Source organism: Carassius carassius, chromosome 20 (assembly GCF_963082965.1).
Source record: "Carassius carassius chromosome 20, fCarCar2.1, whole genome shotgun sequence".
Taxonomy (NCBI): Eukaryota; Metazoa; Chordata; class Actinopteri; order Cypriniformes; family Cyprinidae; genus Carassius; species Carassius carassius.
Genome location: NC_081774.1, coordinates 18995404 through 19066365, shown reverse-complemented (window position 1 = coordinate 19066365; position 70962 = coordinate 18995404). Strand labels below are relative to the sequence as shown.

Sequence of the window (70962 nt, the reverse complement as noted above, 5' to 3'; positions counted from 1 at the left end):
TTAGTCACCCTCATGTTGTTCAAACCCTGTATGACCTTAGTTCTTCGGCAGAACACAAATAAATATTTTCAGAAGAATTATTTTGCTGGTAAGCATTGACTTCCATTTTATGGACAAGAAAAATCAGAAATTTCACAAAATATCTTATTTTATGTTGTGCAGAAAAAGGTTAGTCCTACATGTAGGGTGGCAAAGGGATGGCAAATTTCCTAACGTTTCTGAAATATTCCAAAAAATCCCAGAAAGTTTCAGAAATGTTTTGCCTTTTTGCAACCCTACATACATGTTTGTAAACAAATATAATTCCCAGGTGAACCACCCCATGAATATATGAATGATTTAACAATAATGATTTATTTAGACTATTTAAAAATTCTTAAACAGAAATCTATAGAAAGAAACCCCCAAAATAACCTAAAATGATCGTTTCTCAGGGCTAAAGAAGAAACCTTTCTTGTGTTACAAATTACAACTTTATGAATCTATTACAGTTACTACCACAGCCACTTTTAACACTTTGTGGTAAGACAATGGATTACAATATTTAATACATAAAGGTCCTACTTAAACAAATTGCTTTAATTTAAAGCCTCAATCTCTTGTAAGACCTAAAATAAAACAGAACTCCTACAATAAAAAGTTTAGAAAGAAAACATCAGCACTGCACCATCAGAGTCTCTATGAAACACAATTTAGAGTCTGAATGTTTGAGGGACACGAAACAAGAGACCATCTCCCTACAGGAAATGTTATCTAGTGTTTCTGACTTCCAGCTCTAAAAATACATCCCTCAGGAGCTTGAGATGAGGCCTGAGGTCGTGTGAAGATGAGCAGGAGTCATCTTGGACCGAGTGTCTCATTTATGTTATTAGCAGAGAGAGGCACCTCGGCAGACGTTGCAGATGATGCCGATCATGGTTTTATTTTTCCTAGTGTTACCTTATTACCATATTCTACTGTCATATGGATATTACTCTTACACACTCATCTCTGACCAATAACAGACTGTGTCTTGATTGTACCACTGGGGGGATACAATCAAAGGGATAGTTCACCCAAAAATGAAAATTATGTCATTAATAACTCACCCTCATGTCATTTCAAACCAGTAAGACCTCCATTTATCTTCGGAACACAGTTTAAGATATTTTAGATTTAGTCCGAGAGCTCTCAGTCCCTCCATTGAAGCTGTGTGTACGGTATACTGTCCATGTCCAGAAAGGTAAGAAAAACATCATCAAAGTAGTCCATGTGACATCAGAGGGTCAGTTAGAATTTTTTGAAGCATCGGAAATACTCTCTAAAATATCTTAAACTGTGTTCCAAAAATAAACGGAGGTCTTACGGGTTTGGAACAACATGAGGGTAAGTTATTAATGACATAATTTTGCAAATTGGGCGAACTAACCCTTTAGTACACTTTCAGCAATGCTGCTTTGAAAGAATGTGCATTGTGAAATTCGCTATACAAAAAAATTTGAAATAAATTTTTAACAACAGAGAATGTCCCAGTAATCTTATTCTTAATATTAAAATAGCATGATAGAACGACATATATAGATAGATAGATAGATAGATAGATAGATAGATAGATAGATAGATAGATAGATAGATAGATCTCATGACAGAAAAGAAAACTGGTGTCTTTACATCAAGCCATTTTGTTATGATGCACAAAATTTGATATCAGTCTAAAAAAAACAATGTCTTTCATTTCTGCCAATGTGTTTGAAGCATTCATTCCACTTTCAATCACAGGTATCAGTATCTGAAACTACGATTAAATGCTATCAGATCTATAAAGTTAACCATCCAGCTAAGACTATAATCCATCGTCTCATGTCGGATCAGGCCTGATCTACATGCATCGACAACAAAACTGTTTTACATTGAACACATGTGATATCAGGTCTGCAAACTGGCCCTCTCTCTAGATCCAGAAGCCTGAAAAAATTGCTCTAGAAATGAAAACGCATTACACTGTCAAATATTTCTTTGGAAAAGACAGTAAAAGGCTAACTTGCGAGAAATAAACTAGACGAATGTGTTTGCTAGCCTAATTCAGCGCGCTACCAAAGTATGAGAAAGAAACTTGAGTTACTAAGATAAACTCCGAACATGTTTTGGTACATCATATTCTCTTTGTAAAAGTACATTATATGAACATAAAGACAGCAAAAAAGTGACGCTCTTGTGAATTCTCGAGTGCTTAAGAGCTAATATTGTCAGTTAGCCATTGAGTTGCCAACTAAGCAGCAGGAATGAGTGAACACAGGCTAACGCGCTAACTAGCCCAAACAAGCTAACGATATGTGGCCTGCGCTTCAGCGAGCCAACCAGAGTTACTAAATCATTATATCAGCGGGTTATTGGAAATCAAAGACAATTTGTTATTGTGTACGACCACACTATACATACGTCAAAACAATATCTGTTGACAAGCACAGATTTTGTTGCCAGCCATTAACCGGGCAACTCCTTAATCCAGAGCAGTCGAAATTGGTCTAAATTACGCAGACGGAAAATACCGTATATCGTTCAAGGAGGAAGACGTATCAACAGATTATACACTTTTACCTAGATCTCTGTATTATAAGTCGATGACAGTTCCCATTTTGTCGGTTTTAATGTCCCTTCCTTGAAGCCATTATCATTTTTTTTCTCCCTCTTCGCTGATTTCTCTTTAAGCCTCTCCGTACAGCTGGCGCGTTTCGTCCCCTGTCGTCGATCACATTACAGTGCTTAAGTTAAAAATCTTGCGTAGAATTGTTTGGAGAATACCGGGTCATAAAATTCCGCGCTCTTAAAAAATAATGCGCAGTTTCATTCAACGTAAAACTACGTGAGAAGCTGAACCGGATGACGTAGAAACTGGTGTCGATCGCTTTTACAAAACTGACAATGTATTACATGTATACGTTCCCAACATTTCGTCTTTGGTATTTTGGATAAAATAATGAACACACTTAAACTGTGTTAGTTTGAAGGGGGTTTAAATATTATTTATTTGTTAATTTACTAACGTTCAAAAGTTATCCTTTATCCAGAATGCATTAAATTGATCAAAAGTGACAGTAAAGCCATTAATTAAACAATGGTGTGTATTTTTGATATTTTTTGTTGTTATTTAAACATGAAAGCATTAAACCAATTTGTTCAATATATATTTAAAATCTGGCAACACATCACATTCATTTTAAAAGGTAGAAATATTTTCTAATATAGTCTTTACTATGAATTTAACACAAAATTTAATTTTTTTTTCCAAAAAATAAAGAAAGAATACTGATCCCAAACTTTTGAATGGTAGCATATATTGTTACACAAGATTTCTATTTTGAACAAATGCTGTTCTTTACAATGTTTTATTCATCCAATAATCCTGAAAAAGTATTACAGTTGCCAAAAAAAATCTATAAAAAAATAGCAGCATAAGCTGCATCACTTCACCAACATTGATAATAAATCAGCATAGGCTATTAGAAAGATTTTGAAGGGTCATATGACACTGAAGACTGCATAATGGGTTATGAAAATTCAGCTTTGCATCACAGAAGAAAATATAATTTTAAAGTATATTAAAATAGAAAAACATTATTTTGAATTGCAATAATATTTCGCAATATTACTGTTTTTTCTGTATTTTGGATCAAATAACTGCAGCCTTGATGAGTATAAGACCTTCTTCAAAAACATTACAAATTGTACTGATCCCAAACCTTTGAATGGCAGTGTGTAGATATATATAAGCCCTGGCTTACATAGTATGTCTACATAACAAAAAATTTGTAATTAGCCTAAATTTAGTAATTGCAGCTGGTAGGTGACCAGATGTTTTGAGTGAATTGTGAAGTCTGTTTGAATTCCCAAGTATACCATAGTTGATGTAAAAAAAATCTATAAATACAATTAATAATACATTAAAAACACAAATTATGCAAAAATCATTAAGATGCTTGACATGTAAAATAGCTGACCTTTTCGTTAAAACCTGCAAAGTATTTTTGACTTGAGGGATTTTTATTGCTTGGCCTATCTCATTGCTCATCTGCTGATAAAGCAACAGCTTGTGTGATTTGTTCATGATCTGTGGGTTTCTGTCTCTCTGCAGAGTCTATTCCTACTCAAACCTCAATGGTTGGTCACAATTCAGTGCAAACATGTGCTGTCTGAAATTCATTTTGCTGCTGCTCATTTCATCACATATAAGTGGTAAGTTTCAAAAAAGGTATGTAGTAACTTTTTTACTCAGACATATTTGGAGAGCTACATGTCTATCATTATTTCTTTTAGGTGACTGTCAGATCAATTTCAGTGTGAAAGGAGGAAGAAATGTTTGCTCCGGTCAGGACTTTAACCTCACATGTCGGCTGGATTGTAATAGTCAAATAATCCATTTAAAACTGGTGAAAGAAGGACAAATTCAGTATAGTCTTGAGTCTTGGCATAATGTCTCACTACACATTCACAGTGCAAATACGAATCATTCAGGAATATATAGCTGCCAAGCAGGGAATGGTCAAACGAGCAGGCTTTCTGTAGCAGTGGGAGGTAAGTGGGAAATCCTCCTGGCTCTTTAAAAGTATTCAATTTTGAAAACTTCATAAATTAAGAAAGTGTGTGTGTGTGTGTGTGTGTGTGTGTGTGTGTGTGGTTCAGACTGTAGTTTTTCTTCAACTTATATACCAGAATATTTACCCACTGTAAATACAACTTCATCCTCTCTGACTAATATCACATACCAAGGCCACACACCATCAAGTAAGTTTCTCCATTAACTTCTTAATTTCTGAGACTTAATCCATCCGTATACAGAATCTAGATTACTGAAATAAATAATTAAAGTAGCATTTAAGTTAAAGGAAAAGATTCAAAAATTCAAATTTGCAGAAAATGTACTCACCCTCAGAACATCCAAAATGTAGATGAGTTTGTTTCTTAATCAGAACAGAGATTTGGAGAAATTTAGCAGTACATCACTTGCTCACCAGTGGATCCTCTGCAGTGAATGGGCGCCATCAGAATGAGAGTCCAAACAGCTGATAAAAACATCAGAATAATCCACAAGGAATCCACATGACTTCAATGAAAAACGTGTTTGCGAGAAACAAATCCATCGTTAAGGAATTAAGTTTTCACTGAAAAAAAAACAATATTATAAATAAAGAGCTTGTTTGAATAGATCATTTGTCTTAATGATCTATCTGTGTCTTACAAACACACAGCTTTTCACTTCGTAAAAAGTTAGCTGAAGTGGAGTTGTGTTGATTACTTGTGGATTATTATGATTTTTTTATGTTTTTATCATCTGTTTGGACTCTCATTCTGACGGCACCCATTCACCGCAGGTGATCCATTGGTACGCAAGTGATGTAATGCTAAATTTCTCCAATTCTGATCCAGGGAATAAACAAACTCATCTACATCTTGGATGGCCTGAGTCTACAGATTTTCCTTTTGGCAGAGGTGGGTAGAGTACCCAAAAACTGTACTCAAGTAAAAGTAAAAGTACTTCTAGAAATATTTACTCAAGTAAAAGTAAAAGTACTAGTCTTGAATAGTTACTTGAGTAAGAGTAAAAGAGTACCGGATAAAAAATCTACTCAAGTAGTTAGTTACTAGTTACTTTGGGTCATATATACTGAGCCTATTTTTATTTAGATATATAGATAAAATGTATGTAATGTATGTGTGCGTGTATAAATGTATATATTTCATCAGCCTTTACTCCAATTTATGTAATTTATTATAAAACCTTGTCTGTTTACTTAAGTAACAGATATAGGTGTCATGCCATAACATATTTTTAATACGACTGACTTTATATTAAATGTGAGTTTAACATTGAAAGTTAATGTGATATAAATATCGCTACTAATCTTTCATTGTTCAGAAAGAGAGCAAATAACATTTACATTATTAAAGATCATTTTCACTGACAGTCTAGATTTCAATCACTCTCAGAAACTCCAATTAAAATCACTGAAACTGTTAACACTGTGAAATCAATATCTTAATTAAAGATTTGTACACACATCTGCACTTTGTTGTTTCTGACGAGAGAATTCGCCAGAAAGAGGTATTCAGTCAGTGAGCGAGTGAAGGAAGCACCGGCATTTTAGCGATGACTCATCTGAACGCCTCTGATTGGCCAATGCTTTAATAAGCTCAAAAGAATCATGTGTGATTTGTTATAATGCGCAGCGCTGTATAAACACATCTATCTCTGGCTAAGCGCCAGCAAGCAATCACAGATCTGAATTTAGCAGCTGATAATATGACTCGCTGAACGTACTTGCACCAGTGTGATTGTATTAAAATTAATAAAATCTTAATCGGCTATTTTTTGTCTTTTGGAAGCTGCATTAAACTTGACTCCCCTCTGTTATAAGCCACACACGTACAACAAACTAATATCACAGTGGTATCGTGTACTGTAATCGAATGTAGCCCAAGTTATTACCTGTTGAACAGTAGACAGCACACGCGGTGTTCATCTAATAAGGATCTCCATCGCTAGCAAATAATAACCTTTGCAGATTTCAATTCAGTGCAGTTCCAGCCACGTTTTCAACGCTCTTTCTGTTCTTAAACGTTACAACTCCGAGTGAACCACTTCAGACGCTCAGCGCGTGCGGCAGGGAACTAAACGACTCATTCAAACTGATTCATGAACCAATTCACTCGTTTGCCAATTGGTTTGATCAAGCCTTTGAACAGAATTGACTCAAAAGAATGAATCATTCGCGAATGGGCATCGCTCATTGCCCAGAGAAAAGTAGACGGCGCGTTTGGAATAAACTGAAGCATTATAGCATTAAGATAAAGTAACGAGAGGAGCGTCGCCCACAGTAACGAAGTAAAAGTACAGATTTTCCCCCCAAAATTTACTCAAGTAAGAGTATAAAGTACCCATCTTTAAATGTACTCCAAAAAGTATTCGTTACCCCAAAAAATTACTCAAGTAAATGTAACGAAGTAAATGTAACTCGTTACTACCCACCTCTGCCTTTTGGGTGAACTATTCCTTTAAAGTTGGTTGACTGGCTTCGTCCAGTAATGCAATGGTACAAAACTGACAGGACGAGGAAAATATGACTTTTGTTTATAAGTGTAATGCAATATAATTTAACTCTTCTATTTTCCTGTTAAGAATGACCTATGGCAAACATCAGAAAAATATTGTGAATTATACTACAGCATATTAAAAGTTTTTATATGGTCCCAAAGTGAATTACAATCTATTTCAATTTAATAATTTAAATTTCATATCTCATGTAGTTTATAAAAAAACTACTGTATTATTTTGCTAGTGAATGAACGAATCTTAGAGCTACAACTTTAGTCTAGTGCATTTCATGTAACTGAATGTGTGTGTGTGTGCTTCTCCGTCTCCGTAAGGGATCTTGGAGCCAGTGCTGATATGGTACATGCTGTTCAAGACAGGAGTTTTCCTCATCATATCAATAACTGTAGTGCTGATAATTGTGTGCCAGAAGCACTGAAAAAGACCTGAATTTGTAAATTAAAAACTATATCCTTCTAATAAATCATGTTCTCCATGTATCTTCTCTTGCATGATGTAAAAAAAAAAAATCAATATTCTTCTTAGGCTGAATCTGTAAATATCAAATTCAAATGTCCGATGCTCTTGTGGATCCTGACCTTTTCTTTCTGCATAGTTCTTGATTTCTGAAGTTACAGAAGATGATGTAAAAGAACACTTTTTTTACAGGTAAAGCTTTGTGTTTTATAATGTCCTATCAGCATTTTTACTAACAACTAGCTAACTAGTTAAATAAAGCCATGTTTATACATTTTCTCAAGTCTCGAATCCAGGAAAGCCTATCACATTGATCAATAATTATTTGTATAAGAATCTGTCAAAGACAATATAGCTTTTTTTTTTTTTTTGAACTTTGAATTGAATATAAATGACTGCATCTTACATTTTCAGGGGAAAAAAGTTAAATGTTCTTTGTAAATAATTTATAAACAAAATTTATTTCCTCTACACGGTTAATTATACTGTTATATAATTTACACAAAATAATGACGGGATTTCAACACTTGGGGGCGCTCGTGTTTATTTTCAACAGCCTTTTCCAATACACCTTCTTTAGAGCGGTTTATTCCTGTTTATCTGGGCTTTTTATTGCCAGTCATATATATATATATATATATATATATATATATATATATATATATATATATATATATAAACATAACATTAGCTATTCTGACACACAAGTCGCTCATCCTTAGGAAATATTCAGGTAAATAACATTGTGCAGCAGCATGGCATATTAAAAAAAATACTTAAACATTCCATTGAATTCATTTTTGTAACAACATAATATACCACAAAATAATCGCCATTGAGAATAATGACAAAAATATATATATTTATAAAATAAAACATTTGGATATATTACAATTAACTACATTTTCCCTCGTTTACCCAACAGTAAATAAATCCACGTGTGCTGTTATTCGGAAACATTATCTCAACGTATTTGTCTAAGTGAAGGTCTCGCTGATGTGACACGAGGATCTTATCCAAACACGTCAATATGACGTCCGAGAGCGTTTACATTAAGGACAGAAGTTCAGTGATCGAGACAAATGAGCACAAACAATTCGTGGAAAAAAAAATTTAAGAGAGAAAAAAACAAAAATGTATATAAATATATAAACTTTCTCTTAATATTTCTCTATATTTAGGTTTATATGAAATGTGGAAAAAGCTGATCATTAAAAAAAAAAAAAAATCTTTAAAAGATACAGAGGTTCTCTTTTAATACAAATTAACTTTACTTTGGTGGCAGGCTGTTTGGAATAATAGCAACAACCACAAGAGTAATTATACCCTGAGTTAAGGTACATGTAGTCAATTAGGAGAGTTGTTACAAGAAAACAACGAACCACTGAAGTTGAACAATTTTCCATGTTCTTTATTTTGGCCCCCCAGGGTCAGATGGGAAACAAAAAAAAATGGTACAACCACATGAAAATACAAGAAACATGAAAGCTACACCACTGGTCCCTAAAATAAGTGTAGACTAGTAATTTTCATGTATGAGGGGGTACAAAAATTCAGGGAAAATGTCATGGCAAGTAAAAAATAAAAACAATGAGGTCGCTCTCAGAAAGAAAGACTAAACTCAGCATATTCCAAGGTGTTTTCCGTCACAAAAAGAGGAAATCAACTGTGTATGCATTTCAAGAACCAAATGCTTTAGAAAAAAAAACCCATGAGAGAAAAAAAAGGAACCAATACATCATAGGCTTTGCTTCACTCAGAGCGAGTAGAAGCACTTGGTTTTGTTCTTGGTTGTTTTGCAGATTTGCTGGTGTCACTATTCCAAAAAAAAATAATAAGCTTTGATCAAAGATTACAGTGTCTTCAGTAATCTTAGAAAAAAAATTGCTGAAAAAACGTAACAAGTAGCATTTAAGAACCATTTGAGCCGGTCTATGCATCACTGAAGACCAAAAAAAAAAATAAAAATAAAAAACCTGACATTTACGAAAAAAAAAAAATAAAAAAAAAAAAAAAGGAAGATGAAAATCTCCCTTTTCAACATACAAACAATAAAAGAGGGTGGGGGCGAGGGAATGGGCAAAATACAGCAGCATGGCACATTGGTATGCCTTGAGGTTTATTGCGCATCTGACCTTCACCTTTTCATTAGATATCAGTCTACAAGTACAAAATGAAGGCTAACAGAGGACTTTTCATGGAATAATCACCTTTATTCAAACAGTAAATGGAGTCATTGACAGAGCCCGTGTGTTCACGAAATGTTCAATGACTACCTGAATGAATGGTGAAATTGGGTTTTGAAATTAAAATGGAAGATAATCTATAAATGTGCTACAAAACCTTGAAATGGACTTCTGGCAGTTCCTTATATTGCAGGTCAAAAGGGGATTGAACATGAGGAAATGAAAAGGGGGAGGAAATCTGATTATGCAACCGATTCCTGTTTTCCTGTGAGGCCAAGTACAAAAGTTGCGCTGCAATGCTCCGTCTCCCTGAAAAAGGCAAACCTTTCCAGTGCGAGGACAAAACTGAAATGTAAAACACCAATGAACGGACACAGAATGAGGCTTTTTTGCTTTAAAATATGCTTTGGTAACTCAGAGACAGATCCTGAGGTTCCCCCTGAAAACACTGCTGAGATTCGCATTTGGCAGAAAATAATTTCATTTTCATTTCATTTTATTGGAGGATAACCCCTTGAGATGAAAACATCTAATTTTCGAGGGGGTGCTCGAAATTTTTACACAGTGGAGTGAAATTGATAAACATGGTCCTTGATAAATAAATTCAGACTAGAGAAACCCCACACAACATGGCTGCAATTTTCTTCCCTGGATAACTTGAATAATAAATCATTTGCCACTTAAGTCCCAGCAACACTTACATGGTCTCGTCTGCCATCAATATTACTTTGAGAGTGAGAAATGGGTCTCAAACATGGCATAAGTACAAATCAAATGATTAGGCCTCTGGGGGTCTCATGTGAGCTCAAAGGCAAAGAGCAAAATGTTTTTTCTGATGCTTAGAAATCAAATGGCTTAGGTGGGGTCCAGCTTTAGATGCAACTTGAGTCTGAACTTTGGTTCAAGGTTTTTTGTAAACATTGTTATATTGACAGATTCCTGGGACTCAGACGTCAACAAGTCTTTCCTGGCCACAACAAGGCTTTTTACCCAGTCAAAACTGTTTGCAGGGGCCTTTGAGGTGCTTTAAGTGCTACAAACATAAGAGTGCTTCTCACAAGAGCTTAGAGCCCACAAATTAAGTGGGCAGAGAGGTAAAGATGTCAACGCACTGCCTAGTTGAAGATTTCGATAGAGTGTTATCAATAGTCGTCAATGGAGAGCAGAGGCTGGGAAACGCGGTAGAGATCAGGCACAGTCACCTACGATCACAAGCGGGGCAAGGAGCTGGCGTAGTTCAGCAGCGCACACTGGCCCTCGGTGCTGGCTGCCTGCGGTCTTCCTGCGGAGGGCCAGCTTGGACCTGGAGGAAGGAGACAGCAGCAAGGAGCCAGAGCTGAAGGAGAGGAGAAGCGGGGAGGTAAGCTCCTTCTCTAACTGCTGCTGCTCCTCACTCTCTTCCCTCTCAGCCAGCTGTCGGTTCATGGCTACGGCCTGCCCCGCAAAGAACGTCAGGTCCTGAGCACTACCACCCCTGGAGAAAGAACACAGAATGCAAGGATGGCATGATTAACGGTCTGCTATTCTCGGTCAAAAATATAGAGTGGAGGAACTCTCTCATCTTTTCTCATCTAAGACTCATCTTTTTCACCTGCACTTAACCAACTAACACTAGCACTTTTTCTTTTCTTGTCTTTTAATTTAAAAAAAAAAAAAAAAAAAAAACCTACCTATGCGTTCTATACTAGACTAACTGAGACTTGTCATGGCACTTGTATACTGTTGTTGTTCCCTTGTTGACCTGACGGCTTCTATTGTTCTCATTTGTAAGTCGCTTTGGATAAAAGCGTCTGCTAAATGATTAAATGTAAAATGTAAATCTAACTATGATGTCACTTCTGGTTCCATCGTCCCAGAGTCAATGGGTTTTTTTTTGTATGGGATTTTTGTAAAATCCCTAAAATAAGGTCCGTGGTTCACACAGGCTCGAGATATTTTCATGTTTTACTCTATGACATAAAACACACCAGTTACACCCCACTCATGATTTTTTTTTTTTAACTGATACGTTTCTCAAAAAAGACTAACAAGTTGATATTTGGGACTACAGGCGCCGGAGACATAAAACATCACGCCGAACAGTTTATCAATTTTTTATGCCCTGAAATGCTACACGTCTTCAGCTGGAAGATGCTCGTTTATCGCTTTCTATTCCTACTGATGCGGAGGACTCTGGGTTCATAAGGTAAACCATTACAATTATTCCATGTAAACACCATATTTACCGGCATAGTCATGGTGAAAGTGAAACTTTTACCTTTAACATGGCTTTAAGCACTATGCATCGTTAATGTTTACAGCCACATGAAGCTGTTAGAAAGCATGAGGATTTCCTAGAAGCAAGGATAAAATAACATTGTGTACCCACCCTAACAAAGCTGAATTATAGTACTTTATTCACTAAAACAAGTTTAATTTAATTTCATATCCAAAAACTTGCTCAACCGGCTGTTACGTACTAGATTAAATGCACTCGAATTTTATTGAATAGTTCTTGGAGACACGTTTTTAATTAAAATATTCATCTTAAATCAAGGATTGTTATTTAGTTATAATTCTTTCATTTATTCACTATTTTTTTATTATCGTCTCATTTCAGTTTGGCTCTAGTTTTGTATTTATTCCAGTTTATATGAAAAGGTTCATGTAGCGTGGATTAAAATTAATATACAGAGTAAATCCTTTTCACTGAACACGTTAAAAATAAGTTTGAAAAAGTTACAGGAAGCTTGATGGTGGTGACGGTGAAGGCGAGCGACCGGGGTGCTGTAGTTCGTTTATAGGATAAGTTTAGCTTTTAAGTTCTGGTACTTTTATTTAGAAAACGTGAAAGTTTCATGAACTATAATTGAACACCGAGCTTATTTTGGCAATTATTTCAAAAGCCTATGGAAAAATCCTGTTGGCTTTTTGTCAAAGGAACCAGTGTAATGCTAACAGCAGATCCGCCTACAGAGTGACGTCATAGTTCCCCCAGTCTATTGCTGCTGAAATTTATAAGTGTATCATTAAGCCCCCATTTTACTTTAAGCCAAATTGAAGAACAAACTGGCATGGCGTCATTCCAAACAACATCAATGTAAAACGGGGTTTGCTTGCCAAAATGAAATTTCTGAAAAAGTTGCTCTGGCGGGTAAACCACTTTGAACTACAGTTCCATTGCTCCAAGGCAATTTCTTATGACGATAGTTCACCCAAAAATGAACAATCTGTCTTTAATTGCAGGTTTGGAATGACCCTCATGTCATTCCAAACCTGCAAGATCTTCGTAACACAAATTAAGATATTTTTGTTTAAATCCAAGAGCTTTCTGACCCTGGATAGACTGCAGAGTTACTGACATTTTCCCAATCCTAGAAACGTTGCAAGGACATCTTTGAAATAATCCATATGACATCAACGTTGTGGTACTTTCATGAATGGCAGTGAACGGTGACAAGTTACTTCTGTTTTCTTTGCACACAAAAAGCATTCAACTGTAGCTTTGTAAAATTAAAGTTGAACCACTGATGTCACATGGGCCATTTTAAAAATGTCCTTACAACCTTCCTGGGCCTTGAACGTGGTAGTTGCATTTTTGTCTATGCAGGGTCAAAAAGCAAATTTTTTAATAAAAAATATCTTTATTTGTATTCCAAAGATGAAAGAAGGTCTTCCAGGTTTTGAAGGACATGAGGGCGAGTAATTAAATGACAGAATTTTCATTTTTGGGTGAAATAACCCTAATCAGTAGGTGTGCTCAGGTATTTCAAACTTCTTTTGACCCTCCAAGCGAAGAAGGAAAAATAACTTTGTTGCGAGTATATCAGGACATTTAGTATGCAATATACTCACCTCTGATGTAATATGAATGCAGACACAGTGTTGGGTGCACACTAAGGTGAAGAACAACAGAAATGTGTCAGAAAACATGATTTACAGCCCAAGAAGCAAATAATTAATGTGAAATAATCTCAGGAATCCTAGAGATGGAAATTAAAATGGACATACCCCCTTGACCCAAGGATGCTGCAGAACCTGGGCAGCACTGAGGCGGTCTTTGGCATCCTGCACCAACAGCTTGGTGATGAGGTCTTTGGCTGCAGGAGAGATGTGTGCCCAGTCCTTCTCTGGAAACTCGTACTTGCCTTCCTGAATACTCTCAAACAGCATGCTCTGTGGACGCATTGTGATAAGTGGTATTAAAAATCGATTTGCAGAAGCAAAAATCACCATTCAGCCTCAACCCTAAGGTTTTTTTTTACCTTTTTAAATTGGCAAAATGTAAATAAACTTGTGACAATGCAGCCCAAAATTGTCAAACTCTTACTATGAAACCAGGTGGCTAGACCTGCTACAATTCCATGGAAAGTTTTCAACTTTCTCCACTTTCGATACTGAACGATTTCCCAGAAAACCATGCATCTTGCCAAAGTATGTGGTGTACCTGGCAGGCTTGGCAGGGCTCTCCCCAATCCCAACCACAGTCTGTTCCACAGTGACCCACAAAGGGTGGGTATCCACTCAGCATGATGTAGAGGATGACACCAAGGCTCCACAGGTCACAGCGCTTGTCATAGATGCTAGCTTCCTCATTAAAGGCCTCCACCACCTCAGGAGCCATGTATTCAGCTGAGCCACACTGTAGGAATAAAAGAAACCTTTAAGTACATACTGTAAAAGTCCTCATACACAAGGAAAAGTCCACAAATTCCCCACATGGGTTTTAAAAGCCACAAGAACTCAGTGGGTAGAGCAGAGAGGAACAATCTTGGTTTCACTTCATGTTTACTATTACTGTCCCATCATCATGTCACTTGGTTGGACAACAAGTTCAAAAGTACAATAAACTACAAGGTGAGCTATCTAGAGCTACAGCATTTACCAGAGCTACCAGCACTCCCTCAGCTTGGCCTCTGCTGTTTGTTTTCACCTGCAGGGCATTATCAAGTTCATTGTTCGGAGTTAAGCTGGGGTGGCCTGATCCGATTCAGACCTGGGTGCGTCAGCAGACAACTGTTCCAGCAGGGCCCACAGGCTGCTGCCGCTGTCTGCAATATATCATGTGGAAACTAGTCCAAAAGGTTACTGCTTGGGGAGGAAAAAAGAAAAAAGGATTTAAGCCGCTCTACACCAGCTGGAGATAAACAAGTGCCAACCCTGCTAGAGTGTTACATAACACACACATACGAATGGACATTCTGAATGGTGCACTTATACTTAATGCAATGAAGAAACACTCAGGGGAGCGAACCAAGGAGGTTAGCGGGACATGAGCAAATTTGTTTATTTTTATGGAAGTGCAGCTGTCTGGTAAAAGATTGTTATACAGCTACTATATGAGTCACTGAAGCAAACTGAGGAAGCTGAAGACATTATGCCGATGTTTATTTGCAGGCCAAGGGGGAGGAGACTACATGTCCTTAGAGGACACTCCAAAAAATAAGCCAGGACTGCCATCTCTCTGACCCTGACAAATCTATGGCTAAGCCTCAGTAACCTCGCAAGCACACGACACGTTCCCTCAAACCGTCCGAGCTCTGTAAACATGACAGGGGCATCACTTTGAAGGAAACGCGATAGAGAAAAATAGTGTGCCACGATAAAAATGCGACTCTTTGGTTTTATCATAAGCAACCCTTGTAATCTGAAGTAAGAGTTTTTAGCTAACAAATCAAAGTTCATAAAAGATCACCTAATTGTACTAATCATACTACTTGTCCCACAACAGGAATAGAAGTAGATTGTGATTCAACAAATCCCAGACAGTCCAGCAATGATCCCCAATAGACAGTTTATTGTCTGGCTGGTTTTGCTTTCAGCATGACTGGGCTCTTACATAACGCTCCTCTGTCCACGAGGAATCTTAGATTTGCTGTCACTTAGAACCAGTCCCACCCGCTTCCTCTCATCATTAAAAAAAAAACAAAAAAAAAACGGTGTTTCCAGACAACATGTACGTTACCGAGTAAGGATTTGCATAGTTTGCTGGGTACAAGAGTGTTATTATGGTGCACAGAGCAAAAGAGGGCAAGCCTGAATGTAAACGATAAATAAGTCTTCCGGTTTCTGTCATTGACCACAAGCCACTGAAAGTTAACACTGGCATTGCGTAAGTCATAATAAATGTATGTTCTCGGATGTTTATGGTTCTCGGATGTTTATGAAGGAAATGATATCATGGCAAGACAGGACTTTAGCTCTGGCAAGACCAGGGAGTTTCCCTGGTCACTGTTCTAGCAAGTAAATCAGGGATAGGCAACTTCGGTCCTGGAGGGCCACTGTCCTGCAGAGTTTAGCTCCAACCCCTCATTAAACACCTGAACAAGGCAATCAGTGTTTTCGGGATTATAAGATAGATACAGGCAGGTGAGTATTTATGAGGGCTGAAGCTAAACTCTGCAGGATAGTGGCCCTCCAGGACTGGAGTTGCCTATCCCTGAAGTAAATCCACATCAACAGTATTCAAAGTGATAGTTTACCCAAAGTGAAAACTGTATAATCTGTAATTCAATGTTCAAAACCCACAAGATTTATCAAGCACGTTCAGCTTCCATTTATCATATTTGAAGTGTTAATAAATTTTTTAATGGGAGTAAATGGCTAAATTAAATCGGTTCATCACGAAGTGAGTGCAAGTCTTCTAAAGACTTGGATTAAACTTCTCAGTTCAGTTAGATTACTTTAAAGAGGTCTTCATAAACTTTATGATCAGTTTTAGAGGTAATAATTTAATGAAGAAACAATCTCAGTTTTCATTAGAAAAAAATAAATACCTTTGCATGTTTTGAAGATGAACATGTCTCTTTGTTTGGAATAACGTGACCATTTTTGATTTTGGGAGAACTAAACCCATTATGCTACAGAGAGAAAAGTCAATGCTTGAAATTAGTTGACAAAAAGGTAAAATGCCACACAGAACTGTGCTCTGGATTTGTTCTTGAACATCCTGGTGCAGTTACGCTTAAATCAAAAATGTAAATGGAGAGGGTTCACCATCACAAGTTCTGATCCACCACCTTCCAGGTGCAGAGGAAACTCTTAATAAAAAAGGAAAAACTCCTAGACATCAGAAAGAGCAGACCATACAAAACCAAAAATATCTAGCAACCCAGTCTGAACACTTCAAAAGCATCTGAAAACCCCAGGGTGTGGTGAAAAGACTGAGGTATGGGTGAAAAGATTTCCATGAGGAATTTTGTTTATGGTCTCGGTTCATGAAGACATTCACATTAAAATAACCTTGCCTGTTCCCTTCAGACTCGGAGAGCTAATAAAAACTCGTTTACGGTGTTCCTTGATCTGTGTAATCTTAACAATTCTGTGACCCAAGGTACCGATTCACATGAAAACAGATGTTCAACGCTCACAAAACTTGGTTACTGGAGGTGGTTACTTTGAGGTTTATTGGCTTTGGCTTTAAATCAATAACCTTCATCTGTGCTCTACTTATTTTGATATCTAGAAGTCCAATGCAGTGAAGTGGCAATAAAAATGGCATTTAAAACACTGGCTAGATTTAGTGGCTTGATTTATGTAACACCAAATTAAATGTAGGTGACACTATATGTCTATATGTAAACATAATTGTGAATCAGCCTTCAAAAATCTTTAAAGGGGTCATATGATACGATTTCAAGTTTTCCTTTATCTTTGGAGTGTTACAAGCTGTTCGTGCATAGATAAGATCCCTAAAGTGGCAAAGACTAAAGTCTCAAACCCAAAGAGATATTCTTTATAAAAGTTAAGACTCATCCACATCCTCCAAAAATGGCTCGTTTAAATAAGCCCCCACGTCTATGTCACTGTGTGGGAAGATTTGCATAACCTGGCAAAATATTCACGCAAAAAAAGGCTTTTATTCTCGCTGTAGCATTGTTGCTGAAGCCTCCATGGCATGAAGATGCCATGTATTTCTTTGTGAAAGCGAAACTACTTTGTCCTTTCAAAAGAGCACACAACAACTAGAAATCAGTGGTTAAGTTGTTTTTAAAACACTGTTCCAGAACAGTTCAAACCAAATATTCATACGTGCGAGATACATTTTACGGAGGACTAGGACTGTTTCCTGTGAGAGTAACCTACAATGCCAGTGTTCTGACAAATAATGCTGACTCACAGCCTGTAAGTACATTTTCATATTGAAAGGATTTGCTACTGACGTGCTACTGCAGTGTAGAATAGTGCTTGCTGTTTGTCGCTTCTCCAATCACAAATGCAGACATGGTTTTATGTTTATTCAGGGCAATACGCAACATGTAAAAATGTGTCAGTATGTGTCATTATAATCAGTAATTACTGTATGTCCCCACTGGAATGCTTCAAAAGCCTCGTTTGTAATGTGTTTTTCTGGTTTTGTCTCATCGTGCATCTGTATCAGCGTATGTTAAGGGGCGTAACATTTCAGTCACATGCTTGAGGTATTCGGCCAATCACGATCCACTGAATAGCTGGCCAAACAGAGCACACCACAATTTAATTGCAGCACGTTATTTACCATTTACTCTAATTTAATATGAGATCATATAGGTCATTGGCAATCCTGCGGATGTCCTTGCAATGTGGTAATATCCTTACTGTCTATACAGGCTCAGGGAGCTCTCAGATTCCATCCAAAATATCTTAATTTGTGTTCCAAAGATGAACGCAGGTCTTAGGGGTTTGGAATGTCATGAGGGTGAGTAATTAATGACAGTTTCCATTTTTGGGTGATCTATCCCTTTAATGTACACGTGTTAAACTCACCGGAGTCAAGAGCTCAGGGGTGGAGATGGGAGATCGGTCACTATTCAGTTTGATCCCACTTCCCAAATCAAAATCGCAGATCTTCACAGGAGAGATCTACAGAAGAAAAAAAAAAAAAAAAAATCCATAAATTCCACTGTAAAATTAGTTAAAGGATTAGTTCACTTAATTCACCACCCAACACCCCCCCCCCCCATGTCATCCAAGATGTTAAGTCTCGCTTTCTTTAGTTGAAAAGAAATTAAGGTTTTTGATGAAATCATTCCAGGATTATTCTCTTTATAATGGACTTCAACAACTACCAAATGGCTGAAGGTCAAAATTACAGTTTCAGTGCAGCTTCAAATGTGCTCTACATGAGACCAAAAGCTGTTGCATGTTCAAATAACACATTAACATTTTTTGTAAACGACGTTTGACTATGTCTTTGCACGTTCGACTTTTAAACACAGAGTTGGTACAACCACCTACATCACGCGCGACCTTTTCAATGAAATTAAGTATTCTGTGAAGTCGTGGACACGCATTGCACAGTATTGCAAGGCGAGCATTTCAGTTTCTAAAGCATATAAAAAATTTTTAGGAAATGACCAATCGTTTCACTAGATAAGACTCCTATTCCTCATCTGGTATCGTGTAGAGGCCTTTGAAGCTTCACTGAAAATGTAATTTTGACCATTTGGTAGCTGTTGAGGTCCACTATAAGGAGAATACTACTGGAATGTTTTCATCGAAAACCTTAATTTCTTTTTGACTGAAAAAGACCGATATAACATCTTGGATGACATGGTGGTGAATAAATTATGAAGAAATGTTTTATTTGAAAGTGGACTAATCCTTTAAGAGTGCCCACTGAGTTTTTCTAAACACAAACGGGTCAAACGTTTTCGTTCAAGAGCACAAAAAGCACGTAAAATGTTACTGTACCCAACAGATTTGTCAAAAATCTGGTCAGAAATGCAGTGCATGTGTGTTCTCCTCAGATGTCTCATGTCTCCTCATGTACAGAGAGAGACTCACCCTGTCACTATGTTCACAGAGGATGTTCTCGGGCTTTAGGTCTCGATGTGCCATCCCTATAACAAAACATAACAAACAATTATCTATATTGATAATATATAGAATGCATAATAACATTGTGTTGTATCAACACTAGGGCTGCACGATTAATCGCATGCGATTGTCATGCGTGTCTTGTTAGTAAAGCTGGTTCTGTGATTGGTACTTCAATTCATGCGATTCATCTGCGAGTATGAACGCGATATTGCATAGCTTGTCAGCGAACTACGGCTCTGTCCATTTAGTGCCGCTCCATTTGAAAGAAGGTGATGGACATTTACTGGTAATCACAGAACCGGCTTTACTAACGAGACACGCATGGCAATGGCATGCGATTAATCGTGCAGTCCTAATCAACACTAAAGGTCTCAACCTTTGTTGTGTAGGAAGTCCAGAGCACTGGCGATGTCCTGCACCACTATGCTGGCTTCCTGCTCATTGAAGTGTTGTCTTCGGTGTATGTGAGTCAAGATAGAACCTGTGAATAAAAATGGATGCATAAAGATTTAGGATTATAGATTCTTTACAAAATGAATACAAACCAGTTTTAAAAAGTGTTTTTTTTTTTATCTTCATGTTTCTCGGGTGTCTTATGCTCACGAAGGCTGCATTTATTTGATGAAAAATACACACAAAAAAACTATTTAAAATAAAGGAATAGTTCACCCCAAAATGAATGATTTTCATCATTTAGTCACCCTCATCACTCCAAACTGGAATATGTTTTTCTTATATTGAACTCAAATGAACATAAGAATAATTGAAGAAGTTGAAAGTAACAATTGAACTGAAACAGTTGAGGTCCCCATTGACTTCCATATCAGGGAAAGAAATATGGAAGTTAAAGGGGACCATCAGCTGATTGTTTACCAGAATTTTCCAAAATATCTTTTTTTTTCTTTCTCTACAACATAAGAAAACTAAAACTTTCATTTTTGGGTGAACTATACCTATAACTTAGTGGTTTTAATTAAAACAATACAATGAAACAATTTAAAAAAATAAATAAATAAAAAACCCACAACCCACACACAACTTACCGCCTCTCAGTTTCTCAAAGACTAAATAAAAATTGTCCTCTTCCTCAAAGTATTCAACCAGTTCCAAAATGTTTCTGGTGAGAAAAGACATTAACATTATCCATCAATTACATGGCAAGGAGGCTTAAAGGAATCTTTTTCAATTAGTCTTAATGAGCTTCTCAAGCTTTGTTCCAAAACCTCGTCTTGCGGTCTATGTAGGCAGCAGTCTAAGGCGGCATCCTGATAATCATAAAACTCAACTCCAATTGGTTTCAATACAGTTTTCATTTAACCAAGCTAACCGCATGATACATGAATAATCTAATCACATCAGAGCAATTTTTAAATCAGTACTTTAGTTTAGTTTGAAGTATTAAATAAAATTTCTCTACCCTTGGCCACCATGTTGGACTTATTTTTGTCACAATGCACTTTGGGATTTCGGTGACCATTAAATGCTATTTTTCCCTTATATGCAATGAGTAGTGTCACACAGAGAATCCTGTACCTGTGGCCCTGGCACTGGTAGAGCATTTCCACCTCCCTGAAAACACGGCTCCTACTGTGGCCTGGCCTCTTCTCAATTATCTGTATGACATTGAAACATCATATTAGTGACCTAATACCAGTGACCAGATCTGCATGTCCTTCTGTGGATAACTCTCAGATTAGCAAGCACACAGATGACACGCCACTGCCTGCCTACAAAAGAACATCTCGGACTACTAATTCAGCAGGTCGCCACATGGTCAGCAGGCTTTACAAACTGGAGGACTAGACAGACAATCAGGTCTCACAACAAACAGTTAACAATTGTTAACAATTAATTTAATGCACCCTTGCAAAATAAAAAAAATAAATCTTTAAGACCAAACTTACCATCGCCAAACCTTTGAACAGTAGTATGTTTCTAAAGGGCTTGGGGTTTAAAAAAAATGAGTTGTCTCTCTTAATTCAATGCATATACTGGTTTATCTACCATCTGTCCCTTTGACTGTACCTAATAAAATCCATTTACACTGGCATACGACTATTATTCCATGTTATGTCCATTCATTTTAATATGTAGATAAGCATGGCTACAGTATCCCAAAAGGTTAAGCATTAGCCAAACACTTCAACCTAATTATACAATCCACAGCAAATGGGATGCAAACTACAAAATTCATCTATCTACAGCTTCCATAAGAGCACCAGATCATAAGACTCTTGGAATCTGACAATATTTCATGACATCAGCAATGTGGAGAACCTGGCATTTTCAATTTTGCATTCCCTTTGGCAAGTTACAGAACATTTGCGATGAAATGACACATGAAGTGATGTATCAAATTGATGTAGCAAGAGATACCGCACTGCTTTTTCAAACATTACATGTCCTGCTAAACAATATCAACAACTGCAAAGAGGAAGTTTCTCTGCTGAGCAGGCACTGTGGTCATTTATATTTTTGTTCCACAGGTGCAGCAGCAGCACAGTAGCTGGAAGGACATTGTTCCAGAGAGAAGTACACATAAATAAAATGGACACAGCTCAAATGACCATGAATGAAAGCTAGAGTCCTGTATTTCCTGAAGAGGGCTGAAACACTGTTACAAAGCCACCTGTCCCAGCATAAACCCCCTTTTATTCTTATGCAACACTCTACATTGAAGGTAGGACACAAAACTAAGAGCCAAAGTTTGCTTCCCTCAATTCAAATTCTTAGTGTCAAACACTTGGGAGTCTTCAGTAATAAACCACTGACACTCTAACATAATTTAAGAGAACATACTAACAATGTCCTCCTGCTACTCAAATTTAGATTTAGAGTTTTGCAGAAGAATCCAATCTTTAAGCCTGTTCCCCTTTTAGTCTTAGTCTGTTCAGATTGCACAATATCATTTCTATTAATCCGTCACATTTTTGATGCACCAGAAATAGCCCTATTCATTCCATTAAAGGTATAGTTCACAAATGAAAAATTAAACCGTCATTTACTCACACTTATGTCATTCCAAACCTGTATGAGCTCGTTTCTTATGTTGAATGTAAAAGATGATATTTTGAAGAATGCCGGTAATCAAACAGTTGATGGTCACCACTGACTTGGAAAGTTCCCACTGGAAAGTTTTCCTTTTCGTATTATGGAAGTCAATGGGGACCAACAACTGTTTGACTACCGGTATTCTTCAAAATATAATTTTACATTCAACATACTCATGCTCATACAGGTTTGGAACGACATGAGGGCAAGTACTGTAAATTATGATAATTTTCATTTTGGGTGAACTATTCCTTTAAGGGGCAATTTAAATCAATAAATGAAATATTAGAATTCTATTAAAATACATAATTGTATTACATTAAAATAAATTTTATAATACATTTAATTTTCTCTATACATCAGAATATTATAACAAACTATACGTGTTTTTGTTTTGTTTTTTATGTCGCTTAATTTTTCAGCTCCTATTTAGTTTTTGTTTGTTTTTTTTTTGTCATGAAATTAAAATGAAGCAAATAATTTTTAAATATACTTTAATTTGCTACTCAAGCTTTTTATTTTCTGGTTGAAATCAGAGCAATCATAAAGAGAGTATGGCTTAAGAGGGTATTTTGCTAGTGCAACTGGAGTTTAACCTGAACATAGATAAGACACTGATCATTCGATGGTTGTAGGAGCACTGACAACAGTTTGTTTGCCAATATGCGGCTTTAAATAAAATGGGGTGCTGATACTTGCCTTTACTGCATATTCTTTATTGGTGATCAGATTGATGCAGGTCTGAACAACAGCATAAGCCCCTTCTCCAAGAATCTCATTTTGTAGTTTGTAAACATCTGCAGAGAAAAATGTTTATAGTTATACTCTACAGACAGTGAACCTCTACTCCAGGCTTGAGCATTTACTGTACGGAAGATAAAAAAAGGGGGGTTGCCTTCAAAACGTCCGGAGAAACTGTCAGTGGCTCTGCATCGTTTTTTCTTTTTATTTCTCTTCTTGGCATCAGGGATATTGATGGGCTGGCTGGATGGCATGTCTTTAAAAAAAACAGTTAAGATGAACAATGTGTGCCAAGTCCATCACTCTAATCTGCTATGAACTTTGCCTAACAAAGCATGAGAGATATGCAATACCTCCTCAAGTATCTCATCAGGGTTTACGTCAACCTCAAAGACTGATAATGACAATCAATATTAAGGAAAATGTAGGCAAAATAGCTGTACCAGGCCTTGATGAGCGGTCTAACTTGAAAGATGAGTCAACATGGAGTTCCAAATCTATTAATTCATCAGTTTTGAAAGGGTTTTGCCCCTGGGAACAGGAGAAAGTGTCAAATTAAAGTCTGCTATTTCACATAAAACACTTTCTGGTAAATCTCAAGTCGTTACCAACCTTGAAGGAGCGATGGAATCCTGTGACCTCTGTAATTTTGTTTTGCACCATGTTTTCAAATGGTCAGATAATAATATGCAGCTTTGTGTCTTAATTACTGTGCAATGGCTCCTCTCAATCAAATATACTGATCACCTCTGATCTGATCACCTCAAGGTGGTCTTCAACAGATGACTCCTGTTTACACAGACAGACAGAAACAGCATCAACATGGCCCTGAACAGATGCTCTTGAGAGACTAAGAAGAAAGCTAATGTAACGTTACCGACTTTTAATATTTTTTACATTACGAGAGGCAAAAAAGTTAGGAAACTTGACAAAAATAAATAAATACTATTGAATTAACTTGATATTAAGGTTGAGAAATAGATCAACTGACAATTCCTATGCAAGTTATTAATCTTAACAACAACAATTAACAATCTAATCTTACTTTACAAGCTGTCAGAGGCTATTTTTAATCAGGATGACCAAGTAACCATTCTCTGGGCTGCATGCGGTTGCAGTCAGAAAGACTGGAGTTTTTTTTTTTTTTTTCTCGAAGAGATTTGCTGAAATCATTATTTAAGTTAGTGGAAAGGGAGTCATCTCTTACCCCGATACTAGCCTCGAGACGCCAGCGTTTACGCCGTTGCTCAACCCACCGTGTAATAACGTTACTACTCTGTGTTTGTCAATTGTAAACTGAAGTTGAGAGCTCTACGCATATATAACATCGTATCTTGCACTCCGCCCACTCTGCATTCCACATCCAATCAAAATGATTGCTTTGAAAGGCAGAATTAAAAAATCTGAACACTATTGGACATTTCAATCTTAGGGGCGGAGCATCCCGTTTCTAGCGTCATCTAATCAGAATCAAACTTAAAATTGATTTGTTTATTGCCCCATCTAGTGGGCAGTGGAAAAATTAGTACAATTTTAAAATGAACACACTTCAGGATATTTAATATATTACATATTATACATTATATATATATATATATATATATATATATATATATATATATATATATATATATATATATATATACAATTATTGTTTAATTTCATATAAATATGCATGAGTTGATGTAAATATAGTTGGGAACAGTATCTATATAGTATCTTTAAACTTAATTGGTGAGGTTTTTAAGCATTTTATTGTTAGATTATTTTAATATAACTTATATTAATTAATAAAATTCACGTTTAGAAAGATGTAGTGAGCAGGCAGAATGTGTGGCTCACTGCAGCCATCCACTGATCTTCATGCATTAATTACTTTAGTTTAATGTAGTACCCAGTTGTTTATAGTATTCGAATCACTGATCTATATATGACTCTCTTTTATAGATCAGTGATTCGAATCCATTTCTGCTCTCTGGCTGGCTGCCAACGCATCTCTCTTTCTAGGCTACATATAATCCATTTAGATTTTCCATCCTGTTCACGCAGGAAAGTTTTGGGAGTGACATTTAAAACCCACATAATCCCTCATATACAAGTCGAAATTGCCGTGATAACCGAAGCAATGAACAGGAGAAAACATAATTTATCACACCAGATGTGCAATAAGCAGTTTAACTGCAGACTAAACGAATTATAGAAAAGTGTTAATTTTCTAATCAAAAAATTTTTCCCCACAGCTGCATCTTTACATAATTTTATAATAAAACCAGTATCACGACGTTAACTACTACTAAATAAATACATTTGATCAAAATCAACTTAAACGTAAAAGATGTGCAGGACTCGAAAGGCAACTGTTATAGAATTGTATTTGTCTCATTTATGTGCCATGTCTACAAGATTTCTTTATGGCGTGTCGTGTGGATAACAAATGACAAAAAACTCTCTTATAAAAATACAATCTGTTGACAAACAAAATATTTCTTAATCAGCAACTGTGTGCTGCGTGGAGTTTTGATTAATGCAAAATCAATCATCTTCTATGTTGTCATCAGTCAACAAGACGACCTGAAAACGTGAACGTAATATGTTCTCGCGATATTTAATGTCGAACGTAACGCACGTAGACAGGGTGGAAATCCAGTCTAGCTAGATAAACGCTTTCATTTGAATTAATGTCTGTTTAAAAAGAAGATTTGAAAACTTTGAGAAATCGATTTAAAGTAAGTGTCATAGTAAGTGCACTAAAAATAATTGCTCATGAACACAAATATTCTAAGCAGATATACGATGTTTTGTTGTTGTCTGCTAGCTCAAGCGTCTGCGGACGTCCCTGATTGTTTACGTTGGTGAGATGATGTTCTGTTAGTTTTATCACTAAAGTCATTGGATTGCTTATTGTTTAAACACTATCGATCATGTGCATATTATTCTACTAATTGCGTTTACGTCTGCTGTGTTTGCACATCCACATTTGAATTTACTACGTGCCATTCACTGAAAGTTATTCATATGAAAGTGTGTATAAGAAATACTGAAATATGTCATATTTTGTCACATTTATGTAGCCTAAATTAGGCCAATTGTTATCCTAGGGTGCAGGTCTGGCTGGAACAGGAACCACCCCACTACCTCAACTACAAGCAATCACCATGGAGGGTAACGTATGCCATTATCCGTACTATACTTTAATTTGCTGGTTCAATATTCATGCATATTAAACCCAGTATAAGTAGAACTAGAATGCAATGTTCCACCAGGTTGTCAAATGTCCTGCTCGTTTTTTGGGTGCAAGAGGACCTACAATAGTCCGGAAGCACTGAATAGTCATCTTCAGGACCATCAAAAGAACACTGCCCATTCTCTTCCAGGTATAACATCAACATGCCATTTATTTTGGTTTGTTTTTTACTATTGCCCTTGATGAATGAAATGCTGTTTGCAAACATTTAATAAATTAATTTATAATCATAAACGGTGTCTTTTACTCTTTAGGGAAAACCTTCCTATGCTCTCATATAGGATGTGATGGTTCATTTAACAACATGCAGCAGCTAATGGAACATATGAGGCACCATTACAAGCCAAATAACTTTTTCCTGTGAGTTCTTACAGATTTGCTTTTAGTTTTCTTTCTTAATAAGGTTATTTAATTTTACTCTTTCTTGCCAGTCCATAATTTCTCATAAAGGTGCTCTTATTTGGAATTGTCTCAATTAAATGGTGCATAATGCCACCAAAGAAAAGTCTGTTGTTACACTGGAAGATCATCTTCTGATGTTTTTGTTTGTTTTTTATTTTAAAATAATGAGGTCAAACAAACAAAAAATAATGCAATGACATAGTTAAAACATCTGGTAGTTTGAGTTTTCATAAATACCACTTTGTATCTTGCACATTTTTTGACAGATAAAATGTTACATTCAGTTGTTGCTGAATTATTGTTTTTTTCAATTTGAGGGTACATAAAGGTTTTATTTATTTATTTATTTTTACTTTTCTAGCACTTATGTTCTGCTCTAATGTTTGTTTCAGCTTTATGCTTCTTCATTATCATCATTTTTATGTCCTTTAGGTGCGAGAGCTGCAGGGCCAAACTGCGTTCTTACCGCACTCTTCTCAAACACCTGCAGACCTGTGCTAAAGTTGCTAAGAACAAGGCTGCAAAAATAGAGACTGGAATGGCACCTGACGGAGATCCCACCAATGTTCTGCCCGCTTCCACTGACATGGAATCATCTGGACCCCTCTTAGCCCCAAATGCACCTGAGGAGATGGAGTCTATGCCATCTATGCCCTCTTTGCCCACAAATCCAACACTGGCAAGCATGCCAGTAACCCAGCGGCCTGCAGAAAACAACGCATTTGCTAACCCCATACCTGCAGGGCCTGTAACTGTGCCGCTTGCCACTCTAAATCCTGCCTCAATCCAAAATCTTCCTTGCCAACCAGAATCTCCCTACAGCTCCTTTCCACCTACTCTGTCTCCTGTTAACCAAGTCTTCCAGCCAGATCCGGGCCTACAGCAGCAGCAGAGGTCTCCAAGGTCTGGTCCTCCTAGTCTAACAGCTTCACCGCCGCTGCCGTCACCACCAGGATCAAACGCAGTCTGGAGGAAGAACCAAGGTGAATGGAGCTCATGAAGCTTTCCTCTGTGAGTGAGGAAAGCCAATTTAAAACAAGTGTCCTTACTCACAATGGGTCTCATTCACTAACTGTGTGTACACATGAATTTGAGCATGAAATCTGATTTGTAAATGTTCTCCAAGGCTGCTTTTATTTGATCAAAACTACAGTAAAAAAACAGTATCAAAAATGCAATAAAACTTTGAAAATCTAATTAAATATAACAGTTTTTCTTTATTTTAACATTCATAATGATACATGTTGGAACTCTGCCTGTTAGAATGATTCATGTGACACTGAAGACTGCTGAAAATTGAACTTTACTATCAGAGGAATAAATGACATTTAAAATAAATTTATATAAAAATATATTCAAATATAAAATAGGTATTTTAAATTGTAATAATATTTCATATGACTGTTTACTCTATTTTTGATTTTAAGATGCAGTCTTTGTGAGCATAAGAGATTTTTTTTAAAATAGACAATTATTCTAAACTTAATTTTTCCAAATGACAAACTTCAGACAAGCTTTCATTCATTTAGAATAATCCAAATTCTCTCAACAAAGTAAAGAACAAATTCATGTGCGTATGCACTTGTGAACTAGGCAGACATTTTCATGTGAAGTATATAAATACAGATCCACACAATTATTGAATGAGACCCAGTGTTCCTTAAATCACCCTACATTTTAGACCCTGTTCACCTGTGTATTTTCCAGTTTGCTCAACTGATCTCACCTGCTTATCAACAGGTGTGAGTCCTAATGAAAGGGAATTTGTAAGGTCACTTGGGGGGGGAAATGCCTAAGCCTTGGCCATGGCCGCTTTGAGTGAACTGTGTTTTGTCGTGTTGCACTGTCCTGCCAGACCCGCCCGGGCCCCTTTTGCACAGATGGAACTCTCCGAGCAGTCAGAGTTTAAATAGAGATGAAGTCCAGGTGAGGCACAGAGAATCCACACACACATTGCTTGAGGGAACAATCAGATCTTCCCTCAATAGATGCTTTAGATGCTAATCCCCCTCCCCTTCCCCTGCTCTAACCGGGCTCAGTGTTTCCCTGGGTGTGCCATCTAGCTGTACGACTCGGTCCACTCCCATCCGATTCTAAACGCATATGTCCGGGTGCTTCACTAACATGCAATAAAACATCAGAGAGTGTGCTTTCAGGGCCGGTGTCCCTTTACTTTTTCCCCTTCCCATTAGCATTTTGCTAAAATCAGGTGGTCATTTCTGGCAAGTGATGGTGCTGTATCATAATAATTGACTGTGTGTGGAGAAGTTGACAATGCTTGCTAATTCCAACACCTTTTGTGTCCATTTTCATCTGTCCAAACTGGGCATAATGATGTGGGTTTTTTTTCCGATCACTGGGTCTTTTTCCAGCTCAATCTGATACTTTAACTGGTGAAGGTTTTTTTCTGTCTGTCTACAAACATTCTCGGTGCATGTATAACAATGACCCCATTAATTCAATCTGTCAGGTCAGTCCTTCAACTGCCGAATCCTGTGGGAGCACACAAGAGGTCGGTACAGTTGCCTACAGTGTGGCCACTGCACCCCAGACCGGGGGGAGATGACCGCTCATATTGAGGGCCAACACAAGAACCCAGGGGGCAAAGTGAACACTGATCATGGTATGACCTCTGTAATTCATTGTTTAATTGAATGCAGTGTACTTTTTATTTTATTTCATTGGGTTACAGGCATAGCCCAAAAATGATCATTTACTCAAAACCTTTTATGATTGCTCCAGACCTGTATGGATTTCTTTCTCCTGCCGAACACAAGAGATATTTTGAAGAAAGGGGGTAGCCAAACAGTTGGCGGTGTCCATTGATTCATACAGTATGGAAAAAATGCTATGGTAGTCAATTGCTACCGTCAACTGTTTGGTTGAATTACATTTTTTGGGTGAACTATCCCTTTAAGGCTGGAATACACTACTTGATATTTGCATAGATTTTTGCCCCAATTTCCAGTCTATATGAGTCCAAAGTTAGTTCCCAGAAGTCAGAGTCAGTCTGCAGGTTTTTTGTTTGTCCGAGTTCACAGGTTTCACAGAATACAAATAGTGTATGATGACTGTTTTTTTTCTTTTAGTTTCAGACTATAAATCTATCTAGTCCGTTGATTTCAAAGGTACTTTCAACCAATTTTAGAACACATATTGTGTTCATTTGTCATGTGTCTAGGGTTTGGGGCAAATGTTTCTGCATTTGTAGTTTTTTTTTTTTTTTTTAAGGATTTGAATATTGAATATCCTAAGTATTTTAGTGTCCAGTTTTTCTCTGTAACCATTTACAAAGTCAGCAAGTGTATAATGCCTAATGTTTTAAAAGCTCTTTATATTTGAGAATATGTGGTGCACTGTATTCCAGCCTTTAGTCTTTTAAAAGTACACAATATAGGGATGTTATCTCTCCAGACTGAACCTTCTGTGTATTTTACAGATACAGAGATTGCCACCGCATCTTTACTGGCTAAGACTTCACTAAACTCTGAGAACTCAACTTATACACAGCTCTAACATGAAATGAGATGCTAAACCTGCTGATTGACAAAGAATTTTGGTTGTAGCATTTTATACAGAGGGAGATGCTCAATTTTAATTTTAACAGACAATGTGGACTTCATGCATCTGTGGTCTGGATCTGTCAATATCACTATTCAAACACATGAAGAGGTGCATGCCTTATCTTCAGTAAGCATTTATGAGTCATCTCTAAGAAAATGTCTTGTTAGGTTTCATTAAATAATTTGAAATGGCATATAAATAAACTCATTAATGGTTCAATATTGTGTCTCCTGCATTTTTATTGTTCCTTTTACAGTAGGTAGTATCTCCGATTGAATTAAAAACATCTAAAATGATGCCCAATGCTCAGTCCATTTTCAGTTTCAAGAATAAACCGTTTCTAGACCAGTTGTTTCTGTACTGTACTGTTCACTACCTACAAATAAAACCTGTATAGAAAAACTAGTTTAAATGTGATATGAGTTACTCATCTTATTGTGAAATCTACATTAATTTCTGTGGAGGAATGCGTGTTTTTTTAAAGTATTTGAGGTTTATAAATTGTATAATTTAATTTCATTATATGTTTGTGTGTGTAATTAAATTGATATAAATAGAAAGTAATACTTAAAGAACTGCACGAAAGAAAGTGACTGAAAAACTTCCGTAAAAAACAGTTATAGGTGGAGTAACTTCAAATATTTGCATAGTGTATAAGCACATTTTTAAAAAGCTGAAAGATGTGAAAGGGACACAGAGGTAGATGACAGCCATTCTGCTTTTATTTTAAAAACTGTCACTGTCGCGGCCATTTGTTCAAACTGTTCGGTTTCTAACTTCACACTCCATCAGATGTGTAACATCGAGGATGCACATTCAATCTACTTCAACGCTTTTGTAAATAGACTAAACAACCGGAACATAGGCAACAATGGAGAACATGGTAATAAGACTTTACTGACACTGCCAGACAGCCAATAGTGAGGAATATGCATGGTTTTTATCACCAAAACATTTATACTGAAAGACGAGGCCAACGTTTCTGTGAAGATGATTAGGATGCTAACTTAGCCAGCTAATCCTTCTTACTTGGTTTAAAGCAGGAAACCCGCGGAATTACATTATTGTTTTATGTACATTTATGTCGTGACGAAGATATGCTTATAGAAACCAAAACGTCCTTTTCTAAACCTCAGCATTTGGCTTGTAGGACAGATGGACTCTTGAGTTCCAGCACTCACTAGCTGTCCAGCTAGCCCGGACCTGTCTCAAAACCTCGTGAACTGCCTTCATAGAACCTTTGAACTGTCTTCAAACATGCTGTCTAGATAGGGTGCTCATTTAGGATTTGAGACAAAGGAGTCATCAGGAGATTGAGTAATGTTGTTGGCTTGTATATTAAAAGCAAAGCTTAGATTATAAATATTGAGTGATAGCATTTAAATCTGCTGTGTGCATCTTTAAATGATTAAAGAAGAGTCAAACAGCTCTTTTTTGACATAAAACTAAAAGTGTGAAACGAATTTCTGCATTCGACAAATTCTGCAGTTTCATTAGACATTGTTAGATTTAAAAATCAAAATATAGTACATATATTTTATATTAAGATATTGTATGGTGTTGTTATCTATCCATCCATCAATCTATGTCTGTCTGATAGACTTTGAAACATCAAGCTTTTAAATCTACTTGCCAGGCTTTCTCAAGCCAGCATCAATTATGAATTGACAATTTTTTAATCCATTTATTTTTGACATGCACTGCTTGTGTAGTTTTGTGTTATGTAGTCACTGTAAAAATGGTTTAGGCACAGATAGGATGCAAACTCAGTCAACTCTGGCAAGGAATTTATTAACCATTGAGCTAACGCAGACAAGCCTATCAGTCATATTGTTTCCATACTAAGAAAAGCTGTAAACAGTATACCATCATGTGCGTGATGAATGTCAGAGAACTGTGAATTTCCGTCTCTAGCTGTCAGAGCGCAAAAGCTGGTTGATTTCTCACAGATATAAACAGCAGATATAACAGTGGTGTGGAGAAGTTGGCCAAGAGCTTATTTTAGTCCTTTTTAGTCTCTTGAGTTATACATGTCACTCACTGATGATGTATTGTAATCCTTTTTTTTTTTTTTTTTTTCAATTTCTACTGTACTTCTGTTGTAGGACTCATGTTCAGAATAGAGAAGACTGACAGATGACTGCTGCTTTCCTCTTATTTCAGTGCACTGTGCAGGTGAAACTGGAGCTGGGACACAGAGCCCAGTTAAGAAAGAAAGTCACTACCGAGGGCTTCACGCATGACTGGATGGTGTTTGTTCGAGGCCCTGAGGCGTGTGACATTCAGCACTTTGTGGAGAGAGTTGTCTTCCACTTACACGACAGCTTCCCAAAACCCAAGAGAGGCAGGTTTTAAATTGGAGACATTGTCATAAAACTAACTTTATACAGTACTCACAGCCATGTAGGTTAAAGTCCCTTTCATTCAGGAACCATTTGTATGGATGCCTATTTTCTTCTGTTGAGTTATCATGATTAATCCTGCCCGTTTAGCTCATGCTGTTTGCCCAAACTATTATACTTTGTGTAGTTCCAGCATATGACTATATATCTGTCTCTAATATAGATCAGGGATGATTAATGTTTTTGAATTGCAAATAAAAACAGTTTTAACATAAGACTTAAGTTGTGTTATGTGATGCATATTTGTCAGACATAGATAAATTAAAACAGGTATGATGTCTATTCTGACTATTAACTATCTGCATATTTTTGCATCTAAATGTTTTGTATCATATCTGTGGTTTGTTTATATGCCACAAAGTAAAAAACCTGGATGAACATCATTTAAGTATGATTTCTTGATTTTTTCCAGGTGTTGTATTTGAAGTTGAAGTGTGTAATTTTTTTTAATGTTAATTTCTCCTATCCCAGTTAAATGTGCAGAGACAACTATAAGTAAGCCATTTATAGTTTGACTTCCCAAAACGTGTAAACACTGTGTCTCTGGAGTGCTTTCAAAGTATCTCCCTGTTTGTTTGATTCAAACTCTGACTAAACCAATGGTGTGATTTGGGGGAGTGTTGCGGAAACCTGTTTGGAAAAAATGGTTATATTTGCAGTTCCATTGTGTCAGTAGTGGCAAAGAAATAGTGCACTTCACGGTATTGTAGTATGTACATGTACATAGTGCATTCTAGTTTAATATTTCCATTTCAGTGTAGACAGGTAATGTTTAGCAATACATTTATTTTCACAATATTTTTTGTTTCACAGTTTGTAAAGAACCCCCATATAAAGTTGAAGAGTCAGGCTATGCTGGTTTTCTCATGCCTATAGAGGTCTATTTCAAAAACAAGGTGAGCACATCCCATATCTACAGCAATATCTGCATTTCTTTTCTCTTCTTTATGAATAACCGGTATGTAAGAAAAGTTCAGCACAGTGTTACGCTCCGTCTTTTTAGATGTGTGCGGCTGTGTTAGTTTGCCAGTATTGGAAAAATGTTGTGATGAGGAGTTTTGCAATTCAGTAAAGGTAAAGGTCACCCAACTAGGTGAACTCAGTATTTGCACTGGGAGCTAACAGATTTTACAGACACACTAACAGAGCGTTGACATGAAGCTATTTAACTACAGAGAACACGGAGGGGGTAAGAATATCTGAATTTGTACTTCACTTTAAGTCTTACTTCCGTTTCATATCATTGTCATTTTGCATATTTACTTTTCCAGAACACGTAGTGAAATATTTATGGGGGTTTTCCATTTTCTGTCTTGTTCCCTGAAACGTTATCTACCAAAGACTGTACTTAGTAAATATTTCACACACTGCTAGTCTGAGGTTCAGGTTCGATTTTGACGTTCATACTTTCATCAACACAATTTCTTTATGAAATATTTGTTTTTATCTATAAAGCCTGAACATGCTTGACCCTTCTACCACAGGAGGAGCCTAAAAAGGTGTGCTTTAATTATGACCTTTTCTTGAACCTGGAGGGCAACCCACCTGTCAACCACCTGCGCTGTGAGAAGCTCACGTTTAACAACCCCACACACGAGTTTCGACGCAAGCTGGTCAAGGCCGGTGGGGTGAGTGGGACTGTTTGTCTTTGCTTTTTCTGTACCTCTATAATCAGCTCTTTTCAACCGATTCTCACTCTCTCTTACTGTTGGGATGTTATTCTTGTCCCAGGTTGTAGTTATTTCTGAGGGAGCGGAGATGATGCCAAGGCCTAGTCCAGATTATCCAATACTGCCTACTATTCCACTCTCTGCCTTCTCAGACCCCAAGAAGATCAAGTCCTCTCATCCAATAAAGGTTGGTAATAATAAACTCATTCTTTGGTCATTAAGTTATTGAAATAATTGAAAAGTAATTTATTTTAAAAATGTTGTTAATTAGTTTCAAAATATATTTGAAGTGTTAAAGAATATCCCGTATGTTCTTGCTAGTTTATGTTGTTCCAGAGCTATATGACTTCCCTTTATATTTGAAACACAAAGGAATATATATATTTTTTAAGGAAACCTAATGAATCTATGACTTTCCATTAAAAGGCCATTCCAAAGAAACTTTCAAAAAAGTTAATGAAGAGATCATTAAACTAATCCAGATGAATCAAGCTGTTAAATAATAGTTTCCTGTGGAGATACAGTCGCTTTTTACGTTGATCAGCACACATACATAGAGCACATTAAGTATGCTTGCTTGACGTGTAAAACCAAAGAGGTTTGTTTGGAGTATCAAGAGTATAACTAGAGATTTAAAATGTTCAGTCCTGCTCCTTCAAGGTTCTGACTTGCTTCTGCTAAAAATAGGTTATAGTTCTTCCCACTTCCACTTTTATGTTTTGTCCCACTCGTGCCTTCAAAATCCCGTAGTTAGATTTTTTCGTTATGCAGATTGTTCCAATACGAATATGTCCCACTCTGGTGTTATAGGCTATATTTTCTAATTCCCACACACGACACAGCAGAAAAAAAGGAAGGTGCTTTCCCTTCCTGTCACATACAAAAGAAAACATAGGGAATATCTAAACCTGTGGCAGTAAAACACAGTAGACAAATAATATTATGAAATTATTTTGAGGTACCTTTCATTTATTTTTGGATAGTCCTAAGAGACATTTTCTAATTTGAGCTTCATTCAACCATATCTTAGAATTGAACCATTAAATTCTTATGTATTACTTTTACAGTGTCTTTACAAAATTTCTGAAGCGTCAAAGTTTTGGTGGGACTTTCAATGGAGGGACATAAATCTCTCAGGTTCTGTTAAAAATATCTTCATTTGTGTTTAGGAAATGAACAAAAGTTTAAAGTGTTAGTTCAACCAAAAATGAAAATTAGCCTGTTATTTACTCAAACTCAAGGCGTCCTAGGTGTATATGACTTTCATTTTTCAGACAAATCCAGTCGGAGTTATATTTAAAATTGTCCTGGAACTTCTAAGCTCTGTCATTGTAGTGGGCGGGTGTTTCTGTTCAACCGTCTAAAACACGTTAAATAAAGTGTGCATATCTGTAGTAAAACATGCCTCACACGGCTCCGGGGGGTGAATAAAGACCTCCTGAAGAGAATCCATGCATTTTTGTAAGAAATATATACATATTTCAAATGTATTAAACAGTTTTCTATCAATTCCGCCATCTGTCATATGCGGATGCAGTTCCAGCGGATGATGCAGGACGTCGGCGTTAGGGGTGGTCGGATCGATCTAAATATCCGTAGTATCGATGCCAACACTGGTATTGGTATCAGATTGATACAATTGTAATTGAATCAATATTTTAATTTAAATAACTCTCATCTACGTTCATTATACTTTGCTCGTGTCTTCTACCTCTACAATCCTGAGCAAATGCTGCTTTCACATCCTGGCCCACTTTGCTACTCCTCCCCCTCCTGCTGCTCTGCTGTGATTCGTTGTTGTCTCGTCACGTGACTCAATGACACAACGCGCAGAGGAGCAGCGAACAGACTGAGCGAAGCTGATAGCACATTGAAGTCCAGAAGGGGGGCTCAGGGAATATAATTTCACAGGTATATTTGTTCTTTGTTTGTTCTTCGGTAATAATTGTGTGCACTTTATTTCATTTCTTTTAAAACCAGAAAAAAGGGAGAGATTTTTGTTATTCTTTATTTTTTTTAAAAGGCTGTAAAGAATTCATTCTACAGTGCCTAATAACTAATAATTTTTTGGACTTCAATACATTAATAAAAAAAAATATTGTCTAAATAATTGATCATTCATTCACCTCAGAAATAATGACATAGACCTACTACTCTCCCCTACACAAGAGTATTTTTTTTAAGTATCAATATCGGCAATACTGACCCTATATGTATTTGGTATCGGTTCGATACCAAATTTTGCAGTATCGCCCACCACTAGTCGGCGTTGCGTATTAAGTCACGAACTCTGAGAGAGAGAACAAAATAAAATGTCAATCATGAATTAGAAGCACAAAACGAGTATTCGTAAAGAAAATTGTCTGAGAATTTTGATATAAGCAAAGAGGAGACCTTTGCTAAAGTAAGGAAACTTTGCTTCCTTAAACAAACTCGTGAGACTAGCATATCTGCGCGTGAGCAACGCATACGTCCTGCGTCATCCGCCGGAACGCTTCCGCATATGACAGTCAGCAGAAGTGAGAGAAAAGTGTTTATTATGTTTGAAATATGGATATTTTTCTTACAAAAACACATGGATTCACTACAGGAGGATTTTATTCACCCCTGGATCCGTGTGAGGCAAGTTTTATTATGGATGCGTGCACTTTATTTAACGTGTTTTTGACTGTTTAAGAAAAACACCCACCCACTGCAAAATTTTAATTGGAACAGCCAGGACTCTGATTGGATTCATCTGAAAGAAAGAAAGTAATCTACACCTAAGATGGCTTGAGGGTGAGTAAATAACAGGCTAATTTCGATTTTTGCGTAAACTAACCCTTTAATGGGATTGGAATGACATGAAAGCAGAGGCGGCCTTACCTATGTTTCACCCGTTTCAATTGAAACGGGCCCCGCCCTCCAAGGGGGCCCCCAACAGAACAGGAAATCCCATTCATTTTCTCCCTAGGATATTGATTTTCAGACATAATGTCTAAAGTGGTCTCCAACACGTCGCTCGCGAGAGTAGCTCGTGACCTGATTGGAGGTAGCTCGAGGGCCGTTCAATATCGCGTCTTTTGCACGCTCAAGTTCATTATTTCAAATAATTGAAGCGACGCGCTCATTTTTTTCCAGGCGCAACAAGTCAACATGAAGGATGGGGGTGCACCCAAACTACGGGTGTTTTTTCTAAATAAATCTTCTAGCAGAGCTACAGCAAAGCGTTTTTCGGTGGTGGAAATCCATTAGCTATTAAAACTTCTCTGTCGTTGTGGAGAGCGCATGGTGCATAGCAACGACAGACGCCACGGGAACCGAATTTTACTATTAATAATAAAAGATAAGCTAATAATGTGCATTGTAAATGTGAGTATTTTGTCTTTTTTTGAATCATTCTTTCTATAAAAATGATTTAAAGGCTGAAATATGCGAGGTTTATCTTTTTATAAAAACTTTTTTGTCAAAACTTTATTTGAACGTGTACATGTTAGATAACATGTTGCAAGACACTCCTTTCAAATTTGGCCATCATTTTTAATGTTACTATTTTAATGTTCATGTAAACAAAAAGTGCATATTGATGGTAAGTTTATTTGTTATTTGGTTTTCTACATAAAACTTGGTGAATTGATTTTATTGTGTAGTATTAGTACTTTTTGAACAGGATTATGTGATAACCATGCTCATTTTGGTCACTATAATCATGAAATTACATTTTCATACCATTTTATCTCTAGTTATGATGCACTATAAAATCAACAATAATTATGTGTTTTTACAGTATAATATTTTGATATATATAGCCTATGTCAATTAAGGGGGACATATATAGGCCTACAATAACTCTTTTAGGTCTAAAACAGTTAGCATAGTTGTTAATATGAGAGTTATGAGACATTATTGAAGAGATTTAATTATTGCATGAGTAGCTCTCGGCCACTTTCATTTTTAAAAAGTAGCTCTCAAATGATCTTCTAAAATGAGTGAGCCACAAATCCGTGAGTACATTTTACAAACCCATGGGAACGGATTGCGAAAGCGTGGGCACGGTTTATGAATTCGTGGGTACAGATTTCAGAAACTGCAGGCACTGTTTACAAATCTGAGAGCGCGGGTTAGAAACTCGTGGGTACGGTTTATTAATCCGTGGGCACGATTTGTTAAACCGAGGGAACAGTTTGAGAATTCGTGAGTACGGTTTAGGGCGCACGGATTGCCAAAACCATCGTCACGGATTTTTTAAAAATTATTTTTACTTACACAGGTGACTTCCCGGGCTACGTAATACGGCAAGTTGAGGGGATGTTTGAGCTGTTTTTTTTTTTTTTTTTTTAAGTCAGCCCAGACAGCTGAAAATATAGCTACTGCGCAAATCAAATAAGCAGTGATGTTGCCCTGCGTGAAAGGGCGAGGCTTATTCCAACGTAAAACGCTGTATTGTATATAGTTTGTATAAAGCTGCCTTTTAATGAAGCTGAAAGTGCGAGTAATAAAATAATATGATGCAAACCAACAGGAATCCTTGCTTTTTCTGCTCTATTATGTTTACATTTTATGTGGGCAGGGCCCCATATTAGTTATTGAAACGGGCCCCCAGATGCTTAAGGCCGCCCCTGCATGAAAGTGAGTAAATGGTGACTGGAGAATTTGTAATTTTGGGTGTGAACTATCACTTGAAGTTTCAGTGAACAAACTCATTTATTCTGGGTGGATATGTTGTTGCTTCTCAGTATGTACTGAATGATTAGTCATTTCAAAACTTTTATTGCAGGAGTCAAGTAAAGATGGAGGAAGTGGTAGCAGCAAAGCCCCAAAAGCCCACAAGGCAACCAAAGAGCACCGAGAGCGCACACGAAAGGATTCAGAGAGCAAGTCCACATCCAGAGAAGGTGACCGTGAGAGTGGCAAGTCCTCACGAGACCAATCATCATCTTCCTTTTCAAAGAAAGTCCCAGATGGCAGAGGAAAAGATGAGGGGAAAACTGTGCCCAAAGCAGCCTTCAAAGAGCCCAAACTCACAGTCAGAGAGTCCAAGATGGATGGCATGTCTCCAAAAGGAGGAGGAACGGTGATGGGCGCAGGGGGACAGCTGGACGCTCGTGCCCCGAGCAAGAGGCCCTCGTCCACCACCGAGTCTCCAAAGCTGAGTACCAAGAAACAGAAGAGGATAGGCTCTGAGGGCATGAAGGGGCCTGTGAGTGGAAGCTACAGCAGCAACTCTCCCCGCATTACCTCAACAACACCCTCCACACACCCCGAGAAGAAAACCCCTAAAGATAAAAGCCACTGGGCAAAGATGAAACCAGAGGTGCAGGAAGTGAAAAGGCAACCAGAATCCGACGAATCCAACTCTGAGGATGAAGCCTCTTCCAAATCAGAGGTACGTTTTGGTTTTTCCATCAGCAGAGCATGGATTTGAATGTAGTGAAGCTCAAGGATGTTGTTTATTTAGCAGTCGGCTCCATCCAGTCCATCTAGTTCCAGCTCCAGCTCCAGCTCTGATTCTGACTTTGAGCCGTCGCAGAAGCAAGGACAAGGTACGGAGTTTAATCATGAATTGTACGATCAGGAGTGTGTCACCTCATGGAGTTTAGTTGAACATGATGATTGTGTGCAGGGCCACTCAGTTATATGGTAGAGGAAATGCGCTCTGAAGGCTCTGATGATGACAGCAGCTCTGAGGTTGAGATGCCCATGAAGGCGACTCCACCTAACCAGGACTCTCGGTCTGTGCCAAGGACTTCGTATTTTATCTAATTTGGTCGTTCTTGAATTTCAGTTCAATTTTATTCAAAATAAAATCAAAAGCAAATGTCCAAACATGAATATTACCATAGCCATGGTGCACACTGAAGTTCGTTTTTCTGTTTTCAGTTTAAGCATGGACAGTGAGAGTGATGGTAATGAGGAGTCCCGTCCTCCCAGCCAGGAAGCCCCCTCACCTCTACCCAAACTCAGCTCAGCAAGCCTCAAGGTAAGATCTGCATCGCATTGCAATGAAACTTTGAACTTGTTTAGGCACTGAATATTAATTGGTGCAGGATTTACTTACAAATAATTACAAAGAAATTTCAAGAAACGTACCTAGCTGAACATAAAATTTAAAGACTGAAATAGTATTTTTGTGTAAAATATGCTCTAATTATCGGTTTTATGTACAACCTAGAAAAATTATATTTACAGCGAAACCAAAATTTATTCAGACACCTTTTAACACTTCTCACATTATCACAGTTTATTCGCTGTAGTAAGAACTCTGAGTTAAACAAATTCATCTTGATAATGTCAGATAACTTTGATAAAATGGTATGTAATGATTTAGTCAGCTGACTTAAATTTTTACAATAGACATACAATTCGATAATACCAATCATCCTATTTGATCATCCTATTACCAATGTTTTGTTCAGTCTGTGATGTAAAAAAGTCATATTAGTAATTAAAGATAAACACATGGTCAGGTCAAAGTGTCTGAATAATGTTTGCCCATTCATTAATTTTACTAATTGTCCACTGTATGAAGAATTTTTGGGTAGGATATGTCACAGTTTACTTTATTTTGCTATTCTCACTTACATAAATGAACTATAGTGTCCTGCACCCACTAATAAAAATGTAGCAAAAACTATATCTAGTGTCTAAATAATTTTTGATTTGACTGTATATTAGAATTTGATTTGAACTCGTTTTGTCCTTTGTCAGATGATAGGAAAAAAGAGCCCAGATTCTTGCACCCGCGAGAAAGTCCTCAAGAGGGGATACGACAAGGTAGGAAGGGTAAATAACTGAATCATACTCATCACTGGCTGAAATACAGATTTTTATCGTACATAAAACTACAATGAAGCTTGTAAATGATTGATCTGATTACAGGCTTATACAGAGGAGCTTGTGGACCTCCATCGCAGGCTGATGGCTTTGAGAGAGAGGAACATTTTGCAGCAGGTAACAATATTTTTTTCTTCATTTGAGTGTATTTTACGTGATCCTCGAGTAAGGGGAATATTTTTTACATAAGGCTTTAGTTAATGTTAATTTCAGCATTTACTATTCTAATGCTAATTCTAAAGTTTTGTTTGTTAACATTAGTTAATGCACTGTGAACTAACATGAACAAACAATGAACGACTGTATTGTTATTAACATTAACAAAAATTCATAAAGAGTGTAATAAATGGTAATGATGGCAAAGCAAAAACTATTACTCAGGTCTTAAATATATAATCCTTCAGAAATCATATTTGTGGAAACCAAATTATTATTTTTTTTAATCACTGATGAATAGAAAGTTTAAAATAACACCATTTGTGTCTTTAAGATTGTGAACCTCATAGAAAAGACTGGCCATTTCAACATCACCAATACAACCTTTGACTTTGACCTGTTCTCCTTGGATGAGTCAACTGTACGTAAACTCCAGAGCTACCTGGAAGCCACATCCACATGACACAAGCTGCTCGGCCATGATTGTGTGTGAGAGAGGCCTCCAAACTGACTGGGGGCAGAGCGAAAAGTGTTGAAAGCAACATATAAATGCACAGGAACAAACAACAAAGAAATGAGAAAACAAAAGAAACTTTATACTGTACTAGAAATAAGCAAATGAAAGGACCATGGGCATAAAGGGGCGGTATTCAGGGTTTATCTAATAACACCACTGCGCATTGCACTAAGAATCAAACTGTTGGCACAATACTGTCCAAAATGGACAAGATCTCGCATAGGCACCGTGGATGAGATAACGTATTAGAAGTAGGTACATTTCAAGGCTTGTTTTGCACCAAAGCTATAACACTGGTGGAAAGGATCCTTGGCTCGGGCCTTTATGCAGGCAGCGGCGATGACTGAAAGACTGTGTCCCCTCTCTACCCCTTCACTCTTCTGCACAGCGTGGTGGCGTGGAAAGAGCCCAACTAGATCAAACCTTATCGGCATACTGTATGTGTCTGCATAGATTTGTAGCCCCATGTGTTGGATACAGTACATACTCTCAAGCTTTGTTGATAGATGCTCCCTCGGATCAGCTGAAAGGGAAAAACTATCTGCCTTTGTAGTGCCTTTTTAAAATATAATGTTTTTAATTATAATTGTTTGTGAGTCTCTCATTGGTCTTCGGATGAGCAAAAACGATCTGTCAACATTAAAATGCCTGAAATTGTCATTCAAAGCCCTTTTAAATATGGTTTAATACCTTTCCGGAGAGAACGTGATGTGAGAGAACCGTTCTGCATGTGTGATCTGAGAAGGTCTTGTGCATTATTCTATGTTTTTTGATGGTCAGCAACATGAAGTCAATTTGTTACGCATTTGAAGTTCTTTTTGTAGTTTATTTAAGTAACTGTGCACTTTGTTTCTGGTCACTTCAGTGCTTTGTAATTATTTGATAACTGTATTTATGAATCTTTTTTTTTCTTTTCTTTTTTTACACATAATATTGACTTGCAAAAATGTACAGATTTTTGTCAATGTTTTTAAATGCATCTATTGAAGTCATATTACTGATTACTCAATCACTCGAGAGAATATGCACACAGATTGAAAGGGGGTTGTTTTGGCTGTATTCCAATGGTGCGATTGGAAAAAAGAGTCTTCTGTTCACCTGAAGTATTATACAAGTGAAATGTATTTGTGTCAGATACGTATTGTCTGATGACATTGCTTTTTAAAAAGCATACCTGCTTGACATTTTATTCTCTATTGTCGATTGCCAGTTACCCTTTTTGATTCTCAATAATGTATGGTTATAAAGTAAACAATGTTTTCAGTGAAACGTTTGTGGCAGATGTATGTTACATCATGGGAAAGTTTCAGTGATCTGTGTTTGTGCATGATTGACATGTGAATAATCACTTGCAGGAATACGCATTCAACATTCTCAACCCTATACATTTTTCAGCTATCCTCAGGACTATTCCAAATACAATAGATGCTCATAATAAATCCAAAAGCATAAAACTTGAAGCGCATGGTGGAAACGTCTAGCAGGCCACTCTTTTTGCCGTGTTTGCTTCTCTGCCATAAAAGTAGCATATTCATATTAAGGGGAATGGGATCATTTACAGTGTCTATGTAAATATGTAACAATGTGCATTATAAAGGCTATCATATTATGGAAAGCTGAAATTGTGGAATCATTAAAGATCATTCTCCGCTTAGTTTATATCAGTATGTGTGTTTATAATTTTACATTTAATATAATCTTTTTGTGTCATGCCAACAAAATGAATACACGTCATGCTGATTATTTATACCAACATTCTAAACATGACTGACTCATTGTCCAGCCTGTTATGAACTTATAATAGCCTAATAGACTTAACGTTAATAGATAAACTTTAATTTTTACTTTTTTATCAATAGATAGTGTGTCCCGCCGATTAAAATTGTAATCGATTAATTTCATAACTTGTTACTGAGATTTGAAAGGCACCAAATTTGAAATGGGAAGGACCTATACGTATCCCTATACAGACCAATAACTTCTAAACCTGTGGCTTAAACTAGAGGAGTGTGTATTAAAATTGTTGTAATGTGAAATGCGATGAAGGTCGTGTGTGGATAGGAACATGAGAACCCTGTTGGGTTCACTGACTCCAATGAAGTGGAATGCGGATTTTGATTCCACTTTTATTTTGAAAATCAAGACCGGAAGTGGCTTACTGCAGCTAGTATCCCATTGAAGCCAATGGTCGATTTGCCGGGATACGAAACGGATGGAGAGTGCAGGCGTCGTGTTTACGGTAAATCTGCTATTTTTCATTTGTAAACACAACAATGCTGCTAGGATAACGTCGTCGTTGCATTCACATTCCTGCAGTTGCAGAATTACGACCGTTAATGTGTATCTGAGAGAAATGATCATGTCTCATTGAAATGACTCGTAAGATCTTTGGGTGACTAACACAGCCGCGACTGTTTTGATTTCTAAAACTCATTCTTTGTTATTTAAAAGACAGGTTATATGGGTATGAACTTATCTGTATTTTTAATTAGACGTGGTAAGTTTTTTAACATTTACAAGATGAACAGTAACCTCACGAGCCCATCCGGGAACAAAAGCTGCCCGTTTTGGGGTCCTATGTGACTATTGTCAATGCAACATTCAGCAGCGCTCAGAATTAATGCAGCCAGATTAAATGTGCTTACTTTGCTATCAGGTGCTGTTGATTTCGCATTTCTCGTTAAATTGAAGGTTTGGCGTATTTCACTGACATGACTGTTGCAAGAAGGGCATTGCTTCTTGATGTTTGAGAAATACACCTGCCATTTGGGATGTTTTGTGGTTTATTCGACTCTTGTTTTTGGGGTTATAACATGAAACCGCATGAAAGAGAACCGGCTGAACACAAAATATTGACTGGTTTTGTTCAGCATAAGGTATGGTACACCATGTCTCTAATGTGAGCTTTTCAGATATCTGGGGGGAGTGCATGTACAGTTCTCTCTCCACCCTCAATACCACGACTTAGGTGCCCTTGAGCAAGGCATCGAACCCCCAACTGCTCCCCGGGAGCCGCAGCATAAATGGATGCCCACTGCTCCGGGTGTGTGCTCACAGTGTGTGTGTGTGTGTGTGTGTGTGTTCACTGCTCTGTGTGTGTGCATTTCGGATGGGTTAAATGCAGAGCACAAATTGTGGGTCACCATACTTGGCTGAATGTCACTTCACTTTCACTATCTAGTAATAACCTGCGGACAATGTGATGTAGTCCTTTGTTTGAATTAAACAACACATTCTCTCCAATGAACGCTGCATTGTGTCCTTTTTATACTCTGAGTCTCCAGGAAGAACGTGAGAGGTCGTGAAGATGAGTTCTCAGCAGTATCCACGTCCGGGACTCCCATCTGGCCCGGGACAAGGACAAGCACCAGGCAGCAAGACTACAGGACTTCCAGGAAGTCAGAAGAACACAGGTTTAAGACTCATTGACTATTACAGACTAATATTAAGAACTAGAATTTTACTCTAACACCTCTGTAACGTTGGTGGATGCTTGATAGATCATTAGTAAATGTTTAGTTATATACACTGTTGTTCAAAGGTTTAGGGTAGGTAAGAAAAAAAAAAAAAAAAGATTTTTAAAAGAAGAGTCCTATGTTCACCAAGGTTTGCATTATGCATTTAATTAGTCAAAAATACAGTTAGAAAATTTAAATATTATCAAAATGTATAATTATTCATCCTATGGAAAAGCTGAATTTCCGGCAGCCATTACTCCAGCCTTCATGGTCACATGATGCTTCAGAAATCATTCTAATATGCTGATTTGGTGCACAAGAAACTTTTATTATTATTATTATTATCATTGCCGAAAGCAGTTGTCCTGCTTCGTATTTTTGTAGAATACTGTTGAATAGAAAGTTCAAAAGAACAGCATTTATGTAGCATGTCTTAGCTGTCACTTTTGACCGTTTTAATCCATCCTTGCCTAATAAAAGTATTAATAATAAAAAATAAACATAAGGACCCAAACTTTTGAATGGTGGTGCAGTTGGAAATAGACACCTGGTTGAAACCCCTGCATGTGAATGACAACAAACAGGCTTGAATTTACACCATCAGTTGACTTCATGTGGTTTCTTTAAGGAGGACATGAAGACTCGAATCATGCTCCACGTGAGCTGATGTCCAGCGGAGCCACAGTGTTCAGAGATGACAAGCAGGAGACGGTAGTGGTGCGACCCTACCCCCAACCCCAGACTCAGCCCCCGTCCCACGGATCAGCTCAGTCTCTGCCCCCTCCTCTCCCTCAGCACCTCCCCATCCAGCCAGGCACGACTGTCTCTGTGTCAGCACCACCATCCCACCTCCCTCAGGGTCTTTCCCTAGCCTTCACTGAGGGTCCCCTGAAGGTACACCGCTATATTTACAAGCCCCTTCAGTTTATAAAGCTGATCCCTCTTGTCGTCTTCCTGAAAAGTCAGAAGTAAGCAAATGTAAAAAGGGATGTCAATGTTTGCCTAGATTTCTCTTCTCTTTCCTCCAGTCTGCTCTGAAGGCGCCCATGCCAGGCCGTGTAATAGCTCCAGCACCTGTGTCAGCACCGGGTCACCTCACTCTCCCCTCTAAGGTGTCTGGTCATATCACCGCTGCCATGCAGTCTACACAGGCCTCTGGTATTCCTGTGGCGACCATCAGTGGTCAGCAGGTTAGTAATACTTTTTATTTTACTTTTAAGTTATTATGCTTACATATTTTTAATCAAGTGCATAGTTTTCTGTAATAGTGATTTACCTCACATTACATCAAAATTTGAAACCATTACTATATTTTCACATTGAATCTCTAAATTAATTTCAGAAATAAACATGCTGCTAATAATAAATGTGACCCTGGACCACAAAACCAGTCATAAGGGTAAATTTTTTGAAATGTTGAGATTTTTCATCTGAAAGTTGAATAAATAAGCTTTACATTCATGTATGGTTTGTTAGGACAGGACAATATTTGGATTATTTGGATAATCTGGAATCTTAGGGTGGAAAAAAACATATTGAGAAAATTGCCTTTGAAGTTGTCCAAATTAAGTTGTTAGTGATCCATATTACTAATCAAAAATTAAGTTTTGATATATTTACAAAATATCTTCATGGAACATGATCTTTACTTAATAACCTAATGATTTGTGGCATAAAAGAAAAATCGATAATTTTGACCCACACAATGTATTTTTTGCTATTGCTACAAATATACCTGTGCTTCTTATGATGTTTTGTTCATTTATTATATATAAATTTACTTTATATTGGATATTATGTTGGACACTAATTCAGTTTGATTTATATCGTAACATTTTTGTTGCTGTTTTATTTTGTATTTTATTTATTTATTTATTTAATATTATGGAAAAGTCCAAATTGGAGCTTTTTGGCAAGATGCACTGCGGGAGAAGGCCCAGGGTGGCATGTTGTTGCTGGTGTTTTTATTTTTTATTTTTATTTTTTTATTATTGATAGAGTTACTGAGCCCTGTCATTATTATTCATCCATAATTATTCAACTAAATAAAAATTACATTTTCACAGAATATTCAATCTAGTATTTTACAGTAATGCCCATTTTTCAAAAAATAAATGGTTACAAAATAATATGAGATGTAATTTATATATTCTAATAAAAATTGTGAAATGATTCACGCAATGAGCTTCTTGCCCCACAGGTATGGGGTCATATCTCCTCATTAGCAGGTCTTGCTGTGATGTTTGGTTTTAATTACTGTTGTTTTTGGCACAATAAGGGTCACACTGGTAACCTGCATCATCTAATGACCAACGTGCAGATCATCCGCAGCGGAGCCCCTGCGCTGCAGATCGGCTCCACTGCTGCCCCTCAGCATCCATTCACCTCCCATTTACCCAGAGGCAAGTTACAGATTTCACCCAGGTTTCCATTTCAACCAACTGTCAGGTTGGCACATTGACTGATTTTGTTCTGTTGTCACAGGAGCAGTTGCTGCGGCCGTGATGTCAAGTTCCAAAGGGACCACAGTGCTGAGACCAGCAGCCTGTCCGAGCTCTGCCCCGGGACACCCTACAGTCCAGCACATCATCCACCAACCGATTCAGGTTCATACATATCTAACACATGTTGTCAGTTCTGTTGAACACAGATTCATCCTGATGCATTTCATACATATCTGTTTGTCTTACAGTCTAGGCCTATAGTCACTTCCTCTACGGCAGTGCTGCCTACAGTAGTGGCTCCAGTGACTGCAACCAGACCTCAGTCTCCGGTTATCACTACAGTTGCTGCCCACTCTGGAGACATGGTACATGGGTAAGACGCACCCTAATGAAACATTTTTGGAGGGCTGAAATTATAACGGTTAATTAGCGTTCTTTGATTGTGCATTTTGACTGTGTCAATATCTGTTTGGTGGATAAGTTACAACAGTTCAACATGTCAGTTGTGCGGAAACTAGTGCTGGGTTGCCAATATCTATTTCTCCGTTTTAATCAGTTTTCATTTTGATGAATCTTTAGTCTGCTATTTTCAGGAGGTACATGAACAAAACTTCACTAAACATTTGTAGCTCACCTATAATCGGAATAAGATTTTCATCATATAATCTCAAGTCTGGTGTTTCAAATTCTGCCAATTTTATGATGAAGTTTAATCAGTAAATGTAATTTATGCTGTTTAATGTGGCAAGACAGAACACACATGAAACAAACATCTTTCTCTGTAGTTCTAGCAAGAAATAAATATGAATAAACATAAGATTTGTTGAAGGATATAGAACAACTTACTGTATCATCATGCAATCGCTTAATCAATGTTTCAACTGTGGAAAGACATCAATAAATCAGCTTGTAAACTTGTTACGTAATACACGATTACATAAGCCATTTATTGTCTATTGTTTATTTATCAGCTGAAATATTAACCTTAGTGAAGAACTTTATCCGCACATTATTTCATATGAATTATATTGTTACTTAACTTGATTTCATGACATTCAAACATACATTATGTAATGAATAGAATGGTTTATCAAAACCTCTGTTTAGATGTTTATATAAGTCAAAAAGTTAATTGGAGTAGAAAAATCATTTTATCGTTAAAAGGTTGATGCAGAAACTGCCTTATGTGCAATTAAAATATTTACGATTCAGTTTTATGTAAGTGCTATTAAATAACTGTTCAGTTTTGAGTGTTTCAGTAAAAAAAAAAAAAAATTCTGTGCATTTCTATATTTGTTGTAGTTGAATTGTAGAACATATTAAACTGTCTGGTTTTGTTTTTCTGGATTGTTCAAGTTCTTGTTCTGTCCAGGCTGGACTATTGCAATGCCCTCTTGGCAGGTCTTCCAGCCAGTTCTATCAAACCTTTACAATTAATCCAGAACGCAGCAGCAAGATTAATTTTTAATGAGCCGAAAAGAATACATGTCACACCTCTGTTTATCAATTTGCACTGGCTTCCAATAGCTGCTCGTATAAAATTCAAGGCATTGATGTTTGCCTACAAAACTATCACTGGCTCTGCACCCATTTACCTAAATTTGTTACTTTAGACTTATGTGCCCTCTAGAAGCTTGCGTTCTGCAAGTGAACGTCGCTTGATTGTGCCATCCCAAAGAAGCACAAAGTCACTTTTACGGACTTTTAAATTAAGTGTTCCCTCCTCAATCCGAGCAGCTGAGTCCTTAGCCATCTTCAAGAATCGGCTGAAAACACATCTCTTCCATCTTTATTTGACCCTCGAACTTTAACACTCACTATTCTAATTCTATTCTTTAAAAAAATCTAACTACCTTTCTAATCTTTTTGTATTCTATTTCCTTTTCATTTATTATGCAATTGTGTGTGTAAAGACCTCTAATACTAGCTTGCTCTGTATTTCTTTTTATTTATTATATTATTTAAAATCCCATGCTACGTGTACTGTTAACCTAACTGAGACTTGTTATAACACTTATATATCATTGCTCTTTTTGTTGTTTTTGATTGCTTCCTCTGTCCTCATCTGTTAGTCGCTTTGGATAAAAGCGTCTGCTAAATGAATAAATGTAAATGTAAATTTAAAAGTCCCTTGCTAGGTGTACTGTGTTAAGCTAACAGAGACTTGTTATAACACTTATATATCATTGCTCTTTTTGTTGTTTTTGATTGCTTCCACTGTCCTCATTTGTAAGTTGCTTTGGATAAAAGCATCTGCTAAATGAATAAATGTAAATGTAAATGTCTGGTTTTGTTTTTCTGGATTCCAGTCGCTCAGCAATGACGATCCACCCACCCCAAGCCACCTTGAGTATCCAGCGCCCTCCGCCCTCACGGGACACCCCCACACGGATCACCCTGCCCTCCCACCCTGCCATTGCTGCTCAGAAAGCCCTTTCTCACTCTGTTGCACAGGTTGAAATCATTCTGCCTCATCCATTTGGAAATATAAAAAAGCAGGAAGTTATACCTCTCTTTTGCTCTCTCGTAGAAGCCCATTTTCAGCACTGTGACACCTGTTGCTGCTGCTACAGTGGCTCCAATTCAGGCCACCAATACTGCACCATCACCCACTACAACAGGTGGGTGATAAATCTACTCTACACACCGGTGATTCAGAGACATCCATGCAAATTCTAAAGACTATTATGTTTACACTATTAAAGACCTGCTGTGTCATCTTAACACATTTTTATAGGCTCCACCCTACACAGTCAGATATCCAGTAGCAGTATTGTCACTATGACGGTGGCCTCCCACTCCTCTCATGCCACAGCAGTGACCACATCCACCATCCCTGTGGGTAAGTTACCTTTAGATCTGCTCTGGAATTGTTTTTATTTCTAGTAGCACAGACCTATATACTGTAGGTATTGTATTTTCATGATGCAGATCATTGCAAAGCAGCTTTATAGAAAATGTAATTTTTCTACATTATAGTACAGCCATGGCCAAAAGTTTTGAGAATTACATAAATATTGGAAATTGAAAAAGTTGCTGCTTAAGTTTTTATAATAGCAATTTGCATATACTCCAGAATGTTATGAAGAGTGATCAGATGAATTGCATAGTCCTTCTTTGCCATGAAAATTAACTTAATCCCAAAAAAACCTTTCCACTGCATTTCATTGCTGTCATTAAAGGACCTGCTGAGATCATTTCAGTAATCGTCTTGTTAACTCAGGTGAGAATGTTGACGAGCACAAGGCTGGAGATCATTATGTCAGGCTGATTGGGTTAGAATGGCAGACTTGACATGTTAAAAGGAGGGTGATGCTTGAAATCATTGTTCTTCCATTGTTAACCATGGTGACCTGCAAAGAAACGCATGCAGCCATCATTGCGTTGCATAAAAATGGCTTCACAGGCAAGGATATTGTGGCTACTAAGATTGCACCTAAATCAACAATTTATAGGATCATCAAGAACTTCAAGGAAAGAGGTTCAGTTCTTGTAACGAAGGCTTCAGGGCGTCCAAGAAAGTCCAGCAAGCGCCAGGATCGTCTCCTAAAGAGGATTCAGCTGCGGGATCGGAGTGCCACCAGTGCAGAGCTTGCTCAGGAATGGCAGCAGGCAGGTGTGAGCGCATCTGCACGCACAGTGAGGCCAAGACTTCTGGAAGATGGCCTGGTGTCAAGAAGGGCAGCAAAGAAGCCACTACTCTCCCAAAAAAAACATCAGGGACAGATTGATCTTCTGCAGAAAGTATAGTGAATGGACTGCTGAGGACTGGGGCAAAGTCATATTCTCCGATGAAGCCCCTTTCCGATTGTTTGGGGCATCTCGAAAAAGGCTTGTCCGGAGAAGAAAAGGTGAGTGCTACCATCAGTCCTGTGTCATGCCAACAGTAAAGCATCCTGACACCATTCATGTGTGGGGTTGCTTCTCATCCAAGGGAGTGGGCTCACTCACAATTCTGCCCAAAAACACAGCCATGAATGAAGAATGGTACCAAAACACCCTCCAACAGCAACTTCTTCCAACAATCCAACAACAGTTTGGTGAAGAACAATGCATTTTCCAGCACGATGGAGCACCGTGCCATAAGGCAAAAGTGATAACTAAGTGGCTCGGGGACCAGAATGTTGAAATTTTGGGTCCATGGCCTGGAAACTCCCCAGATCTTAATCCCATTGAGAACTTGTGGTCAATCCTCAAGAGGCGGGTGGACAAACAAAAACCCACTAATTCTGACCAACTCCAAGAAGTGATTATGAAAGAATGGGTTGCTATCAGTCAGGATTTGGCCCAGAAGTTGATTGAGAGCATGCCCAGTCGAATTGCAGAGGTCCTGAAAAAGAAGGGCCAACACTGCAAATACTGACTCTTTGCATGTCATGTAATTGTCGATAAAAGCCTTTGAAACGTATGAAGTGCTTGTAATTATATTTCAGTACATCACAGAAATAACTGAAACAAAGATCTAAAAGCAGTTTAGCAGCAAACTTTTTGAAAACTAATATTTATGTAATTCTCAAAACTTTTGGCCACGACTGTAGTAGTTTATTAGTGGTGACTATGGCAGAAATGTACAGTAAAAATAGATATGAGATTTTGTACATGTTTTACAATATTTATAATAGTTTCTTGGGCACCGAATCAGCACATTAGAAGGATCATATGACACTGTAAAACTGGACATTACACTAAAAAACAAATAAACTATAAAATATATATCAAAAACTCAATTTTCATATTTCTGTATTATTTTTAATAATAACCATTTTGTAATTGGAAAGAGTTTAAACAATGTTTTTCATGTTTGTTTAATGAGCCATAAACAATTATTGCACATGCAACTGTGGAACTGTTGCATTTTCAAAGTTGTCGGATCACTGATTTTATTCTTGGTTTGAAATATATTGTTAAATCGATATTTACATAGATTTCTTTCTTTCTCCATTCAAACAGAAAGGAGCTTTACTTGAATGGCAGAAAATAGCTGCCTGGAGGCATAACAAACTTAACGGCTGACTGAACAGACTTGCTATAAAATGACTTTAGTTGAATGCAGGAAACTTTGTGCATGTATTAATTTAACAGTCTAACTAAACTGGGAATGCACCTTTACATAGTTGCAACAGAGCTGTTCTTTTAACGAGCAGATTTTCCAGAAAGATTTTGCTTGTAAAATAGTCAAATCGTTAACCCAGGGGTGTCCAGTCCTGCTCCTGGAGGGCCGGTGTCCTACAGATGTGCTCCAGCCCCAATTAAACACACACACCTGAATCAGCTGCTAATCAAGGTCTGACCAGGCATACTAGAAACTTTCAGGCAGGTGTGTTAAGGCAAGTTGGAGTTAAACTCTGCAGGACACTGGCCCTTCAGGACCGAGTTTGGCCACCCCTGCTTTAACTGATGGAATTAACTGTCGATTTTGCCCCGTCTGCTTTAGCTAAAGTGGTCCCGCAGCCCATCACACACACGTCGCCACGTATCCAGTCCGAGTACACTGGAGAAAGGGGCAACCTCATCCCCTTTTCTGGTCACCGCTCCTCTCCCAACCCCATCTCCATGGAGAACCGCACTGACAACAGGTATAAATCCTGTCTATTCAATATGTTAAAAGAACATAAGCTCTTTTCCACCTACTGTACATTTAAAATGTGTTTTTGGCAGCAAACTGGCTATTTTCACATCAGGTATAGGATAACCATATGTCTGTTTTCCCTGCTTTTAATGGCTCTCCACAGACAGTCTGTTCCAGTGCAATTTCAGTACTTCCTGCCCACCTACCCATCAGCACCGTACCCGCTGACCCACACATACACCCCCATCACTAGCTCTGTGTCGTCCATACGCCCTTATCCAGGTACCATGGTGCTACATCAGATTTGATAAATGATTTCCTTCCACTGCAAACTTAATTGACATGGGTACTAATAAATGTTGACTTAAATTATTAACAGTTGTTTGTCATGTGGACACAGTAAGTGCTCAGGCGCCCAATGCAGCCATGCCCACTCAAGCCAGTGTAGGAGTCGCGTCTGCAGTTCATCTGAACTCCATGCAGCTGATGACGGTGGACCGCATTACTCAGATCAACACTCAGAACATGCAGCCGGCTGCCATGGCAGCACAGGGCATCCAACCCACACCCATCCCAGCCCAGGGCCTTCATACGTCTGCCCAGATCACCACCCCGAGCATTCAGCCTACACCAGTCAACCAACAACAGCCCCCAACAGAGTCTAAAGCTTCAGGTGAGGCGCTTCAGATCAGCTCTGAATCTTAAGATCCACCTTCAGTTTACTCAAGCACTGACGTTACAAAAAAAGTAAGTGCATTTGTGTTGTTGTTTTTTTCAGTGGTTCTGGCTGATGGTTCCACACTAGTGGCTAACTCTATTAGCAATGCATTCAGCAACAGTCAGCCTGTCACTACTGTGGCCCAGACACACAATCAGAGTGCCAACGCTGGAGCCCCCTCACTTGTGACGTCTCCTCGACCCAGTATTTTGCGCAAGAAACCTGCCAATGAGGCGTGAGCACGAAAAAACCCCCCACTATTGACAGTATTGTTCAAGTGGAAATCTCACTATGATACGTCCATGTCATATTTTACCAGCACAAAAAATACAGAACAGTCCTGCACCAATTTATATATTGACAAATATTTCATGTGTGCGTAGAATAAATTTGCACAGTAGAAAACAAAAGGGAATACAGATTCCTGTTTCACCCCAAAAACTAAATAATATTTTGGAAATTAAGAGTATCAAAACAATTTTTAGGAGTACTACTTTCTATTTTCCTCCAAAGTAATATAAAGTATAATATCTTTTAATTCAAGAAAACATTTTCAGTACTGTAATGCAGTAATGAAAATAATCTTCTCCAGAAAAAAATAATTTAAAAATACATTAATGACTACCACCATGATTCTTCCATTACTAAATAGAAAATAAAAACAAATAAGTTCTAAATTGTAATAATTTTTCTTTTTTTTTTTAAACAAAGTCTGTTGCTAATTGCTAACTAGTTAACTATCATCAAAACAGTGTCATATTGCAAAATATTGATACTAAAAGGTGTTAGGTTTTAGGTGTTTGTTTCTTTACTTGAAATTAAAAAAAATTCCTTCTGAATTTCTATTCAGAATAGGCTTGTAAAAATATGACCAACAACTTTAAATATATATGACCAACACTTCTTTTTTTTAAATTAAAGTATTTATTAATGTTTTAAATTAGCTTTTTTTATTTAAGTTTTAAGTTTTAGTAATTGTGCTTTTGTCATATTTATAATTTTATTTTCATACGTTTGTATTATTTTTATATTTTTAGTCATTTTAGTACTTCAACAAACATTTACATTAGTTAGTTGCCTAATGATTGTTTTATTTTATTTCAGCTTTATTTTGAAATACTGAAAACAATTTTTAGTTTATAGTTTTCAGTTTAGTTTGTTAATATTTACAGCACTGATGAAAATCTACCATAAATAGTTTCTATGACATTCTAGTATGTTTTAAATTTAGTAGTTTAAAATTCTTTTTCGACAAAAAATAAATTACATAATGTTCTCAAAATTGTCATTAATCTGTGTCTGTTGATTTATTAAAGTGCTGCTGTTAGGAAGAACCTGATCCCAGGTCAGCTCAGTGAGTCCACAACCCCCAGAATCGATGGACACATCAGAAGTGCATCAGGTTCACCTCGTCCTGCAGGGTATGAAAGTATTCACATTGGTCTTATTGATTTTTGTAGTATTTCTTGCCCTTTAATCTCCACTCAGCATTGTAAACACTAAATCTCCAATCACTCTTTGGCAGAGTGAAGTCTAAACCTGACATCCACATGAGTCTCGCTCCATCAGTAGCCACAGCAATAGAGACTGTTCCTAGCCAGGGAACTGAACATCAACCTCAACATGTGGGACCACCTCCCTCCCAGCTGGCTTCTCAACCTCTCCCCTCCCTCCTGACGACAGCAGCGCCCCCCTCTCAACCCCCGCCTGCTCTTTCAGCCATACCTGCTGCCATGGCAGTCACCCCGCAAATCCCCTCCATGGCCAATGTAGTGGCCCCGCCCACTCAGCCAGCTGCCAGCACTAATTCAGCATGTGCCATCAGCTCCGCCCTCCCAGAGATTAATATTAAGCAGGAGGCGGAGCCTATGGATAGTACAAAACCAGGTGAGGTCTTCATGTAAAAAAGATTTTGAACTAATAGTCAACCTATATATCAGCCTGAAAATGAATCCTCTTGTATTTGACATTGAGATTAATTCATTTAACCAGTATTTTACATATGATGTTATACTTCAGAGAAACGCATATCAGGAGGCAGAAGTGTCCCTAATAAAGCGGTTTCTTTCCCTCAGTGGCATCGGGGCCAAACAGTGGTGCACACATGTTGGCAGTCGCTGCTGCAGACATTAACACTGGAGCCTCCCCCAGAAAGAAGCCCCGCAAACAACAGCACGTCATCTCCACTGAGGAGAGCGAGATGATGGAGACCAACAGCACAGATGAGGAGAAGTTCCCAACCCAACACCTCAGCCAACGTACAGAGAAGCGCAAGTCCCCTCCTAAAGAATACATTGGTAAGCTTCATTAGTATGAAGCTGTTTCTTCATGATTTTTAGAAGATTCAGAAAGGTCCTTGAACATGTGGCTTTATAATCTGAGAGTTTTCACTTTGTAGGACAATGGTGATTTCATTATTATTATTTAATTGTTTTGTTATTTTAGAATAGATTTTTAAAACTATTAGAATCTTTGAATTTTATTTTATTAGGATCAGTACTAATGAAATTCAATAAAAATACTTTTACGATATTTCAAAAATCTTACTTTATAAGTGTAATTTTGTAATTTAAATAACTTAAAATTATTATTTAATTAATATTTTTTCCACATTAAAGTAATAAGAATGAGGTATTTGCATTGGAGAACTGCTAGTTGGGGGAAGGTAATTTGAAGGGCTCTGTGATTTCTGCAATGCGGAAAACTTGGAAAGAATTGTGGAATCCAGAAATAAAAAAAAATTGAATTTACTGTATAATGTGGAATGTTACGGAATTTGCAAAATTTTCGATCTATAAACCTAAAGTAGGTCTGTACACTTAAATTAAAATGCGATATGCAGTGCATTACGGCTCAGACACGGGAACCAGAGCTGATCACGTTGAGCCGCTCTAGTCAGCGTTTGTGTTTATACCGGCACGTTTCTGAACTGTCCCAGAAGCGGCTCTCTGAGGTGTTTATACATCGATCTGTCACATCAAAGACTGTCAAAACGTCATTTATTCATTTATTAAAAATGCTGTATTTGTTCGGTAAACATGTGTACTGAACTGAAAACCCATACCGAATTTTTTTATTTTTTTTAACAAACTTTTAAATTGTTTTAAAAATGCATTAAGACCCAGTACAACAAACACTACAATGATACTTACAAACAAGTCTTTGATTGTTGTCTCTCCTATGTCTGAAAATAACTTCTCTTAAGACTCCTTACCGCCTTCTACCTGTGAAACTCAGCCAACCTTTGTTCTAAATGCAAAAACATTATGAAATGGCGACAGTGACTGTGTCGTAACATAAAAGGACAGAGGCCAAACTTAATATCATTGCTTGATTTAGATAAACCAACATAGAGATAAAGATCAGAAACATCTTTGTAAGCTGTCCTGGAAATTATTAGCAACTCCAGTTGCAATGATGGCACCAATTGTGGGACTATCTGTACAATTTTGACTTATCACAAGTTATGTAATATGATTTGCCTATATTAAGTGTATCTGTTTGCAGATGAAGAGGGAGTTCGGTATGTTCCTACCCGGGTTCGGCCTCCGATCACTCTACTGCGCCACTACCGCAACCCCTGGAAGGCGGCATACCACCATTTTCAGAGATACAGTGACATCCGTGTCAAGGGTCTGTCTAGGCTCATCACGCAGTATCTTATTTGCATTAATACAGTTATATAGTCTGTCATCATTCATTAATACCAACTTGTGTTGTCCTATCAGAGGACAAGAAAGGCACCCTGCAGGATGTGGCCAATCAGAAAGGAGTGGTGTGCAGAGCCCAGGGCTGGAAAATTCACCTCTGTGCAGCTCAGCTCATGCAGCTGGTGAGACTTTCTCTTTAATTCATTACCAGACAGTGCTGATGTCAAGCTTATGTCAGAATTGAGTGTTTTTTCACCTGCCTGCAGACAAATCTGGAACGTGACGTTTACAGTCGTCTGACAACTCTCCAGGAAGGCCTCGTCCCGAAGAAGAAGGCTGGTGCCAATGATGACCTTCACCGTATAAATGAGCTCATTCAGGTTTGAGCTGCTGATCACTTTTACCCACACTTACTTATGGGTTATCATGTGTTTTTTTTTTATTCATTGGTTACAATCAGTGTTTATATTTGATTACCTTGCATCATTGCAGTGCCCACTTAAATTAATGTTTAACACCCCAATAAATGATTGATTTCAGTTCTATACAATAATGTTCTAGTGTAATAACCCTGTTAAATGTAATCTTTAACAGGATCTCAGAATAAATATAAATGTTTTCATGCTAAAAATTATAATGTTGGAATGCCTATATTTATTTTTATTATCCGTGCATCTTTACTATAATAAAAAAGTTTGGGGTCAATAAATGTTTTTGAAAGAAGTCTCTTATGCTCACCAAAGCTGCATTTATTTGATCAGAAATACAGTAGAGAGAGGAATATTGTGAAATGTTATGTAAAAAAAAATTGTTTTCTATTTTAATGTTTTAGTATGTAATTTATTCCTGGGATGCAATCATTACTCCAGTTTTGAGTGTCCCATGATCCTTCAGAAATAATTTGCTGTTCAAGAAACATTTTTTATTAATATCAATGCAGTTAAGCTGTTGAAAACAGTTGTTCTGCTTAATATTTTTGTGGAAAACTGATCAGTTTTATTCAGCATCTTTTGCATTTATTTGAAATAGAAATCTTTTGTCACGTTATAAATGGTTTACTGTCACTTTTGATCAGCTTTATGAACTTTATGTGCTCTTGTTGAATAATAGTACCCCCCCCCCCCCCCCCAAAAAAAACCCCATCGTATTGACCCAAAAATTGTGAACGGTACACCACTGATGTTAATTGATCTTAATCATAAAACTGTTTCACTCAATAGGGCAACATGCAGCGCTGCAAGTTGGTGATGGACCAGATTTCAGAAGCCCGTGACTCTATGTTGAAGGTGCTGGATCACAAAGAGCGTGTGATGAAGCTGCTCAACAAGAACAGCAGCACGAAGAAGCTCAATAAGCTGAAGCGTAAGGACAGAGCATGAGACAAACTGACCAGATATGGGACAGAGTTCAGCACGACCACAGACCCTCCTGCACCTCGACCCCTAGCATGCAGGCACACTGTCCTGCCTCACCCTATCTCTACCAGAAGACAGTCCAGATCTGTTGGCAAGATGTCTTCATCGGTCACACCCTTCCTTTCCCAGAATCTGTAGGAAACAGCAATGTAAAATTTAACCACAACATGCATCCTAACCTGTATCTTCACTGAAATATGTCTAAATGTCTTAATTCAGTCACAAAGAAAGTAGCTGTTTATTCCACGTTATACGTAATCATCCATGGATGGACCACAGATATACCACAGATATCCGTAAATATTATATTATTCACCACTTTTTCATTTTGGTGCCTTGAATGATAACCTGGTTATGACAGTCTGTACTGTACCAAGCACCAAACGGCAGTATTACACAATGGCTGTTCTTCGTACTGAAAGGTTTCCATTTTGTATTGTGGCGTTCGAAACAATAAGAATTGAGAAACCATGACAAAACCATCCTCTCTGTTCTAGGTGATCAAAGACTGAAGTATTTTGCCACACGTGCATTGTGGGGAAACGTTCAAGGTGCTTTGGTGAAATGGAGTATTGTGCCTTTCCGTGTGCCTCATAGGATGGGTTTCATGAATGTTTTAATGTCTGCATGTCTGCATCATTTTACATTCTCACGTCACTGCCTGTTGATTTGTGAGGAATGATTTATGTGTCATCAGTCTTGCAAGCATTGCTCCAGCTTCAGCGTTCTGGATTGGCTCTTTATTTGGGGGGTGGGGGTTCATTCAAGCATTAAAGGTGTGAAAATCATGTTCTTATGACATGTCAATCACAATTTAGAGGAGAGATTTGATTGTGTGTGCACAGTTGTGTATCTAAGTTAAACCTAAGTATGCAAAAAAAAGCCCTATTTCATTTTTGTTTCTTCATAAATGAACAATATTGTTTCTTTTTCCAGTTAAGTTGCTTGAAGCAGTGTAATTTGTGGCAAAGATAAAGCCTTGTATACTGTTTGATTACTCAGTTTCATTTTGACATTTCATGTTGCACTCCACTGCTGAAGTAAAGACACTTTGTACATTAATCTGTGGATGTTTTAAATTTTTTTGCAAAGTCTAATTTACTGTTCAACATTGATAAATTTAGACTCCGCATACTTAATATATGAATTGTTGGCGCTGATAGCTTTCTGGGCAGCATGCCAACATACAGTTCCTGTAATTTTTATTCTGTCCTATAAAGGCAAAAATGCCCAGAATAAATACATTTTAAAAAGAAGATATTCATTTCAAGGGGTCATGAACTGAGAAACCAAAATCCCCTTGATCTTTTACACTCAAGTCATTGTATTATAAAAAAAAACATTCTGTAAGGTTCCAGAACTCAAAGTTTTCTCGTTAGTAAAAACAGCTGAATATTCAATCCAGTCTCTGAAATGACAGCTTGTGGAAGTACCACTCTATGATGTAATAATGTGAATAAACTCTGCCTCCGCAGAGGAAGATCAACACCTGCTTCTACAGGGCTGCCTGCTTGGCCCCACCCACCGATTCACACATAATGAGATGGTCGAATGCAGGATTATGCAGAAATCAAACGATAAAGATGGCTCTTTATCTTTGCACTTCCTTTTTATCTGATCCCAATATTAGGAAAGAGTGAATGAACTTTATTTTTAATGAAATTCCAGACTGCAGATTCATTTACAAACAAGGCAGTTCGACGTGGAATTTAAACTAGATTTAAACTAAAAACAATCCTGCTCCGTCTTTATTGGTTCCAACAGTAATTTTGCACCACACAACTGTGAGTAATGTTAACTGTTTTTATTACGTGATCACTATTCTTTGTGTAATATCGATCGTGTTATATATACTTAGCATTTATATGTTTTTAACCTAAATCACAGCAGTGTCCATCTGTGAGGAATCTACAACTTGTCTGTCAAACACATAACATGCCAATCACAGCAGTGGGCGTTTACTACAATCCGCCACACCTATTCAAACAGAGCGTTCTGACAGGACAGAACATAGCTTATTACTTCGAAATGATAATGTTTTTAATGTAAGAATCTTGATAACTTTATAAGGGGACATCAGAGAACAGTACAAAATAAATATAAAAATAAAAAACAGTTGTGATATATTGTATATTTATGTATATTATATATTTATTAATTCATTTATGTATATTTATCATATATGACAGATAACTTATTTGAAATTATAATGTCATGATATTACTGTGTTTACTATATATTTTAAATAAATGCAGTCTCTGTGAGCATAAGATACTTTTATAAACATTAGAAAAACTTTTAATGACAGTAGCTGGCATGAGCAATGAAGTTTAATGTGGTTACTTTGGAAATAATTTGGTTTATGATTTACTGAATGGCCAAAATATTAAAGGAAGTAGGGGGAAGTAAAAACCGCAAAATTGCGAAATATTATTGCCATTTAAAATGCCATCAAACTCTCTTCCTATTTGAATATATTTTTATGTGATGGCAAAGCTGAATTTTCAGCAGACATTACTTCAGTCTGATTTACTGCCCAAGAAACACGTTTTTCCTATTACCAGTGTTAAAAAATGGTCCTGCTGGCTAATATTTTTGTTGAAACCGTGAAACATTTTTCTGTCGCTTTTGATCAGTTGAATGCATCCTTGCTAGTTAAAAAAATACTGTCCTGAAAAACATAAAATAAGGTGCTGTTTATTGTATTTTCCCTCTGTGACAATCCAGACACATTTGATTTACATAACGAAGCTACTGTCCAAATGGAGATCCTTGTCTTGTTGTCTTAGGGGCTGGAATAGAACGTGTTTAGATAAGTAATGGTTATCAGTTTATAGGGTGTGACTATCATTTGGAGTTTCTAAGCACTAATCCCTCCTTTCTTGAGTCGTTTATGGTTCTAGAGTTATCCAGCTGGTTTGGTTTCCGTCTTATCACCGTAGAGACTAATAACACAGAGCGTGACACTTTACATCCTTATTCCTCAACATAATCATTAATTATGCTTATCTAAGTGGCAGCTGCAGTACTGAAGTTTTTTTTTCTTGATCCCTTAATGTTTTAATCGCTAAAATAAGCCTGAATATACCATCAACCTTGGTTTTGACCTTAACTGTGTACTATGAAACCTGGTGACTGCCTCTGTATTTGTTATGTATCATATTTATCTGTATGATATTTTCATAATTGGTCATCATCTTCTAAAAACCACTGCTTATATATGACGCCCAAGCAATTCTAGTATCTGTGCAGTGAGTCTGAATGAATGTATCCTCTAGAATCGCAGTTTTACTGCTTAACAGCCGCTCTGACTCACATAATAAAGATGTCCTCTGGTACCATCTTCCTTGTGCGTGAAAAGTCCAAAAGGCACATGTCGTGCTTAGTTAATGGGTAGGGGATTTTTTTGATAAGATTCGCAGCATTTCAGATTTCATGTGTAAATGTCCCAAGCCACTAAAAGCTTGTGGTTTTCAAGTCATTGTCTAATTTATGATTTGTTTCTAACTTTGTTGCAGTTACACTCATTGAAGCCTCACAAAGTCAAGCTTTCGGACTGCTAATGACGTCTCTTCAGTGGTTGATGTTATAATCAGCCCATGGAAGAGCAAAGTCTAGAGGCCATAAAGAATTAATAGTAGGGGCACCTCCTTGTTGCTGTCACACAAGTGAATGGAAAAATTATGTAAGTCAGTGAGGGTTGTCCGCAGTTAACAAAGCGATTCAAGGAATAGTTTTCAGCTGTGCATGCTTCAATGAGGGTCACATTTCCAACTGGTTAATATATTTATTTACTTATCATTTGGGGATTTTAATTTCAGTTAGATGCCCGCGGGACAAAAGGGATTGTTCAAATGGTGATGTTAAAAGAGGTGTGTATTCATTTTTTAAATTGACCTAATTATTGTCCTACGTTTTTGTTGTGAAATTGTGATGTTTGAGTTGGTTGTGAGTAGTCTTTTCAAATGTAGTTAATGTGAATGTGAATGTGAATCTAGGAGGATCACTTCTGGATTGACTCCAGTATTGGGGTCCCTATTGGAGGGTATGTGAAGGTCTCAGCCAGTGGACAGTGTTGCCTGATTGATGATGAAGGGAAGGTAAAAACATGACTCTGCGAAGACTTGTACAGTAAAATGACCGTTGTTTACAGTTTTTTTTACTAATTGGTTCTTTAATTTTACTGTGATGCTAAATGTGCTATACAAATAAATATTAATAAATAATTAGCAATGTGTCAATAATGTTTACATAATGTAATAATAATATTAGATATTAATCATAACATTGCTTTTTTTTAACAGAAAAAACTTATAGGCCATTTAATGGCAATTTCCACTGGGGCAACACCCTTTCTGTCAAGGCTTTAAGAAAATGACTTCATTAAAAATAACCTTACAAATATTCAAATAGCCCTGCTATCCCCTTATAATCCACTGTAATGAAATATTACATCACATTCTATATTATTCTTGTATTCTAATTCATCTACGCTTGTGTAGTCGGATGAATCTGATGTATTGTGCTGGTTTCCCAGGAGCACCGTATCCCGGAGGGGGAGAAGGCCAGTCTGAAGCCTATGGACCCCAGCTCAGTGGAGGGTGTGGACGACATGATCCGACTGGGGGACCTCAGCGAAGCCGGTTTACTCCGAAACCTGCTGGTGCGCCACAAACAGGGCAGTATATATGTAAGTTCATTCAGCTCACTCTATAAATCCTCATGGATTGTGTGATGTATTGTTAGATGTATATGCGATACACTACCACTGAACAGCTTTGTATAAAACTCAATGATCATGTTTTCTAGAATGATTTGACATGATCCAAAAAGTGTGGTGAGATCTTAAGAAGAACGTCTGACCATTTATATAAAGAATCGCTCAGCCTCACAAATTTACTTGGTTTGATTAGTAACCTAGCGATAGTGTAGAATCTAAAATATTCATTATAAATTTGACATCATAATGTTTCGTTGTTGTAAATCCTTAAACTTTGTTTAATTTTTAGATTAAATTCAATGTAGTCTTTTCTGTTTGGATCCCGCTGTATGTAAGCGATGGTGTGATACATGTAGTTTTCTCTGTGTGTGCTGTTTAGACCTATATTGGCTCTGTGCTGGTGGCCATCAATCCCTATCAGATGCTGCCCATCTACACGGCGGAGCAGGTGGAGCTGTATCACGGGCGTAAGCTGGGCGAGCTCCCACCGCACATCTTTGCTATCGCTGACAGTTGTTACTACAACATGCGGCGCAAGAATCGCAACCAGTGCTGCATTATCAGGTACATATATGATCTTTTCTTCCGTATATTGAGAATCTAATCTACTGGCATGTTTAGAGGCCACACATATGCTGCACTTGTAAGAGAATGTTGTAACATGATTTATAAGTGTGTAGCATATCATTAAATTTGTGAGCGGTCAATGTACAATTAGAAATACAAGTTCTGCTCTTTGCATACTTGGTCAAATGTCAGAAAAAAAGTGAATGTAAAACAGTCATCAAACCCAATGTGTGGAATGACTTTGGATATTATATTATAATTTTATTGCATATAAAACTAATATATTGTTTATTATTTTTTTTTTCACCTTCTTATTTAATACTTAGTCGAACACAAACTAGGTGTTAATGAATTTGAACACATTTATATTAATTAGTTTAGGAGATAAAGTGCAGATCTTGGCAAACAATACATAATGCATGTTTTCGGTTTGTGTGTCAGTGGAGAATCTGGTGCAGGAAAGACAGAAAGCACTAAACTGATTCTTCAGTTCCTGGCGGCTGTTAGCGGGCAGCAGTCCTGGATAGAGCAGCAGATCATCCAGGCCAACCCTGTCCTGGAGGGTAAGTGCTGAACAGACTTGTCTGTTGGACTATTTCAATCATTTCCATAGAATGCTGGCTCACTTATGCATGTCTTACAGCCTTTGGGAACGCCAAAACCATTCGGAATGATAACTCCAGCCGCTTTGGGAAATACGTGGAGGTCTTCTTCAATAAAGAAGGCGTTATAGAGGGAGCTCACATGGAGCAGTACCTGCTGGAGAAGTCTCGTGTCTGTCATCAGGTAAGACTATTTTGTTTTCCTTTTTACAGAAAAACAGTATGGCTGTCACTACACATTTTTTAAATATATACTTTTAAAGTATCAATATGTACATCAAAATACTAATATGTACCTTGTAATATGTACTGTACTAAGAAGTACGTGCTGAAGAAAAGCATTAAGAGCCTTGGACTGCCTATGCACTTTTCTGAGCTTCATTAGTTTCAAATAGTCTGAAATTGCTTATTAAAATATATTTTCTGTTTGATAAATATTCATTCATATTTATGACGTTGAATGATTAGAATGAAAAATTCATATATTTTTTTTATTAATTTTTTAGGCACCTCAGGAAAGGAACTACCACATTTTTTATTGTATGTTATCTGGGATGCCAAGTGACCATAAGAAGACTCTCTCTCTTGGTGATGCATCACAGTTCAAGTACCTGACCGAGGTGAACGCTTCAGTTGATTATGTTATAGAGCGGAGAGTACTTGTAACGCTTTTATTTTTACTTGTGTATCTGCTAAATGTTAATCCCTAATTTTTGGAGTTTTACTGCAATTTGAAATGTATACCATAATTAAGTCAAATAAAGTAAATTCATAATTGCATCTTAAAATCACTCCTGCTCCTGATTCCTTTATCAGGTTTTAATATTGATAATCACTGACACTTCCGATGGTTATCTAGGGTGATTGTTTGACTTGTGATGGACGGGACGATACTGATGAGTTCGGACGGATTCGTTCTGCTCTAAAGATCCTCACTTTCTCAGACAGGGACTGCTGGGAAATCTTCAAATTACTCGCTGCCATTCTCCACATGGGCAATATTGACTTTCAGAGTTAGTGTCAATAACCTTTCTATTCCAGTAATAACATTCCTTTACAAGTCTTCCCACACACAGAAGTAATTGTAGTTAGGAATATCATAAAGTTAACAGATTTGCTCCTGATCTTTTTCAGGCACTATGATGAATAACATGGACAGCTGTGACATCATGTCATCCAATAATTTCTCTGCCACTACCAAGTTGCTGGAGGTACAGAGAAATGTTCTTTAGCTGCTTTTAGCACTTTATCCTCAATTCAAATTTTTTTTTTTTAAGTTTGCTGTATTCATGTAATCAACATTTGCTGGTGAATGTATTTGTTGACAGCACTTCTGTCACTTTGCAGGTGGATGAAGCTGATCTTGAGAATAGTCTTACTCGTCGTTCCTTCATTACAAACAGAGAGATAGTCATGAAATCCCTCAGCTCAGAGCAGGCCACACACACCAGAGATGCTTTTGCAAAGGTACCCACATCTTTACACCACACTGTCCAAATGTTTTTTACCAGAAGAAGAAGAAGAAAAACTTCCTGAGCCTCAAACTTTTGAACAATGGTGTATATGCAATCAACATTCAGGCTTCATAAATTCCCATTATTATTGCACATGTGTATTCATATTCTTTTCTACTCCCTGCAAGGCCATGTACGGAAGGCTGTTTGTCTGGATGTTCACAAAAATAAACAGCGCCATTCACAAACCCCAGACTGACGAGCCAACTTACACACGCAAGTCCATTGGTCTGCTTGACATTTTTGGCTTTGAGAATTTCCATCAGAACAGGTAAATATCTGTTGTCTAAACTAAAAATCATGTAAAAAAAAAAAAAGAAAAAAAAGTAATGCAGCTATTTAGCAGGGGTTTAAAGTACTTTGAAAAACAATTGTACTACTTGAAATACATTTGTTATATGCATTTACATATTTAAAAAAAACTTACTTTTAATATACCAAACTGGTATACTTAAAGTCTTTAACTAATTTTATACTTAATGCTCTTTAATTGTGCGGAAGTAGAGCTGTTGTCCAATTAAAGATATACTGACGTATATTTAGTGTTGGGAAGGTTACTTTGCAAATGTAATAGGTTACAGATTACAAGTTACCCTATTTAAAATGTAATAGTAGTGTAACTTTTTTAATTACTTTAATAAAGTAATGTAACTAATTACTTTTGAGTACATTTTGATTACTTTTATAAATTTCTAATGAATGTTAATTTGCAACTGTAAATCATCTTCAACCATTTTACACCATGTAGGTTTAACCTTACAGTAGTGCTCAATACTGTCAGACTTTCACCATCCTTCATCACTAGAACACATCCACCACACAATCAGACTTTATTACTGCCTTTTACTTAGAGATTGATCTGAAGTTCAAAGCAGATTTAAAATCAAAAGAAATAGTTTATATACTGTTTTTGAAACCAAATCTTTGCATAACTACAGGCATCTAACTGCATCTAACAATGGTTTGGGGAAAAATAGTTAATAAAAAAATAAAAGCATATACATCAACTCAAATACGGCTATCTAATAAGCATGTGTCCTATTTTGTGTACTAAACTCCTGAAACATTGGTGTCTTTTTGAAACACTGCTGTCTCTTTGTATATGATATGATGATAGTTTCTCAAAATAAGTAAAAAATGCTCATGAAGTGACTGTTCTAGAGATTAATTTCCATGAGGGGCGGACTGGGAAAAAATAGGGTGGGAAATCTCACACTCATACACCCACAACCCATTCTGAAACATGGACAACCCTATTTATTTTTTGGACCTGACATGAAAAAGATTTGAATCCTTAGGTTGGGGGACTTTGCAACGTAATTAAGAGTTCTCCCCTGAACTGCACCTTCACTTCCATTATCCATCCATCTCCCTCATGACTTTAATACTGAAGATTTTTATTTGACTTTTACCATGTTTTGTAAGTGCAATTTTGTTTTTTTGGCAAATGAATTACCACTTGTATTTATTTTTACTACAAATTCCATAGTTAAACCACTGTTAGTGCCATACCATAGGCTATATTAATTTTCCTAAGGGTTCTGTTTTTGTATCTAGCTCCCCCTAAACCTATGATAAAATATGATGATTTGTCTGCTAACTTACTACTGTAACATTACAAAAGATAATAATGACGTCGTTTATACAGTATTTTGAGTGATTGCGAGCAATGTGCTGCTGCTGCTTGACTAAGTAAACAAAGACAAAACTACATTAGCATATTTACAGATGAAACTGACCTGCACCTGAAACCCTGAACAGAAGTGTCGCTTCTCTGCTCCAGCTGTGCGCTTACACAGTCCACTCTTTTCTTTCTCTCTCTCGCGTTGATTACTCAGAGTCTGATCCAAACCGTTCGGCGGAGGCGCAGAGAGCGCGCGAGCCCAACCATTGCCAGTCACAACTAACCGATCCATGATTTATTAGAGATTTAATTATCGAATGGCGGATTCGGAAATAATCGCTTTAGTATATTCGGCCTGCAATTATACAATAACAATATTAAAGTAGAAGTCCAAATCGTCTGCCAGGCCACCGGGAATAGTCCCGGTTCTCCCGATGTCCAGTCAGCGCCTGATTTCCACAGACACGCAGAACGTGCAGGATTCATTTTCAGTCTTTTTGCGGCTTAATATTCACAGACATCAGTCCATATCGGGGTTTTGATTCAAGTGTACTGACCTACTTTTGATTTATTCGTCCAAAATGTGGCATATTGCGTCCGCGTTATAGGCTGAATTCCATTTTTATGACTGGATTCTACAAATGTGTTTTCCGCGTCTCGGAGATTATGGGCCATATGTCTTAGTGCAATTTGGGAAAGAAAATAAGCTGTATGTGGATGTGTGTAAATATTCAAATGTAATCCTCTTTGTAATCGTTACAATTTTCATAAGTAACTGTAATTTAATTACTCATTTTTTCTTAGTAACTGTAACTGATTACTGTTACATTTATTTTGTAATTAAATTATGTAACGCCGTTACATGTAACTAGTTACTCCCCAACACTGCGTATATTTGATTGCACTGAAGTGGAAATATTGCAAGTTAGTTTTAGGTACACTTTAAATATCTTGCAGATACTATTCAAAGATCATACGATCCACATAAATAGGGATATCGAAACAAATTTTAGGCTTAATATTAAGAAATGTGCATTGTGCACAAGTGACACTCAAGCAATTTGTCAATCTGACATGTTAATATGTCAATATGTTAATAGATTTGAACTATACTTAGTATGAAATAAATGTGTTTTAAATATTGTACTTTTTCTTTTACTAGGGTCATTACTACATTTAAGTATTTCCAGTGATAGATAGATAGATAGATAGATAGATAGATAGATAGATAGATAGATAGATAGATACACAGTACTCATACTCAAGTAGTAAGTATAATTTCTCTGTACCTCTGCCCTTTTTTTGTTTAGTTTTGAACAGCTGTGCATTAATTACGCCAATGAGCACCTGCAGCAGTTCTTTGTGAGTCACATCTTCAAGCTGGAGCAGGAAGAGTACAGTAAAGAAGCAATCTCATGGAAGCACATTGCTTTCAATGACAACCAGAAAACCCTGGACCTGCTGGCCATTAAACCTGTCAACATACTGGCTCTGATTGATGAGGAGAGCACCTTTCCTAAAGTGAGCTTCATAAGTAACATACTGTGAGTGGTTTATATGATTATTGTTTCTTTGTCAGCACTCACCTTGCATTGTCCTGTTTTCAATGCAGGGAACAGATGCCACAATGTTGAACAAAATGAACAAAGAACATAAAGGAAACGAACTGTACATGTCATCCAAGAGCAACCATGGCATGCAATTTGGGGTTAAGCACTTTGCTGGGATTGTTTATTACGACTGTGAAGGTACAATTCATTACTTAAAGACTCGGTTATGACATGCATGCTGCATTTCCCAATAGTTATTTTAAAAAGCAGATTACCAATGTTCTAAAAGTGCTGTATTTTGTCAGGATTTTTGGAGAAGAACAGAGACTCCCTGAGCATGGACATCATGGAGCTGGTTCAGAAATCTTCCAACAAGTTGCTCAAACAGATCTTTGAAATAGAGACAAAAACAAGCACCGTCAAGAACAATAACAAAATCAACAAAATGCTCATGACGCCAAAGAACTCACTACGAGTATGGCACATTTAAATAGTAGACTGACAGTAATGACTGGACAATGGCAACAGCTTTGCAATATAATGTGTTTTTTTTGTGTCACACAGCAAGTAAATGATTTGAAGCGGCAGATATCTACTCTGAGTGGCCAGTTTCGTCGCTCCCTGGATTCTCTGATGAAGGCCCTGTCTCTCTGTCAGCCCTTCTTCATACGGTGCTTCAAACCAAACGACAAAAAGATGCCCATGGTACCAATTCACACCTATAATAACAGATTTTATATTGTATAGCCATCAGAACTATAATCAAATGGTGCTTTCTCTTTTATCTGCTATTAAGGATTTTAATAGAGAGCTCTGCATGCAGCAGCTTCGCTACTCTGGAATGCTGGAAACCATTAAAATACGCAAGTTGGGATATCCCATTCGGCACACCTTCAAAGACTTCCTGCAGTGCTACCGTGTGTTCCTGAAGACAGTGAACTGTGACCCAAACACTGTATGGGCCTAATATGATTGTTTACAGATGTGATGCTCTGAATATGAGAATTATTATAAAGTGATAGCTGATGAATATAGTTGAATTGAACTGTAACTGGTTGCTAG

General features: G+C 37.3%; 5 protein-coding genes and 1 long non-coding RNA gene across 12 annotated transcripts in view; 5 read left to right on the top strand and 1 right to left on the bottom strand.

Moving 5' to 3' along the window:
• The first annotated feature begins 4111 nt into the window (after positions 1-4111).
• Positions 4112-7540, top strand: LOC132095827 (uncharacterized). The gene is made up of 4 exons (XR_009422514.1): positions 4112-4212; positions 4294-4551; positions 4660-4761; positions 7402-7540. It is a non-coding gene; the product is annotated as an uncharacterized LOC132095827 (long non-coding RNA).
• Positions 7541-10287: 2747 nt separating this feature from the next.
• LOC132096607 (MAP kinase-interacting serine/threonine-protein kinase 2-like) lies at positions 10288-24665 on the bottom strand. The gene is made up of 14 exons (XM_059502067.1): positions 24509-24665; positions 23914-24090; positions 23745-23832; positions 23456-23557; positions 23260-23357; positions 21043-21122; positions 20553-20626; positions 19886-19990; positions 19474-19529; positions 18454-18549; positions 14156-14350; positions 13720-13884; positions 13564-13604; positions 10288-11203 (listed from the first exon to the last, which is right to left on the bottom strand). Exons 2-14 carry the CDS (start codon positions 23962-23964, stop codon positions 10918-10920), a joined length of 1437 nt encoding a protein of 478 aa, XP_059358050.1. The 5' UTR covers positions 23965-24090; positions 24509-24665; the 3' UTR covers positions 10288-10917.
• A 1225-nt stretch (positions 24666-25890) lies between these two features.
• On the top strand, positions 25891-30723 carry LOC132096606 (zinc finger protein 414-like). 4 transcript variants are annotated; one of them, XM_059502066.1, is made up of 8 exons: positions 25891-26027; positions 26400-26463; positions 26565-26675; positions 26800-26905; positions 27380-27930; positions 28688-28713; positions 28803-28873; positions 29418-29554. In XM_059502066.1, exons 2-7 carry the CDS (start codon positions 26457-26459, stop codon positions 28854-28856), a joined length of 855 nt encoding a protein of 284 aa, XP_059358049.1. In that variant the 5' UTR covers positions 25891-26027; positions 26400-26456; the 3' UTR covers positions 28857-28873; positions 29418-29554. The 4 variants fall into 4 exon arrangements, 2 of the variants coding, with proteins under 2 accessions (XP_059358049.1, XP_059358048.1); XR_009422600.1 differs by lacking the exon at positions 28688-28713 and adding an exon at positions 30387-30723 and having other exon boundaries at positions 25892-26027; positions 29418-29570; XR_009422601.1 differs by having other exon boundaries at positions 28688-28873; positions 29418-29496.
• A 517-nt stretch (positions 30724-31240) lies between these two features.
• Positions 31241-43723, top strand: LOC132096605 (protein ENL-like). 4 transcript variants are annotated; one of them, XM_059502064.1, is made up of 12 exons: positions 31241-31394; positions 32675-32855; positions 33727-33809; positions 34398-34541; positions 34645-34770; positions 39340-39948; positions 40024-40105; positions 40186-40294; positions 40443-40542; positions 41271-41336; positions 41442-41513; positions 41887-43723. In XM_059502064.1, exons 1-12 carry the CDS (start codon positions 31383-31385, stop codon positions 42013-42015), a joined length of 1713 nt encoding a protein of 570 aa, XP_059358047.1. In that variant the 5' UTR covers positions 31241-31382; the 3' UTR covers positions 42016-43723. The 4 variants fall into 4 exon arrangements, with proteins under 4 accessions (XP_059358047.1, XP_059358045.1, XP_059358046.1 ...); XM_059502062.1 differs by having other exon boundaries at positions 41271-41345; XM_059502063.1 differs by having other exon boundaries at positions 40021-40105.
• Positions 43724-44177: 454 nt separating this feature from the next.
• LOC132096604 (histone deacetylase complex subunit SAP130-like) lies at positions 44178-60094 on the top strand. Its single transcript, XM_059502060.1, has 21 exons — positions 44178-44308; positions 45354-45482; positions 46156-46421; positions 46556-46717; positions 47806-47929; positions 48012-48133; positions 48220-48344; positions 50281-50425; positions 50502-50592; positions 50709-50813; positions 53406-53547; positions 53704-53822; positions 53941-54213; positions 54319-54493; positions 55575-55679; positions 55784-56145; positions 56334-56555; positions 57766-57891; positions 57987-58090; positions 58175-58288; positions 59129-60094. The coding sequence occupies exons 2-21, from the start codon at positions 45377-45379 to the stop codon at positions 59285-59287; spliced, it is 3147 nt and encodes a 1048-aa protein (XP_059358043.1). The 5' UTR covers positions 44178-44308; positions 45354-45376; the 3' UTR covers positions 59288-60094.
• Positions 60095-63004: 2910 nt separating this feature from the next.
• The window catches only part of LOC132096603 (unconventional myosin-VIIa-like), a 23466-nt gene continuing 15508 nt past the window's right edge, over positions 63005-70962 (top strand). Inside the window, exons 1-16 of the mRNA XM_059502058.1 lie at positions 63005-63195; positions 63322-63423; positions 63861-64013; positions 64423-64607; positions 65052-65173; positions 65254-65396; positions 65719-65832; positions 66072-66225; positions 66347-66423; positions 66560-66679; positions 66855-66997; positions 69661-69871; positions 69963-70098; positions 70206-70375; positions 70465-70605; positions 70697-70855. Of these exons, the coding sequence (XP_059358041.1) occupies positions 63178-63195; positions 63322-63423; positions 63861-64013; positions 64423-64607; positions 65052-65173; positions 65254-65396; positions 65719-65832; positions 66072-66225; positions 66347-66423; positions 66560-66679; positions 66855-66997; positions 69661-69871; positions 69963-70098; positions 70206-70375; positions 70465-70605; positions 70697-70855 (2148 nt within the window). The 5' untranslated portion in view covers positions 63005-63177. The remainder of the gene's footprint in view (positions 63196-63321; positions 63424-63860; positions 64014-64422; positions 64608-65051; positions 65174-65253; positions 65397-65718; positions 65833-66071; positions 66226-66346; positions 66424-66559; positions 66680-66854; positions 66998-69660; positions 69872-69962; positions 70099-70205; positions 70376-70464; positions 70606-70696; positions 70856-70962) is intronic.

Coding starts and splice junctions, on each gene's coding strand:
- LOC132096607 (XM_059502067.1), bottom strand. CDS start 23,964: ATGGTGCAAAACAAAATTACAGAGGTCACAGGATTCCATCGCTCCTTC. Junction 19,530..19,885: donor GGACTTCCTACACAACAAAG/GTTGAGACCTTT, acceptor GTTTTGTTATAG/GGATGGCACATCGAGACCTA. Junction 13,885..14,155: donor AGCCCTGCCAAGCCTGCCAG/GTACACCACATA, acceptor ATGCGTCCACAG/AGCATGCTGTTTGAGAGTAT.
- LOC132096606 (XM_059502065.1), top strand. Junction 26,676..26,799: donor CACTGCCCATTCTCTTCCAG/GTATAACATCAA, acceptor TTTACTCTTTAG/GGAAAACCTTCCTATGCTCT. Junction 27,931..29,417: donor AGTCTGGAGGAAGAACCAAG/GTGAATGGAGCT, acceptor TCAATCTGTCAG/GTCAGTCCTTCAACTGCCGA.
- LOC132096605 (XM_059502061.1), top strand. Junction 40,106..40,185: donor GTCGCAGAAGCAAGGACAAG/GTACGGAGTTTA, acceptor GATTGTGTGCAG/GGCCACTCAGTTATATGGTA. Junction 40,543..41,270: donor TCAGCTCAGCAAGCCTCAAG/GTAAGATCTGCA, acceptor GTCCTTTGTCAG/ATGATAGGAAAAAAGAGCCC.
- LOC132096604 (XM_059502060.1), top strand. CDS start 45,377: ATGAGTTCTCAGCAGTATCCACGTCCGGGACTCCCATCTGGCCCGGGA. Junction 56,146..56,333: donor TATGGATAGTACAAAACCAG/GTGAGGTCTTCA, acceptor TCTTTCCCTCAG/TGGCATCGGGGCCAAACAGT. Junction 56,556..57,765: donor CCCTCCTAAAGAATACATTG/GTAAGCTTCATT, acceptor ATCTGTTTGCAG/ATGAAGAGGGAGTTCGGTAT.